We start from the raw sequence: 72,089 nt of genomic DNA on the forward strand, positions 1-72,089 counted from the left end.
AACTGTTGGTGAAGATGAGAGAGCATGCGAGCGACAGTGAAGAATCTGAGTGGAGGATTGGCTTGGATGGAGGTTTGTGATATCGTGGCCGCCTATCCGTCCTAAACCTCCATAACTTAAGGAGAGAAGTTTTAGAGGCCGCCCACAATTTGAAGATGGCAATGCATCTGGGTAGTACGAAGATGTATTGAGACATGAAGTGTTTGTACTGGTTGGACAACATGAAGGCCCAGATAACAGATTTTGTATCCCGTTGTCTCACATGCTAGCAAGTTATGGCCGAGCATCACTGACCCCCTGGTTTACTTCAACCCATGCCCATAGCTGAGTAGAAGTGGGATTTCATATGTATGGATTTCTTTTCCGGGTTACCGAAGACGAGAAAGGGGCATGACTCCATTTGAGTGATTGTAGACCGATTGATGAAATTAGCCCATTTCCTCCTGATTAGAATTTCTAACTCGGCAGATGATCTAGCCAAGCTGCACATTAAGGAGATAGTACGACTGCATGGAGTTCCTATAGAGATTTTGTCAGACCGAGACATGATTTACATCTATTTTCTGGACTTAAATCTAAGAAGCAATGGGAGTGAAACTGAAGTTCAGTACCGCGTTCCACCCACAGACCGATGGGCAGACAGAACAGGTAAATCAGATACTCGAGGACATGCTGCAAGCATGCGTACTTGATTTCAAGGATAGTTGGGATGAATGTCTTCCCTATGCCGAGTTGCATATAACAACAGCTTCCAAGCAAGCATTGACATGACTCCTTACGAAGCCTTATATGGGCGCCCATGTCGAGCTCCACATTTTTGGACAGAAGTTGGCAAGAAGAGTTTGGTTGGCCTAAATTTAGTACATGTGACATCAGAGAAGATTGGTATTATCAAGCGTCGACTCCTTGCAACTCAGAGTAGACAGAAGAGTTACGCTGATACGAGGCAGTGACAGTTAGAATTTGAAGTTAGGGACCATGTATTCCTTAAGGTTTCTCTAATGAAGGGAGTACTTCATTTTAGCAGGAAAGGAAAACTCACGCCAAGATTCATTGGCCCATTCCAGATTTTAAATCGAGTGGGTGTGGTGGCATACCTTCTCGCTTTTCCCACACCACTCGCAGGTGTGCACAACATATTTCATGTATCGATGTTGAAGAAATATGTTCCTGACCCTACTCATATTATCAAATGGGAGCAAGTACAGCTAAGTGAAGATGCTACCTATGTATTGTGACCAATACGTGTTTTAGATAGGAAGGAACAAGTGCTACACAACAAAGTTATCCCACTTATGAAAGTATTATGGACGCACCACACTGAGGAAGAGGCTACTTGGGAAATGAAAGCCGAAGTCCGTAAGAACTACCCTCAGATCCTCGAGGAGTACGAAAAAGAACTAATTTTGCAGATGAAATTTTTCTTTAAGAGGGTAGAGTGTAACGTCTCAAAAAAATCCGTATAAAGACCCAAGTACAACCTCAGCCAGAAATACCTAAGGACCGTATCATGTTATAATTAAGGTGAAATTTAGTTAAGTACTAAAATGAATAAGCTATGGAATAAGCTTGGGCCACCATTTTCACAAATGAGAAGACCTAAAACTATTAATGCCACTAACTCAACACTGCATAAAGACCTAGGAAAAATCCAAAGAATCTGTCGCTCTCGGGAGTGCTTTGAAACTCCATATTAGACCTAAACCGAACGTCGAGAGTCCAATGACTGTGAAACTATAGGATTATGTTCGTCCTACTGGGCTTGACAACCATCGTAGTAATTGAGCTTAGATAGTGACCAGAAACGTACAACTTAAGCCCTGAGCGAAGCGTGTGAGAAATGCGAATATCTTTAGAAAATGTATTGAAACTTAAGTGAATTGGGCCATTCCCTCACACGTGAAATTGAGGATTTCAGACCATCAGTTTCTGACCAAACTTCGCCCATGGGGAAAAGAAATTTCCTTGTATATATCCGTATAACTGTGGTCCCGATTGAGTAAGTATGACTGTTGATCTGACACGAGTCCTTCATGGTCGATTAGCTTATCTGACCGTACTGAAACCACATCCTAGCATAGATCCACTATCAGGAAACTTACCCTGTGTCATAGGTGAGTAGTGGGCCTCCCTGTGTGCCCTGTTTGTCAAAAATAAATGCCCAAAGGGTATAACCAATGTATATAGTGGCCCTGGGGCCATTTGCATCACTTCTGGGCTTATAAATAGTCCTTATACCACCCCAGCTCTCTCATATACGAATTTCTCCAAAACCCTAAGGGAGAAAGAGAGAGAGAGAGAGAAAAGAAGAGAAAAGCAGAAATAGAGAAGAAGGATTATAAGAGATTGCTACCATGATTCTGTCCCATGACTCCACGCCTCGAATCACCTCCCCGTTACGCTACACGACCTATTTCGGCTAAGATTTGGGTAAGAAAACCTAACCCTAATCTTGATATAAAGGTACGGACTGATTATTTATCAAACTAGCTAACCGTTTACGTTATTTAGGTGCCCGACATTCTATTTTCGGGAACGTAGAATTCGAACCAAGTCTGAATCGAGTATTCTTACTAAAAGTGTGGACTATAAACGTTTAGGTTATGGTTTTCAATGCTTTCAATGTCAGCTAATGATTTATGTCTGACTTGATTGCTGCCATATTATCTTAGATACGTCGCTGTCGATATAATATACATGTATGATCTATGTTGAACAAAAGATGTATCTCATGTGTTTGTTGAAATGTTTGAATGAACATGTAAATATGATTTGTGCCTGCCATGACTTCTAATCTAGGATTCATCCTTGTCATATGCATGATGATCTCTCTATATAAGGAATTGCCATAGTATACATCGTAACTAATCTAGTCTATGTGTTTGGTAATGTGCAGTTTAAGTGTTTGATAAATTGTCTGAATGAGAAATTGTTGATGATTTGTATTTATTAAGGGTATTGAGATAGGATTCTCAATCACCTTAATCATATGTATAGTTTCTTTCATGTAATCTTAATTTTGTCTACGTGATTCATGGAAAAAATGCAAGTGCTAGGTAAGATGATCAATGTGTATGATGAAATGCTCGAATGAGAAATTTATTTGGATTGTTTGTTGAATGTTGGCATGATTATCACATTTGTCTACCAATTACATCAGAGTAAGATTAGGGCAACAACCTAGCCCAGACAATCGGTAAAAGTTCCTATTTAGGTGGCGGAATTAGCCTCGCCACATTGGGTAACTTGTCAAATCTGGGTCGCTCGACGATTGTCACTAGTGGTTAGGCCACACGGGGTGCTTATGCGCTCCATGTTGGTTAAGTCAACATGTGCTCGTACCAATCGAACTTGCCAAACAAACTAATTGGCCTATTGTGTGTTTATCATGTATGGACATCACTGCTTGAATCTAAGGTACCACTTACCAATGTAAAAGCCCATTTCAACCATGGTACCACGATCCGCTAAGACTCATGAGCCGAGCATGGTGGCATAGGACACCGTGGTCGAGCTATCGGCCTACACTGGGGTGATGAGCCTCCCCATAGTGACCAGTGAGCAACCCAGACTTGTGTGCCGAGCATGGTGTATGGGACACCATGTTCGAGCTATCGGCCTTCGCTGAGGTGACCAGCCTCCCCATAGTGACCATGAGTATAAACTTCAAAATTGCCTATCGACTACTTTTCATTAGGGGTGATGCCCCTACAACTTGCTTATCGTATGTGGTTAACTAGGATTGACGACCCTAGATAGATCCTTCGTTTGAGTTAATGATATAAAGAGAGGTACCTTAGCTTCTCGAACCTGCTGTCACTACTAAGAAAAGGGGAAAAGGATACAGACCACGTTATTTTTTGCTACGGATATAAACCATAACTACATTTGCTACAATTTTAATCCGTAGCTAAAAAGTTAACACACCATTAATAATTAATGGTGTTGTAAGGGGCTCTATGGGGCTTTAAAATATATATGTATTCTATTTAAGCCATCCATATATTTGAAAATATTATTTTAGAGCATGAAATAAAAAAGCAGCTAGATCAAAGGCTTAAGTGGACCACACGGTAGGAAACATGGAGATTAAATGACATTTGCTTCCTAAGGTGTGGTTTACTTGGGCCTTCAATCTACCTTAAGTTTGGGTTCGTGAACTAAAATAATTTAATAAAATTAATGGTTAGAATGGATAAATCAAATACATCATGGTGGGCCCCACCGAGCCCCTGTTAGGATCGTCCACGATCCGTTCACGAAATGACGACCAATTTTGAGCAGGTGCTCAAAATAGAGCCGCACCCAAAATTGTGTTATCTCTCTCTCTCTCTCTCTTGGTTCCTTAATCCCCCCCCCCTCTCTCTCCGTTTCCCAATCCTCTCTCTCCCTCTTGATCTTTGCTCCATCTCTCTCATTCTCCTCCCTCTCTCTCCAATGCATCTCTGTCGCTAGTTCTATCTCTCTCTCTCTCTCTATTGCAGCAGCCATAAAGCTCCCACACAAAGAAACACACGCCGTGAAGCTCCTCTCCATAGGTTTGATGTCTTCCTCTCTTTTCCTGTCTCTCAGATTTGATACATGCTAACTATTTGATGAAATGGCCTGTTATCTGTTTGTTGAAATGGCTGGATGAAATGGCATGCTACCTATTTGATGAAATGGCTAGATTTCATCCATTTTTGTCTAGATTTCTTCTCGTTAGGCCTTTTATGATGCTATTGTACATTGCATAGATGCTTTACATGATTGGCATGGCCTGGTTTATCTTTTTGTTGGGCCAGCCTGATTACCTGTAAATCTCATGTTCAATGAATTCAAAAAAAAAAAAGGTATACCATGAGGCAGATGCTTCAAGATTTTTGTCCTGCAATCCTCACAAAGTGCTGGGTTGGAATCTGTATTTTTCTTGTGGTTCCAAATGATCTAGCTACTACTACAAGAATACCAGGAACAGGGTTCTTTCTTCTTCTATTTCACTTGACTTAGTTTTAAGAACGTTGGTTTTATGAACTAGTGATTGCCATCTCCAAGCCTTGTTGCAAAACCACCAAAGAGTGGACAACAACTATGGTCGGTTTTGTCAATGTAGTCAGGAGGAGTGCTCTGTTGATACATCTTGGAGAGGGCATGATCTTTCTACAGATAATAGGCTAATGTGTCAAAGCAAAGAATTCATTAAAAGGGCTGAAAGGATAAAGTTTTTGATCTCATTCTGTAACACTTGTGTCCCACATCTGTCACTTTGAATCATGTGCTTGTTGTACACAAGCCCTATCAATCTTCATACCCTAGTTTATAAATAGCTAACCAAGGATGCACGTAACCTGAAAGCTCAGACTTTAATATTGAAAAAGATAATAATAATTAATGGTAACTATCATGATAATAACAAGAATAATAAATGATATTAGCTTATAACATGCAAAGAAAGCAACTTACACAGAGAGATTAAGCACCCTCCTCAAACTGAGTCTAGATGCTACTAGACTACAAGTTCCAAAATCTTTTACGAATAAACAAAGCTGGACAGACAAGAGGCCCACTAGAACCTTACCTAAATCACCAACTATTAAGTGATCCAGATTATGGGTAATCTAAGACCCAGATTGCTATTTTTACCGACCCAAATCATCATCACCTAAGCCTTATTCTAATCAAATTAGTATCAGCTACATAAATCCTGTTCCACTATTCCACTTTATTATGTGATATGGATTTGCTGTAGATGAAATACGTTAGTGTTGTTGCCATTGCCCTCAAACTAGGTGCAACACTGTTATGAGCTGGAATAGTGGGTCACACTAGCATGAAATTATAGCTGTAGGGAGCCCAATGGAAAAAAATAACAATGATGTCCACGGTTGTGCTAGATAACTACCATAGTATGACCAACCTAACGTGTTTGCATGGCCAGAGTGGGTTAATAGTGCACCCAGTATCCTCTGGTGGAAATTTACAGTAGCAGCATGTGAGAAGCAGAGAACCTATGGATTGGAAGTGGTGGATCAAGGTTACTAGGATTGTAGGATGCTCAGATACATGATACATGCAGTAATTTAAATATCAGTATTGATGCACATATTGGTGCACCCTTAGGATACAAAAACATATCAGTATCACATGGGAAATATTGAGAATGTGTTGTTCTTTAAGGGAAAGATTGGGAAATGATGGAATTTCTCAATAGAAGTTTATGATATGTTGAAGTAGGCATGATTACACACTTAGAACTAAAAAAATCATAAAAACCATTTATGCACAAACAAGTTTCCTTTGTATATGGTTCTAAATGACGTGTTCTTTCACAGAAGTGATGCAATAATACCTAGAATGAGCTCATATAATTAATGAATCATACATTAATAGAAAAACAAATTCCCCCAAAAAAATTCAGAAGAAAATGGATTTTTATGGAGTTTTTTTGCAATTTTTTTTTTCAAATTTCTAATAGGGTAATGTACTACAATGTATCGCATGTATTGGTGATAAGGGAGAATTTTATGAAGGGTTTTTGGCAAAATATCACAGAGCCAACATGACATTTGGTAGAATTTTGTTGGTCACCTCTGACCAATTGATGTATTCAAACTGTTGACAACTTCTCATTTCCTATTCTATTGTGATGCAGACACAGGTGCATTCAAGGTGTACCAACGAAGAAAGCGCCAACCACAAGTGTTGTCCTTGTGGATAGGCTAATATTGAAGAGCTGAAGACTTTTCACATGTGATTGGACATATAGAAGACCCTACTTAGGGAAGACATATGTGAAGGAAGATTGGAGAAAGAAGACCGAGCGCCCAAACTTTCCCATACTTATGTTATTTGCACATTTTTTGACTTAGTTAGGGGTCTTTTAGTAATTTGATATCTTTATTTGCTTATCTTAGGGGTATTTTAGTAATTTTATGTCTTTATTTGCTTATTTAAGTGGGGTAAAGCCCTAAACTCGAATTTCAACTATTGATTAATGAAAAGCAAACTCTTTGGTTGCCTCCTTCCTCTCTTCTCTCTAATGGTGCTTCTTCTCTCCCCTTGATCTTCTTCTTCTAATTTCTTCTTGTGCCCCTCCAACTTCTTCAAGGTAATAATTTTCTTCCTTCTATTTTCCAGTTTTGGCTAATCCTTCTTCGATCAAAATCTTGAGAACCGATCTAAACCCTAAATCCCCAAATTCTCAAATCCCTAATCCGAGAAACTTCTTGGTTCTTTGGACTAGTGATCTTCATTGATCGATTGGGTGTGACCATGTAAGATCGGGAGGTCTCATCCCTCGCCGGATCCAACCCAAGTAGTAATTGAATTCCATAACCCATGGTTGTAGTGATGGCCCGCTCCATTGCATGTTTCCTTTATGATTTTCTCAGTTATAATGATTACTGTTAGAATTTTAGATCATTTATTCCTTTTATTTCCGCTGTTTAATTGTGTCCATGAGCATGCATCATAATTAGGGCTGTCCTGTGTCAAATTTGGTGTCAAAGCCTAGGTTTACATGGTTTTTATCTAGATCGAGTTATCAAATTAGGGTTTTGATTTTTAGGTTTAACTTCAGAAAGTTCCAGGTTTAGAAAGTTTTCAATTTTAGAAACTTTCCAATTTTAGAAAGTTCCTAATCTGGAAAATTTTCAGATTTGAGTTGTTTCCTGTTTCAACTTAATTGTGTCAGTTCATAGTAGTTTTGCATTCACCGCATCCATCTTGCAAGTCATAACACCTAGTAGTCTAGTTAGGTAGAGTTTGGTTCAAGTCTTCATTGTATGCCCACGAGAAGAGGTAGAGGTTTCAGACTTCAACCTACCATGAATAACGAGCAGTTATCTGAGCAACTTGCTCAATTGATACAAAAGATAACCGCCCTAGAAGCGGGTCAAAGGTGTGAGTTTGCCCGCCTTGAGAACCAAATTACCACTACCATGACTAAGGTGGAGCAACTAGAGGCGTCCCAAAAGGAAAACCTCGTTGTAGGGGAAGATGCGCACTACTAAGTGGAAGGAATCATTGAAGAACGCGCTGCCACACATGGTGGTAGTGATGATAGAGATCGTGGTAATGGTCATGGTGTGGTGCGAGAGGCACGAGCCACATGTGGTCATCAAGACCGCTATGATTCAGATGAGCGTGCGATGAAGAGTGTGAGAGTTGAGGCCCCGAGTTTTGATGGGCGCTTGGATCCCACGACGTTCCTTGACTGGGTTGCTGACATGGACCACTACTTTGAGTGGTATGGCATATCAGAAAACCGTCAAATGTAGTTTGATAAGATGAAGCTTGTGGGTAGCCAAGCTCTTCTGGACCAACGCCGAGTGTATGATAGAGAGAGTTGGTAGAGCCCCTATCACACATTGGTATGAGATGAAAGAGAAGTTGAAGGAGAAGTACCTTCCTCTCTCATACCGTCAAAAGCTCCTTGACCAATGGCAATCCTTACGCCAAGGGTCAATGCCTGCTGCTGACTACATCGCTAAATTTGAAGAGTATGTGATGCGATGTGATATCCGAGAAGACCCTCTAGTAATGCTCTCGCGTTTCAAGATGGGCCTTTGTGCAGATCTTCAGCGCGAGCTTATTACTCGGCCCTTAACGGACTTAGATGAAGCATATTAAGTCGTGTATAAGTTAGAGCAATATCTGAAAGCTCTTGTCGTTCGCCGTTTTGAGTCCCGAGACTTTAGTGCTAGATCTAGTTCCCAAGGAACTAGACCTAATATTGGTAGTCAACCTAGGGCACAGGCGACCATTCTACCTAGGCCTAGGGAGGACAAGGGCAAAGGGGTTCTTGGTGCCGATCCTAGTAACATGAGCCAAGTGAGGTGCTATGAGTGTGGCAACCTTGGCCACATGTCTAATCAGTGTCCTACGAAGAGCCATGGGAGAGCCTTAGTTATAGGCGAGCTCCACGACGGTGGAGATGACCAGGGTGATTATGAAGTTGAAGAGTATCACCCTGAAGGAGGACTTACTGATGAAGAAGTGGATGGAGAAGCAACGCTTGCAGTAGTTAGGCGTGTGTTAGCTCAGTCTAGAAGTAGTGCTGACTGGCGTCGAAGCACCATCTTTTATACTATTGCCAAGTGTGGTGAAAAGAATTGTAAGGTGATAGTGGACAGTGGAAGTTGTCAGAATGTGATTTCCACTAGCACCTTAGATCGCTTAAAACTGAAATCCACACCTCATCCAGACCCGTATAAAGTTTCTTGGGTTGACAAGACATCCCTACTGTCACCCAGTAATGTCTAGTCCCCATCGAGTTTGGGTCATACAAAGAGTCCCTGTGGTGTGATGTTTTACCTACGGATGTGAGACATGTTATCCTAGGTAGACCATAGCTATTCGATAATGATGTCAAGATCTTTGGCCGTTCAAATGCGTGTATTTTTATGTATAATGGTAAAAAGATCAAACTTAATCCCATGCCACCTGAGAATACACTAGGGAAGAAGAAGGATGAGAAGGCAAGTGAGCCTAGAGAAATGGGGAAATCCAAACCTAAGTCTTTACATATAATCAGTGTAAGAGAGTTTGGAAAAGAGGCTAAGGAGGATTCTATGGTGTATGCCCTTGTGGCTAGAGAATTTACACCTAAGGTTCCATCAGAGTTGCCCTGTGAGGTAACCTCGGTCCTGAAGGAATACAGTGATGTATTTCCTGAAGACTTACCGAATGAGTTGCCACCTATGAGGGACATACAACATGTCATTGATCTTGTCCCAGGGTCTACTCTACCGAACCTTCCTCACTACAGGATGAACCCTGTAGCGCATGCAGAGTTGAAGAAGCAAGTTGATGAGCTTCTGCAAAAGGGTTTCATTCAAGAGAGTATGAGTCCGTGTGTCGTGCCTACATTGTTGACGCCAAAGAAAGATGGTACGTGGCGCATGTGTGTGGACAGCCGTGCCATAAATAAAATTACTGTCAAGTATAGGTTCCCTATACCTAGACTTGATGATATGCTTGACATGATGTCCAGGTCTACTATATTCTCTAAGATAGACCTCAAGAGTGGATATCACCAAATTTGTATACACCTAGGAGATAAGTGGAAGACGGCGTTTAAGACGAAAGATGGGCTGTATGAGTGGTTGGTCATGCCCTTCGGCTTGACTAACGCACCCAGTACTTTCATGTGGGTGATGACACAAACTTTGAGGCCGTTCATGGAAAAATTCCTAGTGGTGTACTTTGACGATATTCTTATTTATAGTACCACTAAGGAATCACACCTTGAACATTTAAAGAAGGTCTGTAGTGTCCTTAGGAAGGAAAAGTTGTACCCTAATCTTAAGAAATGTGCATTCATGTCTAACCAAGTTGTGTTCTTAAGATTTATAGTGTCATCTGAAGGGATGCGCGGAGACCCTGAAAAAGTCAGGGCCATAGTTGAGTGGCCAGAACCAAGGAACATTCATGAGGTGCGAAGTTTTCACGGCCTATCAACTTTTTATCGTTGGTTCTTAGGGGTTTTAGCACGATCATGGCTCCCATTACCGAGTGCATGAAAAAGGGAGAATTGGTGTGGTCTAAAGCCGCCGTCAGGGCTTTTAAAGAAATTAAGGGTAAGATGGTGGAAGCTCCTGTCATGCGTCTACCTGACTTTTGTATAGTCTTTGTAGTAGCGTGCGATGCGTCTGGTGTTGGTATAGGTGGAGTGTTGAGTCAAGAAGGACACCCAGTGGCCTATTTCAGTGAGAAACTGGATGAGGCAAAACAAAAATACTCCACTTATGACAAAGAATTTTATACGGTAGTGCAATTCCTGAGACATTGACGACACTACCTCCTACCGCAAGAATTCATTTTATTTTCTGACCATGAGGCTTTGAGATATTTGCATTTTCAGAAGAAACTCAACCCAAGGCTTGCCAAGTGGGTATCATTTCTTCAGGAATATTCGTTTATTTTGAAACACAAGGCCGGGGTTGAAAACAAACTAGCAGATGCCCTTAGTAGGAGAGTGGCGTTGCTCAACTCCTTGAGTGTAGAGGTAGTGGATTTGAGCAACTGAAAGATGAATACCCCATATGTCCTGATTTTGGGGGTACTTATGCGTCGCTCTCTAGTGACCATCATATTATGGGTGAATATGTTCTTAAAGATAGCTTTCTTTTCAAGGGAGACAGACTTTGTATTCCCCGTATGTCCCTTCGTGAATTCCTCATCTGGGAGCTTCATTCAGGAGGGATAGCTAGCCATTTTGGTCGTGATAAGACCATTGCTCTCATGGAAGATCATTTCTATTGGCCAAGCCTCAAGCGAGACGTAGCCAAAGTTTTAGGGTAGTGTCGAACATGTCAGCTGGCAAAGCAAAGAAAGCAAAATACCAGGCTGTACATGCCATTGCCAGTGTCACATGCTCCGTGGCAGGACATTAGTATGGACTTCGTGCTCGGGCTTCCCAAGACTATAAAAAAGCACGATTCCGTTTTGGTCGTTGTGGACCGTTTCTCTAAAATGGCGCATTTCCTCCCATGTTCGAAGATGTCAGATGCGTCTCATGTTGCTTGTCTTTTTTTTATGGTGTGGTGTGTCTCCATGGGTTACCTAAAACCATAGTGTCTGATCGTGATGTTCGATTTACTAGCTATTTTTGGAAGACACTGTGGCACATTATGGGAACTCGTTTGTAATTTTCTACTGCTTACCACCCACAAACAGATGGTCAAACTGAAGTGGTAAACCATAGCCTTGGAAATCTTCTACGTTGTCTAGTGGGTGAACATGTTAAGACTTGGGACCTAATTTTACCAACTACTGAACTTGCTTATAATGGGTCAGTTAATAGATCTACAGGGTTGAGTCCTTTTGAAATTGTAAGTGGTTATAAACCTAGAATACCCATAGATCTCTTACCTATGTCTGTTACCCAAAGGTCTTCTGAGTCAGTCGATGCATTTGCACGCCATATTCATGATTTGCATACACATATTAGACAATGGTTAAATAAGAGCAATGATGATTATAAAGTTTCAGCTGATTCTCATTGTAGAGTGCAAGAATTTCAAGAAGGAGACTATATAATGGTGCGAATAAGGCTAGAGCGATTCTCTCAAGGATCTGCAAAGAAATTACAAGCGCGTAGTGCTGGACTATTCAAGATATTACAAAAGGTTGGGTCCAACGCGTATCAGGTTGACCTTCCACCTGAAATGAGCATTAATCCAACTTTTAAGGTGGAAGATCTAGTCCGTACCCATACTCCCATTGTTGATACATCGTCCCTTTCATGGCCTTTTTCTGAGTTTGCTACCCAACCCCCTCTACCCCCTCCTCTACCCATTACCCATAAAGAAGCAATTGAGGAAATATTGGATGACGAGATAGTATCCACGAGAGATGGGAGTTTCCAAAGGTATCCTGTCAGGTGAAAAAATAAACTATTGTCTAAATCTACGTGGCTGTCGGGCGATGCATTGCAGGGTATTGATCCAGATCTACTCGAGCGCTAAAAAAGTTTCAACTCGTCGGAGTCAAGTTTTTCTCACCCGAGGGGAATTGATGCGGACACAGGTGCATTTAAGGTGTACCAACGAAGAAAGCGCCAACCACAAGTGGCGTCCTTGTGAATAGGCGAATATTGAGGAGCTGAAGACCTTTCACATGTGATTGGACATATAGAAGACCCCACTTAGGGAAGACACATGTGAAGGAAGATTGGAGAAAGAAGACCGAGCGCCCAAACTTTTCCATACTTATGTTATTTGCGCATTTTTTGACTTAGTTAGGGGTCTTTTAGTAATCTCATATCTTTATTTGCTTATCCTAGGGGTATTTTAGTAATTTTATGTCTTTATTTACTTATTAATTTTATGTCTTTATTTACTTATTTAAGTAGGGTAAAGCCCTAAACTCGAATTTCAACTATTGATTAATGAAAAGCAAACCCTTTGGTTGCCTCCTTCCTCTCTTCTCTCTAATGGTGCTTTTTCTCTCCCCTTGATCTTCTTCTTCTAATTTCTTCTTGTGCCCCTCCAACTTCTTCAAGGTAATAATTTTCTTCCTTCTATTTTCCAGTATTGGCTAATCCTTCTTCGATCAAAATCTTGAGAACCGATCTAAACCCTAAATCCCCAAATTCTCAAATCCCTAATCCGAGAAACTTCTTGGTTCTTCGGACTAGTGATCTTCATTGATCGATTGGGTATGACCATGCAAGATCGGGAGGTCTCATCCCTCGCCGGATCCAACCCAAGTAGTAATTGAATTCCATAACCCATGGTTGTAGTGATGGCCCGCTCCATTACATGTTTCCTTTATGATTTTCTCAGTTATGATGATTACTGTTAGAATTTTAGATCATTTATTCCTTTTATTTCTGCTGTTTAATTGTGTCCATGAGCATACATCATAATTAGGACTGTCCTGTGTCATATTGCCTACCTCATCTTCCAGAAGACAGGCCCTCGTGATCCATTTCTTAAATTTCATAGAGAAAAGGTATAACATTTACTTAAGGAAAGAAGAGGAGATGACTTATTTGGTAATGATGTGAAACAACTCTTGTAATTACACATGGTGCTATTACCTTTCTGAAGTTCATCGCTATGGTTGGTGACCTTCCCATGTCATATTTATGGCTTGGTTGATGACATGATGCTTATTTCTTATATAATCCTTCCAAGAGGCCAAGGTTCCTATTTAATGTGAAACTGAACTAGCCTGTTTGGTACCTAATATATACATGCCCCACGGGTGCTTTATCCAATCCATTGATCTGATGGCCTCTGCCAGAGATGAACCATGCCTGAAAATCTCTTCATTTGATCAAACTCTAAACCATTCCATTATTGGCATGTAAATATGCGGTTAAGAAAAAAATGCACCAACAGTCCAGATTCAACGGAGAAAAGTCAACATTTGATGGTTACCATCTCCCAAATTGGGAGATTGTTTTTAGCATGGTTCATCCATGGCAGGTGACATTAGACCAATGGCTTGTATAAACTAACCATTAGCTCCACATGTCCCTATTCATATTGAATTGGAAACTCAGCCTCTAGCTATAAATGTTATTAATTAAGCTATTTCTTATTGGCATCAGCATTTCTTTTGCTGCAGGTTGGTGCAAACAATGGATTATTCAGTTATAGTGTTTGATACGGCTCCAACTAGCATACATTGTGGCTTCTGCAATTCCCCACAACATTAGTGAAGGTGCTGGACAAAATGATGAGCTTGAGAAATAGATTCAGTGACCTGTTGAATCAGGCATGATAAGTTGCAATTTTTCTGTTCTTCTTGACTCCCTTGCTACAAAGATTTTTAGTTCGCACTAGAGGGATCTATCAGTCATAATTAACAAGCGATGCCCATGTATGGATTCATGAGAAATTCAAATTGGTGTAAACAAATATTAGGGTAAACAAAGGATTACATGATAATATTTGTGGAATATGAATAAATTCAAAAATACATCGAATATTTCATGTTTAGGATACCATTAGAACTGCTGTGTTATCCTGTTAATTAGCTAGTATGTGATTTTTATTAGGTGTTGGGGGTGGGGTGCAACTTGAGCGGATTATGTCGGGTTGACGGTGAACTCGACCCAACACGAATTACAACCCGTGCCCTCAACCTGACCTCAAGAGGACCCGACATGCAACCTGACCCAACATGAATTGCAACTTGAGGTGCCCAAGCCAAACCCAAACATAATTCCTCTTTACTCGATCTGACCTTAACCAAATCAACTCGACCTAAATTCATGCGATCATACCCAACCTGATCCGAATTTGTTCAACCCAATTTCTAATCGGGTTGGTGTTTTCCAACCCTAATAAGAACAAGTTCTGGTTGACCCAAACCCTAGTTGCAGCCCTATTAGCTACTTGATTAACTAATTTACATGTGAATCTATAACAGTGCTCAACACCAAATTGATATTGAATTGGTATTGGTTTTCACGGAAAAGTGTTGATGACTGCTCATGACAGGTGACTCGAATTTTTGGCATTCATTAGGAATTTGGCGAGGATGCAATGTTAGGAAGGCTTGAAGGCATGAGAGATGTGATTGCAAGTGAATAGGCAATTCAAGGATCCTATAAGATTTTACTGCTTCAAAATGCTATTTCTATTAATATATTGAACATGTTTCTTACATCCAAAATATCACCTTCTGCCACTTTTATGTCTATTATTAGAGCTTCAACAGGACTTCCATATATTGTTTTCATGTTTTTTGCCCTGATTTTGAACTGCTGCTTGCTTTATGTAGGGGAAATGACCTCCTAGTCGAATACACCACTAGTGTTGTAGATGAATCCATTGGGACTCTTGGACAGTCTAGTCAGTCGATCCGGACTATCCATTAGGTCAATAATGCATTTCATAAGGTATCATGCAAAAATCACACCAATTGGGTGATCTGGTCCAATTGGTGTGATTTGGTCCATCAGTAAGATGCCCCTCTTTTCTATATCCATCCTTTTTCCAAGCCATCCATTTTTTTGTGAGCCATCGATTAGGTGGTTAGCATCATTTAATAGTAGTTCTTCTGTAAAAGTCATAAGCAATCCACGCGGTAAGGCCTTTTGAACTTCAAGACGATGATTGAACCTAATTTTTTCTCTGCTCGATGTTGACTCTCCATTTTTGTGCTATTAGTTGGATGATTAGGACCATCTGATCTATCTAATTTTTGCATCTAATTAATATGATTTTTGCATCATGGTTTGCCAATAATGGTATGAAACCAGTGGACTGTCTGGATATATGATTGGCCATTCAAAGTATCATTTAAAAGTCTAGGGGATGTTGCTAATTTCGCCATGAAGGTGGTTATGTTAGAAACCTTGATATAAGAAATGTACTATAACATTATTTCTTATTAGTTATTACTGCGGTACCATGGTTTGTTGCTTCATCAATCAGTCACCCAACAAATGCTTCAAGGCGCATGGTTGGAAGTATCATTGCATCAGTGATTGTAAGTCTTCTTTCTTGTTGATCACTACTCGTCATACGTTTCAATTGTCCAGATGTTGATGAAAAGGACATCTTCAAATTCCCTGGTCCAACCTCCAATGTCTCATTTTGTGAAGTATCCGTAACTGACATGTGTCCACGACTCGCTCCTGTATTGTTTAAAGGAGAATTACAATATGTGAATATTGTTATTGCTCATGGTGCTTTTGAATGTAGTATGTAACAAATGACCAGAAAAGCCAAAAAGTATTTAATGAGAAGAATATTGAAAATCCACCTTGTCCCCCAGCTTTAGAAATAAAAGATCATTCGTTATCACAATTTAACCAAGATACCTACTTGCTTTTGCAGTCAGCACATTCCCTATTCCCTGACAATTTAATAAGTCCTTCCAATATATATGCAAATGATGCACTAAATGATGGAAAAAAAATAATCACTCCCAAATTATAATAGAGAGAAAGTAGTACATACCTATAGAAGTGAATAAGAAGAGGAACCCAAGTAAAAGACGTTAAGATTCTTATAAAACTCCATGAACAAGATATGATGATATAGTTCCTCCGTCCCATTCAGAAATAAGAATGCAAACAAATGGAGCATGAAAAATCAGGCCAAAATGTGAATATGATATTAAAAAAATAATAATAAAATAAACTGAGAAGCTCTTCTTCTCCAAGGTAATAATGAAACTTAGATATAAATATATGTATATTACAAAAATGTGAGGAAATCCTGACACATGACAAAGTTTTGCACTAAGCTGAGTGATTCTAAGTCTCAAGTAGTATTGACTCAATACAATAACAAAACACTTAGAACACAACATACACATTAGGTTTTCCCATTGCCAATCTCAAAGTCATAATTGAAAATTTTCAGTTTTGTGGAAAATAAATAAGGTTTTTGGAGTTATTTTTCTTTTTCTTTCTTTCTTCTTTTTTTTTTCCTTTTTAATACTTTTTTTTTCTTTTTTTAGTGATAGGAAGAGTAAAAGGAAATAATCCTTAGTCTAGTTTTTCTCTTCTAAATTTCCATCTTATATATATATATATATATATATCAATATCAGGTTATAAGTTTAGGAATTCGGGTTCAGGTTCGGGTTCGGGTTTAGGTTATAGGTTTAAGTTTAGGTATAGGTTTAGTTTATAGGTTATAGGTTTGGGTTTAGGTTATGGGTTATAGGTTTAGGTTATAGGTATAGGTTAAGATTAAGGTTAAGTTTAAGGTTAAGGTTCAAGTTAAGGTTATAGGTTATAGGCTATATGTTTAGGTTTAGGTTATAGGTTATAGGTTTAGGTTTAAGGATTTGAGAATAGGTTTAGGTTTAGGTTTAGGATTTCGAGTTCGGGTTCGGGTTTAGATTTAGGTTTTCAAGTTTAAGTTTAGGGTTAGGAAATCATTGTACCCACTATAAATATATGTAGTTTATCTACACCGTCCATCTGCTTTTCCAGATCATTTAAGGGGTTGAAACCAAAATTGAATCATATCCAAAACTCAGGTGGACCATACCACAAGAAATAGTGGGTATAATGATTTCCATCATTAAAACCTTTCTAAGGCCTGTAGTGATGTTTATTTATCATTCAACCTGTTCACAAGATCACACAGATGGTGATGAAGGGAAAAAAATAAATATCAGCGGTTTCCACCTTCCAGGGAACCCAGTTCAACATCCGGATAGCTCCAACGCACATCTGGATCTGCTTCATCAATTTCAAGATAATACATAAACATGGGCTTGTCTAAATGGCCAAGCCACCCATATTGTTATCCATAGGAAATGGACAGCTTCATCATGGTCATAATAGCAGTTCCCACCTTCCAGGGACCCCCACTCAACATCCGGATAGCTCTGACATAATACAGAAACAAACTAATTAGGAACTTACAACAACAAAAGGTACTAGGTCTTTGGTCCAGGGGTGATCCATAATAAAAGGTACCATTTACCATTCACCTGCTGATGTGTGGGTCTCACCAACTACTAAAATTGTCTAGTTGTGGTGTTTTCTTCACAGTGGCACGTTTACTATAGGTCCCAGTGATGCACGTTTACTGTAGGTCCCAAAGCTAACCTGCTTTTCACATATGACTTGTCCAATATCTGCATAAATGCTCCTACACCCAAAGAAAAGTAAAAAAATACTCCATAGCTTCATACCGTCTTTATGCAGTTGTCTGAAGATTCTACAATTACAAGCACTATTATCACAATCATCTTGAAAAGCACCTGAAAGTCAGAGATGCAAGTCTAAATAACTACTAGGAAACTAGCAACCACAGTAATCAGAAAGAAACAGGTAATTTTACAAAAATGAACGTCTCAGCTCATGCTTCAAAATCTCCTAAAAGTTCCTTCGATAGTAAACATAGAAGATAGCAAACCCAAAAAAAAAAAAAAAACAGTGAGCAATTCCTGAAAACAAAGATTATCAATGTTTTCTCTCAAACCATCTTCATCTCCACTCCAAGCATGATTAGTCTAACAAATTGTATCTGCTACAGGATCACTTAGACCAGCTTCCTTGTGTGAATTGCTTTCAGCTGCAAGCTGATCAGGTCCTACAACATTACTAAAAGGAGCTATTTCTAGCTCTTGATTATGGTTGTTACTATCGGTGTGTTTCTCAAGCAAGATTCTGGTTTCATCAATACTATTGAATCTTGACCTCAACTTGAGATGATCCTTAGCTTGCCGACAGTCTGGCATAGTCAACTGATTTGGTGGAAAGATCATCTTTCTCTGAGTTATAAGTTTTAAAATTTTCATTCTCTGAATCAAAGGATTGTGAGCAAGGAACATGACATGACATATATTAACTTAAATAAACCAAAACCAAGTATATTGTATAGTTCATTGTTGCAATTTTTAGGAAAGATGGTGAGCCCACAACACATTTTCAATCATAAAGTCTTAAAAGAAATAGTAAAGATGGTGAGCCCACAACACATTTTATTATCTATTTATGTAATGACCCTGGAAATTTTATGCTAATCTTTCCTTAGTAGTTGTTTTTTGGGTAATTAGCGCTATACTCAATTGCTTGTGAAATTTGCATCAATCACTTTAAATTGTATCTGCATGACTCAAAACTTGTAGAATAGTTAGCGCTATGTTACTCTGAAACCTGGGATCCATCGCTAAATCCAGTTATTCTGGAGAATTTTTAGAAGTTTTGGATCGGACCTGGACTGCGTGTCGAAAGTCCGATAGCGATGATCTTAGGCTGTTGTGGTCACATTGTTGGGCTTGACCATCACCTCAAAAATCAAGTCCATGTGATGTTCTGGGTCGATTTGATTGAGTCTGGAGTGTCGAGTGTGAGAACGGTTGAAAATTTATTAAGCTTTTATGAAATCTGAGTCGTGTCGCTTGCGCGACGATTTTACGCTATCTGACCGTTGGATTCTGACCCAATTTCACCCTCTAATCAGGGAAGGTAGCTTAGGCATATCCTTGTGCTTATGGACCTGATCGAGATTCTATGCCTGTTAAATTGAGTGTGCTCCGCCACGGCTGATCTAAAGAGCCGGTCGGTACGAAAACTCAGCTTGACCTAGATCCATGGTCAGTGAGCTTAAGTCCGACCTTTCGTGGTATTTGGCCCACCAGAAGTGCTTCGTTGGATCGTAAGAGGCAGGTTTTGGTTATACTCTAAGTATACCTTGGCCCTGGGGTTATTTTCATCAATATGAGGCCTATTTATAGTCCTTAAACCCTAGCTCTCTTTTCCATACGAATTTTCTCTAACCCTAGCTTAGAAAGAGTGGAAAAGAGAGAGAAAGTGAGAGATAAGTTGGTGAATCATCTTGGATTCTTTCCTGTTCTTCTACGTCCTTGAACCTTCACTTTGAATCGTTATTCTGACGATTCTGAGTTCATCTTTGGGTAAGTTAACCTAACCCTACTCTGTGTTAGAGCTTAGATTAGTCTTGGTGTTGTTGTGTCTCATTTATATTCTTGCCTTAGGTTATTCTATCGCCGTTGACGAAGACAACTCGTCTGAAATCAATTCGGTGTTCTTTTCTGGCTTAAAGTGCGGACTTTAAGTGTATAGGTTATGGTTTTCAAGGCTTTCAATGCCAGTTGATGATTTATTCTTGTTATGGGTGAGATTTCACATGCCAAATGTTGTATTTACTTTGCGTTCCTGATATGCATATGATTTATTGAGATTTGTGTATTCTATGTGTATGTATAAAGTACCGTATACGTATAAAATATGCACTTGTGTTTGCCATGATTATTTGTCATGTATGTATGCTAGATATATGTGCGACAACTCCTTGGTAAAAGGAATTGTCCAAATGTGTGTATTTCAACATACGTCATGTATGTTGTATCATGTATTTTAAGTGTTTGTAGATATGTCTGAATGATCTAAAGTGTGATATTTCAACCTAGTATGGGCGTTGAGAAGCGATTCTCAACTCTCCCACTAGTGTGTGTGATTTCCTTCTTGCAAGTTACATTCCTTGTCGTTTAAATTCAACCATTACTTATGCTTACATTTATGTTAAGTTGATATCCTTCAAATGCTTGAGTACCACATGATTTAAGTTGTTGTTCCATTATTGTTCTACATTTAATATGAATATCTGTTGTAGTGTAATGTGTGTGGGACTATGCATTAGTCCAAGAAATCGGTAATCGACCTTAAAATCGTGGCTGAGGTTGCTTTTACCGCGTAGGACGTGTTAGATGAAACTGAGTCGTATTAGAGTTGTTGGCAGTGGTTTGGCCACGCGGAGTGTTTGCGCACTCTATGTCGTTCAACCCAAAGTGAGCTCGTGCTAGTCAAGTTCATCAAGTAACCCGATTGTCCGTTGTATGTTCATCATGTATGGACGCTACTGCTTGAATCTAGGGTACCGAACTTACCAGTGAAATCTTATTAAGCATGGTACCTTGATCCGCTAAGACTCATGAGCCGGACATGGTGGTATGGGACACCGTGGTCGAGCTGTCGGCCTACGCTGGGGTGACGAGCCTCCCCGTAGTGACCAGTGAGCAACTAAACTCGTGAGCCGATTATGGTGGTATGAGACACTATATTCGTACTGTCGGCCTACATTGATTGGTGACGAGCCCTTTGTAGTGACCTCGAGCATGCCTGGATACTGCATTGAGGTGACGAGCCTTAGTGTAGTAGCAAAGGTATGATAGGCGTGCATTGATTGGTGACGAACCCTTTGCTACGACCTGAAACCATATGATCGTATGAGATATCTAGGACTGACGACCCTAGAATGGATCACTGTTTGGATGATGATATAAGGAATGTATCTTAGCTTCCCAATCCTGCTGTATGAAAAGGACTAATAACAACTTGGTAATCATATCCATGCACCGCATTTGCATGTGCTTTGTAGATGTAGCGCACTTTGATGTGGTATCATGCGTAACGTAAGATGAAGACGCTGAGGGTGTATGCATGAGGGTACGCATCATTCTGCATACATCCTTGCATTAACAAGAGTACTTAGGACTTATTTAATTGTTCTGCTTTATCATTACTGCTTGATTGAACGGATAACATGTTAACCAGTGTCTTATTGTTCCACTGAGTTGATCACTCACTCCCACGTTCTGGGACGGTGTTAAACACCCACCAGACTCTGTCTTAGGTTCTGATGTTGCAGATGTTGATGCGACTGCTGAGGCAGAGCGGGAGATGGATGATGATGAGGCTGCTTTCTCTTATTTGCAGTTTTCAGACGGGTTCTAGCGAGCCTTGTTCTGATGCGCGGGATTCTGGGATTATTTTTGGGATTTAAATGATGTAACTTGATACTTATAATTTTGATAGTTACACTTTCATCACGACCTGGTTTGTATATGTACTTCAGGGATTTACACTTGTACACATATATTTCTATAAGTCTTCCGTTTGCTTTCTTCACTTATCCCTGAATTATATCTATGCTTTGGCTTAATCTATCCCATGTTTTATGCACTAATACAGTCAACATACATCCATCATTAAATATGTTGCATAAGTGATGTTTTGGAACTCGGGAGCTGAGTTATGCTCGACCCCTGAATTTCAGGGCATTACAAGTTGGTATCAGAGCATGATCTGGATTAAACCGGACCTGGGTTATGGTCACACACCACACGTTGTCACCACTTTGGTGTATTTGGGTGCGGGTCTATTGTAGATTTTGTGTTTGTGCTTCATAGCTTCTATCGGTGAAAGTTTCCTGAAAACGTTTGCCGAGATCGAGTCTCCACATCTTTTTGACCATGGGGGACCAGGAGGACCTCGCCCAAACGGCAAGGCATCGCCGGTCAATCTAGAGACCGGCGATGCCATCGCCGGTTCGGCGAGGGCTCGCCGATCAGTGGGCCAAGCTGGCTGGGCCGGCCCAGGCCGACGAGTTCTTGGCCTAAGGTGGCCCACCCCTCCATAGTTTTCTATTTAAAACCTTTCCTTTACCCTACTTCTTTCACAAACTCCCCTCCCAAGCTCTCCTTTTCTTGAAAACCCTCTCCAATCTTCTCCAAATCCCTTCCAAATCTTCTTCTTCTTCCATTTTCGTTCAAACCCCATCACCCTATCTCAAAACTTCACCTCCCTTTGCTGTTTACCCTTTCTTTCCTTCTCATTTGAGCTCTCACATTCCCTTTTGGGCTCTCAAGTGTGTGGAAGCTTCACCATCTTCCTATTTCTCTCTTTCTCTCATTTCTCATGGCCCTCTTTGAGATTGTCACGACCATATTTTCCATTTCCTCCCTTCTTTCTTTGATGGGGAAGAAGAGAATGCCCGTGGATGAAGCCGGGCCTAGCCGCCCAACCCGTGCACGGAGGCCGAGAGGTGCCGCCGCGAGCACGTCCGCCACTCATGAATTCCAAACTAAGCGGGACCTCGATCCTCAAGCTCCCATTGGTAGAACTTTGTTGGTGGAGTTGTCGCATGGAGTCTATGAAGGCCGTAGAGTCCTTTTTGAGGCTCATGTTGATCTGCAGCTATTCAGTGAGTTTCTGTTGTTGAGCGCCTAGAAGGGGCTTGTTGGTGTCCCTTATTCAAAGGTGAGTATCACGCGAATGCTAGTACTGTTTGAGCCTTTTATGCCAATATTCGTGATCTTTCGGTGGAGCCTCTGCAGTTCAAGATTCCTTGTGGTAGCGGTCGAGAGGGTATAGTCAATGTTGCTTTGATATCCCGATTCCTGAATGTGCCACTTGGTGAAGTGCATGCCAGCGAGAAGAATGTGAACAGTATGCGCGAGAGGGATCGTCGCACCCGATCCTTGTGTGGTCGTCTGGTCGAATGGCAGCCTAATAGGAGTCTTCTGGATACCTACATGACGGACGACTTCCGTTTGCTTCATCACATGTGTACGTTCAATGTATACCCAAGGTGGAGCAATCGCATCGTGTGTACGCGCCTGATGGTGGATTTCCTATATCAGGTGGGGTAAGAAGCGAAGTTGTGTATGCCGATGTACATCCTGCACCAGATTATTCTCATCGCTCGTTCGTCTAGGAGGACCGAGTCGCTTCCATTTGGCCGCCTCATTTGCAAGCTTGCACATGAGTTTGGCTACAGGCTTGGAGCAGAGAAGTCGGTTCCTGTTCGTCATATTAATCTGAGGACTCTTAAGCAGATGGAGATCGGTTCTGGTCGGCATGCCTCAGAGAGTGAGGCTGAGTCTGAGAGCGATGATGAAGAGAGTTATGCTAAAGGTGGTACTGAGATTAAGGAAGAAACAGAGCAGGACGAGGAAGAAGATGAGGCACAGGATTCGAGTGATAGCTCTCCTCCTGTGGCACTAAAGCAGAGCGCAGACCAGACTCCTAGAGATGCCCGTCTCGCACGGCTTGAAGAAGGGTAGGCTGTTTTACGCCAGGATATTGTTGATCTTCGAGGCCTTGTTAAACATAAGTTTAAGAAGGTGACTCGAACTCTGAAGTCTATCCTATGTTGCTTATAGGATAAGGGTGCCCTGCCTCCATCTCCTGATTCCAACGAGTAGCATCATTGTGGCCGTCCTTTGCTTTGTTTGTTATTTTCTTTCTGTGTGTAGCAGTTGTTGGCTTTTGTAGTTGGAGTTGTTGGTGTTGTTTGTAGTTGTTGTGGTTATTTGAAGTGTTAGATGTTATAGTTCTCATGCTTTCCTAGTCGTGATTCATGTAATGCTGCACTACTTGTATTGTGACAATTTTGATTAATGGAATGCATGTTGTTTATCTTTGGAGTTGTGCGAGAATGTTGTATGGATGGATTATGTGATGTAGAATCTGACAGGTTGCATCCTCTGTTGAATGTAGGGATGCCTCCTAAGGGTTCGAAATCTTCAGCCCGTCTCTCCTTGATTGAGTCACTTGCCGAGGTTCCTCCCTTGAGCGATAGCCAGTCAGATCCACAGGCGGGCCTGTCTCATGCCGGTGTTGGGCCGACACCTATGGCCCCTCCAGTCACGCCCTCGGTTCCTGAGCCGAGCCGTGCACCTTCATCTACTCCGCCTACTGACAGGTTTGAGCAGATGATGTTGTTGATACAGTAGCAGTAGTTTCAACAGCAGCAGTACCAGCAGTAGTAGCAGCAGCAACGCCGAAGTTCCTCTCTTCCACGGCTGGCATCTTTGCTCAGTCAGTGGGGCGACTCCACCTGCTTCACCTATGCCTCCATCTGGGAGCGCCAGTGCCAGCAGCACTTTCGAGCGATTCCAACGCTTGCGACCTCCTACGTTTGTGGGTTCTTATAGACCCGAGGAGGCCGAGTATTGGATCGACCGCATCTCTAAGATGCTGAGACCGCTGCATTGTTCAGAGGTCGAGCAGGTTGAGCTTGCCTCCTTCATGTTTGAGAAGGAGGCCAGTCTGTGGTGGGACAGTGTTTTTCGCGCTATCGTGGAAGGTTTTGAGTAGTCGTGGTAGGCGTTTGAGGCGCGCTTCCACGAGAAGTATTTCCTGGTTACGTACCGACATGAGAAGAGAGAGTTCCTTCACCTCTGCCAGGGAGGGTTGTCGGTGATGGAGTATGAGAACCGGTTTACTGAGCTGGGTCGGTATGTTCCTTTGATCCTGGGCGATCAGCCGATGAGGATGCGACATATTTTTGAGGGATTGAGACCTGAGATCTGATCAAAGATTTACTATGCTAGCATTTCTTCTTATGCGGAGCTGGTGAGCATGTCCTTGCGAGCAGAGCAGGACGGGGATAGGTCGTCCCGCATGCGAGCACCGTTGGTTCCTAGGCCGTTACCGAACTTTCAGAGTTTCCCTTTTCTCGGCAAGAGGCCACGAGCAGATTCTCCTCCTCGGCGTTCAGCGCCGCCCGCTCAGCAGATAAGAGCTGATCTTCGATGTTCATATTGTGGGAAGATAGGGCATTTGGACTGTTTTTGCTTCTCCCGTATGCGAGCCAGTGGTTTTACTCCACCGCAGAGGATTAGCCGTCCGATGCCTCAGGTTATTTCTCCTCCACCTCTTCGATCAGCCCCAGCTCATCTATCCTTCAAACTTGCAGTTCCTAGCTTCAGGCCACCTCAGCGGCCCATGGTTCCTCCACCGAATCATCAGCAGCAGGCTCGAGTTCATGCGCTTTCAGCTGAAGCGCCTATGTCTGACTTAGTGGCGAGATCCTTCGAGGTGACAGCGCACATTGAAGGTATTCCCGTTTCTATATTAGTGGATATAGGGTCCACTACTTCTCTTATATCTTATGCGGCAGTTAGGCGTTTGGGTTTGAGATCTGTTCCTATGCAAGGAGTGACGCTTACTACCGCTACGGGGATTTTCTCTGCTTTGGGCAAGCGTTGTATGAATTGTTTGGTCGATCTTGGGAGTGGATCGATCGGTGTTGATTTCTTAGTAGCACCGCTTTATCATTACGATATTATTATGGGTATGGATTTGCTCACGAGGATGCGAGCTGAGATTGATTGTGAAGCTAGATCAGTGATGATCCATGGACCTAAGGGCGAGACTGTTACTTTCCCAGTTCAGGTCAGTTACCCTCTTCGTATTGATTATTATTCTTCTCTGTTGGAGAGTATGGCTGAATCGGCGTTAGTTGGTACACCGGTAGTTCGGGAGTTTGAAGATGTGTTTGAGTCGATTCCTGGATTACCTCCTCACCGTGAGATTGATTTTGCTATCGATCTTATGCCTGGTGCGGTGCCCATTTCTTTACCTACCTATTGTATGCCTCCGAGTGAAATGGAGGAGTTGAGGAAGCAGATAGATGGTTTGCTGGATTTGGGTTTTATTCAGCCTAGTGTGTCTCCTTGGGGAGCACTTGTTTTGTTTGTGAAGAAGAAGGATGGTTCCTTGCGATTATGTATTGATTATCGCAGGCTGAATTTGGTAACTGTGAAGAATAAGTACCCTTTGCCCAGGATTGATGATCTGTTTGATCAATTGAAGGGGGCATGGTACTTTTTAAAGGTTGATCTGCAGTCAGGGTATCATCAGTTGCGCGTCAAGGATGGGGACGTGCAGAAGACCACTTTCAGGACTAGCTTCAGTCATTATGAGTTCCTTGTGATGTCATTCGGTGTTACGAACGCACCGGCCGTGTTCATGGATTTGATGAACAGGGTGTTTTGGCCATTCTTGTTCCGATTCATCATTGTTTTTATCGATGACATCTTGATATATTCAGTGAGCCGGGAAGAACACGAGGAGCACTTAAGAGCGGTTTTGAATACTCTTAGGAAGAATCAACTTTTCGCGCAGTTTAAGAAGTGTGATTTTTGGAAGGAGGAGTCAAGTTCCTGGGACATGTGGTGTCCAAGGAAGGAATAGCCGTCGACCTTGTCAAGGTAGCTGCAGTGCAGGACTGGAAGCAGCCTGGTTCAGTTACTGAGGTAAGGAGTTTTCTAGGTCTTGCAAGCTATTATTGACGCTTCATTCAAGACTTCTCGAAGATTGCCAGACCGTTGTCACAGTTGACACGGAAGGATTTGAAGTTTGCTTGGAATGAGCAGGCGAAGTTAGCTTTTCAGGAGTTGAAGGACAAGTTGACGTCCGCCCCTGTGCTAGTATTGCCAGAGCAAGGGGTTAAGTATATTATATATACTGATGCCTCTCGCGTTGGCCTGGGTTGTGTCCTTATGCAGAAGGACAGGGTGTTGCTTATGCTTCGCGTCAGTTGAGGAAACACGAAGAGAATTACCCTACGCACGACCTGGAGTTAGCAGCTGTCATATTCACATTAAAGCTTTGGAGACATTACCTCTTTGGTGAGGAGTTCGAGCTCTTTTGCGACCACAAGAGCCTTAAGTATATTTTCACGCAGCGTGACTTGAATATGCAGTGCTGATGGATGGAAACATTGAAGGACTTTAAGTTCGATGTTTCTTACCATCCGGGCAAGGCGAACCTTGTGGCAGATGCGTTGAGTCGCAAGAAGGCTATTGAGTTTGTGGCTCCGCTGATGATAGCAGAGTGGGATATGTTGGAGTTCGTGCGAGATTTTGAGCAAAAGCTTACGGTGGTTGAGCCGTATGAGGTTATCGCACACATTCGTGTACAGCCCCTTATCGACGAGAGGATCATTGCAGCTCAGACAGATGATGAGCTTTTGGTGAAGATGAGAAAGTGGGTTGGTACAGATGAGAACTCCGACTGGAGTGTTAGTTCTGATGGGGGCCTACGATTTCGTGGCCGGTTATGTGTTCCTGACATCCCTGACTTGAGACGGGAGGTTCTCGAGTTAGCCCATAATTCTAAGCTTGAATTGCATCCAGGTAGCACGAAGATGTATCAGGATATGAGGAGATCTTATTGGTGGGACAATATGAAGGTCCAGATTGCTGAATTTGTTTCTCGTTGTCTCACGTGCCAGCAGGTCAAGGCAGAGCATCGTCGGCCTCCTGGGTTGCTGCAAACCATGCCCATAGCTGAATGGAAGTGGGACTTCATCTCTATGGATTTTATTTCTAGGTTGCCGAGAACGAGGAAGGGATATGACTTTATTTGGGTGATCGTCGACCGATTAACAAAGTCGACGCATTTCTTACCGATCAGAGTCACTAACTCTGCAGACGAGTTGGCTAGGTTGTATATTAAGGAGATAGTACGTCTGCATGGAGTTCCCCTGGAGATTGTGTCTGATTGAGACACGCATTTCACATCTATCTTCTGGACTCGTATTCAGGAAGCGATGGGTGTGAAACTGAAGTTCAGCACCACGTTTCATCCGCAAACAGATGGGCAGACAGAGCGCGTGAATCAGGTCCTAGAAGATATGTTGCGAGCTTGTGTTCTGGATTTCAAGGACAGTTGGGATGATTGTCTTCAGTATGCAGAGTTCGCGTATAATAATAGTTTCCAGGCGAGTATCGGCATGGCTCCCTATAAGGCGTTGTATGGTCACCCGTGCAGAGCACCACATTGCTGGGCAGAAATTGGTGAGCGTAGTTTGCTTGGCCCGGAGTTGGTGCAGGTGACTTCAGAGAAGGTTGACATCATTCGACGTCGACTTCTGACAGCCCAGAGTAGGCAGAAGAGTTATGCTGATACGAGGCGTCGACCGCTTGAGTTTGAGGTTGGAGACCATATTTTTCTGAAGGTCTCTCTTATGAAGGGAGTTCTGCGGTTCGGTAAGAAGGGGAAGCTGACGCCGAGATTTATTGGTCCATTTCAAGTTCTAGATTGAGTGGGAGTGGTAGCATACCGCCTTGCTTTGCCCACACCTCTCGGGGGCGTGCATAACGTATTGCATGTTTCTATGCTGAAGAAGTACGTTCCTGATCCTTCGCATATTATCAGTTGGAAGCAAGTGCAGTTGAGTGAGGATGCCACTTATGTACTGCGACCGACACGTATTCTCGATAGGAAGGAGCAGGTATTGCGTAGCAAGGTTATCCCTCTTGTGAAGGTGCTATGGACGCATCATGGTGTAGAAGAGGCTACTTGGGAATCTGAAGCTGAGGTCAGGAAGAGCTACCCTCAGATCCTTGAGGAATTTGAGAAGGTATGAATTTCGAGGATGAAATCTTCTTTAAGGGGGGTATATTGTAATGACCCTAGAAATTTTGTGCTAATCTTTCCTTAGTAGTTGTTTTTGGGGTAATTAGCGCTATACTCGATTGCTTGTGAAATTTGCATCAATCACTTTAAATTGTATCTGCATGACTCAAAACTTGTAGAATAGTTAGCGCTATGTTACTCTGAAACCTGGGATCCATCGCTAAATCCAGTTGTTCTGGGGAATTTTTGGAAGTTTTGGATCGGACCTGGATTGCGCGTCGAAAGTCCGATAGCGATGATCTTAGGCTATTGCGGTCACCATGTTGGGCTTGACCATCACCTCAAAAATCAAGTCCATGTGATGTTCTGGGTCGATTTGATTGAGTCTGGAGTGTAGAGTGTGAGAACGGTTGGAAATTTATTAAGCTTTTATGAAATCTGAGTCGTGTCGCTTGCGCGACGATTTTAAGATATCTGACAGTTAGATTCTGACCCAATTTCACCCTCTGATCAGGGAAGGTGGCCCAGGCATATCCTTGTGCTTGTGGACCTGATTGGGATTCTGTGACTATTGAATTGAGTGTGGTCTGCCACGGCTGATCTGAAGAGCCAGTCGGTACGAAAACTCAGCTTGACCTAGTTCCATGGTCAGTGAGCTTAAGTCCGACCTTTCGTGGTATTTGGCCCACCAGAAGTGCTTCGTTGGATCATAAGAGGCAGGTTTTGGTTATACTCTAAGTATACCTTAGCCCTGGGGTTATTTTCATCAATATGAGGCCTATTTATAGTCCTTAAACCCTAGCTCTCTTTTCCATACGAATTTTCTCTAACCCTGGCTTAGAAAGAGAGTGGAAAAGAGAGAGAAAGTGAGAGAGAAGTTGGTGAATCATCTTGGATTCTTTCTTGTTCTTCTACATCCTTGAACCTTCACTTTGAATCGTTATTCTGATGATTCTGAGTTCATCTTTGGGTAAGTTAACCTAACCCTACTCTGTGTTAGAGCTTAGATTAGTCTTGGTGTTGTTGTATCTCATTTATATTCTTGCCTTAGGTTATTCTATCGCCGTTGACGAAGACAACTCGTCTGAAATCAATTCGGTGTTCTTTTCTGGCTTAAGGTGCGGACTTTAAGTGTATAGGTTATGGTTTTCAAGGCTTTCAATGCCAATTAATGATTTATTCTTGTTATGGATGAGATTTCACATGCCAAATGTTGTGTTTACTTTGCATTCCTGATATGCATATGATTTATTGAGATTTGTGTATTCTATGTGTATGTATAAAGTACCGTATACGTATAAAATATGCACTTGTGTTTGCCATGATTATTTGTCATGTATGTATGCTAGATATATGTGCGACAACTCCTTGGTAAAAGGAATTGTCCAAATGTATGTATTTCAACATACGTCATGTATGTTGTATTATGTATTCTAAGTGTTTGTAGAAATGTCTGAATGATCTAAAGTGTGATATTTCAACCTAGTATGGGCATTGAGAAGTGATTCTCAACTCTCCCACTAGTGTGTGTGATTTCCTTCTTACAAGTTACATTCCTTGTCGTTTAAATTCAAGCATTACTTATGCTTACATTTATGTTAAGTTGATATCCTTCAAATGCTTGAGTACCACATGATTTAAGTTGTGTTCCATTACTGTTCTACCTTTAATATGAATATCTGTTGTAGTGTAATGTGTGTGGGACTATGCATTAGTCCAGGAAATCGGTAATCGACCTTAAGATCGTGGCTGAGGTTTCTTTCACCACGTAGGACGTATTAGACGAACCCGAGTCATATTAGAGTTGTCGGCAGTGGTTTGGCCACGCGGAGTGTTTGCGCACTCTATGTCGTTCAACCCAAAGTGAGCTCGTGCTAGTCGAGTTCGTCAAGTAACCCGATTGTCCGTTGTATGTTCGCCATGTATGGATGCTACTGCTTGAATCTAGGATACCAAACTTACCAGTGAAATTCTATTAACCATGGTACCTTGATCCATTGAGACTCATGAGCCGGACTTGGTGGTATGGGACACCGTGGTCGAGCTGTCGGCCTACGCTGGGGTGACTAGCCTCCCCGTAGTGACCAGTGAGCAACTAAACTCGTGAGCCGATTATGGTGGTATGAGACACTATATTCGTACTGTCGGCCTACATTGATTGGTGACGAGCCCTTTGTAGTGACCTCGAGCATGCCTGGATACTGCATTGAGGTGACGAGCCTTAGTGTAGTAGCAAAGGTATGATAGGCGTGCATTGATTGGTGACGAACCCTTTGCTACGACCTGAAACCATATGATCGTATGAGATATCTAGGACTGACGACCCTAGAATGGATCACTGTTTGGATGATGATATAAGGAATGTATCTTAGCTTCCCAATCCTGCTGTATGAAAAGGACTAATAACAACTTGGTAATCATATCCATGCACCGCATTTGCATGTGCTTTGTAGATGTAGCGCACTTTGATGTGGTATCATGCGTAACGTAAGATGAAAATGCTGAGGGTGTATGCATGAGGGTACGCATCATTCTGCATACATCCTTGCATTAACAAGAGTACTTAGGACTTATTTAATTGTTCTGCTTTATCATTACTACTTGATTGAACTGATAACATGTTAACCAGTGCCTTATTGTTCCACTGAGTTGATCACTCACTCCCACGTTCTGGGGCGGTGTTAAACACCCACTAGACTCTGTCTTAGGTTCTGATGTTACAGATGTTGATGCGACTTCTGAGGCAGAGCGGGAGATGGATGATGATGAGGCTGCTTTCTCTTATATGCAGTTTTCAGACGGGTTCTAGCGAGCCTTGTTCTGATGCACGAGATTCTGGGATTATTTTTAGGATTTAAATGATGTAACTTGATACTTGTAATTTTGATAGTAACACTTTCATCATGACCTGGTTTGTATATGTACTTCAGGGATTTACACTTGATCACATATATTTCTATAAGTCTTCCGCTTGCTTTCTTCACTTATCCCTGAATTATATTTGTGCTTTGGCTTAATCTATCCCATGTTTTATGCACTAATACAGTCAACATACATCCATCATTAAATATGTTGCATAAGTGATGTTTTGGAACTCGGGAGCTGAGTTATGCTCGACCCCCGAATTTCAGGGCATTACAGTTTACATAAAAATACAGTGTAGAATTTTAGTGTGTGAATTCTAGGTGGGGTATCTCGAGCAACCAATCCATGAATTACTGCGGATAGATGCAAAGTTAAAATGTAAGCCTCCGAATGTTTTTTACCGTGGAAGTTGGAAGAAATAACAACTGTACCAACATATAAAAAAGACTGCAGTTGGTAGATTGGAAAACAGGAAGAAGAAAAAAGAAAGGAAAATGAAAAGGAAGAATGAAGAAAGAAAACATTTACAAAGCTACCCCACATGAATTAGACAACCAACAACATTTCACTGAGGGAATTATGGACCATGAGAATGTCACCTGCAACCATGTGAGATCAGGGCCTTTTCATTTGGAAAATGATATTATAGACAAAACTTATAATAGTTCCACAAATGCATTATACCAAATGGCAATCATGACCATACAACCACATGACATGAAAGCCTGTTATCATAATTTTTTACTTAATACGTTCACCATCATGCCTTGCACTCAATAAATGCAAACCACATGCACAATTAGGTAAGATTGTTTGAGAACATCAATGGTGTTTTAGTCACAAAAAATACAAATAAAGACCAAGTTATTCCCTGTAAATTAGGTTATGGACAATGGTTTTATTTAAGTCAATGTGTTCACTAAATGATGAATATAAGATGACTATGCAAGTGAAGCCAAAAAACACCATTACCTTGTTTGACAGGCACTAGACAATGGAAAAGGTACCAAACTGAGCTGAAAAGCTCAAATGGAATTCACTCCCCACAAAGAGATGGAACAAACAACTTCTCCCAGAGCCAAGATGGTGCTAATATGAATTGTTAGGAGGTTGGGAGCCTTGGGTTGGAATTCAAGTTGGGTCCTGTTGAGGTTGGGTTGGACTTGGTTGAGCCTCGACCTGATCTGACCCGCCTGAGTTATACCCCTAATCATGAATTGTTAGTACAGAGGCCAAACAAGAATGTTACAACTTAAGATTTCAAAAGGCCCATCTTAATTAGTTTGGAAAATGGGTCATAAAGGTGGAAAATTAGAAGAAAGACATACATGTTTTGAAAAATGATTTTGTTACCAAGAGGCAGTTCCAGAATCCGTTGAAAGTGGAGTCTTAAACCCACTACAAGAAGCTCATGATCTGTTGTCACTCTTGCTTGTGACCTTATCTCATTAGGTTTTACTTGTCATAGGAGTTTTGTCTTGTTAAAGGAACATCCTTTTCCAAGTGGCAATTCTTAGGAAAAAAAATCAAGGGGAAAATGATGATGTTCAATGACTTATGTTGTGAACAACAAGAAAGAAGACTAACAACCACTGATGCAATGGTACTTCCAACCATGCGCCTTGAAGCATTTGTTGGGTGACTGATAGATGAAGCAACAAACCATGGTACCCCAGTAATAACTAATAAGAAATAATGTATAATACATTTCTTATATCAAGGTTTCTGACATACCCACCTTCATGGGGAAATTAGCAACATCCCCAAAGCTTTTAAATGATACTTTGAACGGGCAATCATATATCCAGACAGTCCACTAGTTTCATACCACTATTGGCAAACCATGATGTAAAAATCACATTGATCAGATGAAAAAATTAGATAGATCAGATGGTCCTAATCATCCAACTAATAGCACAAAAATGGACAGTTAACATCGAGCAGAGAAAAAATTAGGTCCAATCATCGTCTTGAAGTTCAAAAGGCCTTACCGCATGGACTGCTTATGATTTTTACAGAAGCACTACTATTAGATGATGCTAACCACCCAATCTATGGCTCGTAAAAAAAATGGATGACTTGGAAAAAGGATGGCTATAGAAAAGAGGGGCATCTTACTGATGGACCAAATCACACCAATTGGACCAAATCAACCAATTAGTGTGATTTTTGCATGATAGCTTATGAAATGCATTATTGACCTAATGGATAGTCTGGATCGATCGACTGGACTGTGTAAGAGTCCCAATGGATTCATCTACAACACTAGTGGTGTATTCGACCAAGAGGTCATTTCCCCTACATAAAGCAAGCAGCAATTTAAAATCAGGGCAAAAAAACATGAAAACAATATATGGAAGTCCTGTTGAAGCTCTAATAATAGAAATAAAAGTGTCAGAAGGTGATATTTTGGATGCAAGAAACATGTTCAATATATTAATAGAAATAGCATTTTGAAGCAACAAAATCTTACAGGAGCCTTAAATTGCCTATTCACTTGAAATCACATCTCTCATGACTTCAAGCTTTCCTAACATTGTATCCTCACCAAATTCCTAATGAATGCCTAAAATTTGAGTCACCTGTCATGAGCAGTCATCAACACTTTTCCTTGAAAACCAATACTAATTCAATATCAAATTGGTGCTGAGCACTGTTATAGATTCACATGTAAATTAGTTAATCAAGTAGCTAATAGGCCTGCAACTAGGGTTTGCGTCAACCAAAACTTGTTCTTGTTAGGGTTGGAAAACACCAACCCAATTCGAAATTGGGTTGAGCAAGTTGGGATCAGGTTGGGTATGATCGCATGAATTTAGGTCAGGTTGATTTGGTTAAGGTCGGGTCGAGTAAAGAGGAATTATGTTTGGATTTGGCTTAGGCACCTCGGGTTGCAATTCATGTTGGGTCAGGTTGCATACTGGATCCTCTTGAGGTCAGGTTGAGGGCTCGACTTGCAATTCGTGTTGGGTCAGGTTGACCCTCAACCTAACGCAATCCACCTAAGTTGCACCCCACCCCCATCACCTAATAGAAATCACATACTAGCTAATTGACATGATAACACAACAGTTCTAATGGTATCCTAAACATGAAATATTTGATGTATTTTTGAATTTATTCATATTCCACAAATATTATCATGTAATCCTTTGTTTACCCTAATATTTGTTTGCGTCAATTTGAATTTCTCATGAATTCATATATGGGCATCGCCTGTTAATTATGACCGATAGATCCCACAAGTGCGAACTAAAAATCCTTGTAGCAAGGGAGTCAAGAAGAATAGAAAAATTACAACTTATCATACCTGATTCAACAGGTCACTGAATCTATTTCTCAAGCTCATCATTTTGTCTAGCCCCTTCTCTAATGTTGTGGGGAATTGCAGAAGCCACAATGTATGGCCAGTTGGAGCCGTATCAAACACTGTAACTGAATAATCCATTGTTTGCACCAGCCTGCAGCAAAAGAAATGCTGATGCCAACAAGAAATAGCTTAATGAATAACATTTGTAGCTAGAGGATGAGTTTCCAATTCTATATGAATAGGGACATGTGGAGCTAATGGTTAGTTTATACAAGTCATTGGTTTGATGTCACCTGCCATGGATGAACCATGATAAAAACAATCTCCCAAATTGGGAGATGCTAACCATCAAATGTTGACTTTTCTCCATTGAATTTGGACTGTTGGTGCATTTTTTCTTAACTGAATATTTACATGCCAACAGTGGAATGGTTAGAGTTTGATCAAATGAAGAGATTTTCAGGCATGGTTCATCTCTGACAGGGGCCATCAGATCAATGGATTGGATAAATCACCAGTGGGGCATGTACATATTAGGTACCAAACAGGGTAGAACCTTGGCCTCTTGGAAGTATTATATAAGAAATAAGCATCATGTCATCAACCAAGCCATAAATATGACATGGGAATGGCACCAACCATAGCGAAGAACTTTAGAAAGGCAATAACACCATGCGTAATTACAAGAGTTGTTTCACATCATTACCAAATAAATCATCTCCTCTTCTTTCCTCAAGTAAATGTTATACCTTTTCTCTATGAAAATTATGAAATGGATCACGAGGGCCTGTCTTCTAGAAGATGAGGTAGGCAATATAATAGGAAATGCGAAGTTGTCAACAGTTTCAATACATTAATTGGTCAGAGGTGACCAACAAAATTCTACCAAATGTCATGTTGGTTCTGTGATATTTTGCCGAAAACCCTTCATAAAATTCTCCCTTATCACCACTATATGCGATACATTGCAGTACCTTATTGTATGATTCATTAATTATATGAGCTCATTCTGGGTATAATTGCATCACTTATGTGAAAGAACACGTCATTTAGAACCATATACAAAGGAAACTTGTTTGTGCATAAATTGTTTTTATGATTTTTTTAGTTCTAAGTGTGTAATCACGCCTACTTCAACATATCATAAAGTTCTATTGAGAAATTCCATCATTTCCCAATCTTTCCCTTAAAGAACAACGCATTCTCAATATTTCCCATGTGATACTAATATGTTTTTGTATCCCAAGGGTGCACCAACATGTGCATCAATACTGATATTTAAATCACTGCCCGTATCATGTATCTGAGCATCCGACAATCCCAGTAACCTTGATCCACCACTTCTAGCCCATAGGTTCTCTGCTTCTCGCATACTGCTGCTGTAAATTTCCACTAAAGGATACTAGGCGCACTATTATCCCACTCTGGCCATGCAAACACGTCAGGTTGGTCATACTATGGTAGCTATCTAGCACAACCGTGGACATCATTGCCATTTTTTTCCATTGGGCTCCCTACAACTATAATTTCACGCTAGTGTGACCCACTATTCCAGCTCATAACAACATTGCACCTAGTTTGAGGGCAATGGCAACAACACTAATGTATTTTATCTACAAAAAATTGATATCACATGATAAAGTGGAATAGTGGAACAGGATTTATGTAGCAATCTGGGTCTTAGATTACCCAAAATCTGGATCACTTAATAGTTAGTGATTTAGGTAAGGTTCTGGTGGGCCTCTTGTCTGTCCAGCTTTGTTTATTCGTAAAAGATTTTGGAACCTGTAGTCTACTAGTAGCTGGACTTAGTTTGAGGGGGGTGTTCAATCTCTCTGTGTAAGTTGCTTTCTTTGGGTGTTATAAGATAATATCGTTTATTATTCTTGTTATTATCATGATAGTTACCATTAATTATCATTATCGTTTTCATTATTAAAGTTTGAGCTTTCAGGTTACTTGCATCCTTCGTTAGCTATTTATAAACTAGGGTATGAAGAATGATGGGGCTTGTGTACAACAAGCACATGATTTCTCAGTGACAGATTTGGGACACAAGTGTTATAGAATGAGATCAAAAACTTTATCCTTTCAGCCCTTTTAATGAATTCTTTGCTTTGACACATTAGCCTGTTTTGTGTAGAAAGATCATGCCCTCTCTAAGATGTATCAACAGAGCACTCCTCCTGACTACATTGACAAAACCGACCACAGCTGTTGTCCACTCTTTGGTGGTTTCGCAGCAAGGCTTGGAGATGGCAATCACTAGTTCATAAAACCAACATTCTTAAAACCAGGTCAAGTGAAATAGGAGAAGAAAGAACCATGTTCCTAGTTTTCTTGTAGTAGTAGCTGGATCATTTGGAGCCACAAGAAAAATATAGGATTCCAACCCAGCACTTTATGAGGATTGCAGGACAACAATCTTGAAGCATCTACCTCATGGTATACCTTTTTTTTTTTTTTTTGAATTCATTGAACATGAGATTTATAAGTAATCGGGTTGGCCTAACAAAAAGATAAACCGAGCCATGCCAATCATGTAAAGCGTCTATGTAATGTACAAAAACATCATAAAAGGCCTAAGGAGAAGAAATCCAAATGAAAATGGATGAAATCTAGCCATTTTATCGAAGAGATAGCATGCCATTTCATCCAGCCATTTCAACAAACAGATAGCAGGCCATTTCATTAAACAGTTAGCTTGTATCAAATCTAAAAGACAGAAAAAGAGAATAAGACATCAAACCTATGGAGAGGAGCTTCACAGCGTGTGTTTCTTCGGGTAGGAGCTTCACAGCTGCTGTAATAGAGAGAGATAGAACCAGCGACAGAGATGCATTGAGGAGAGAGGGAGGAGAATGAGAGAGATGGAGCAAAGATCGGGAGGGAGAGAGAGGATTGGGAAACGGAGAGAGACAGAGGGGGGATTAGGGAACAAGGAGAGAGAGAGCGAGAGAGAGAAATAACACAATTTTGGGCGCGGCTCTGTTTTGAGCGCCCGCCCAAAATTGGGCGTAATTTCATGAATGGACCGTGGATGGTCTTGACAGCGGCTCTGTGGGGCTCACCATGATGTATTTGGTTTATGCATTCTGACCATTAATTTTATTAAATTATTTTAGTTCAAGATCCCAAACTTAAGGTAGATTGAAGGCCCAAGTGGACCACACCTTAGGAAGCAAATGTGATTTAATCTCCATGTTTCCTACCATGTGGTCCACTTGAGCCTTCGATCTAGCTGATTTTTTATTTCATGCTTTCAAATAATATTTTCAAATAGATGGACGACTTAGATAGAATACATATATATTTTTAAGCCCCATAGAGGCCCTTACAACACCATTAATTATTAATGGTGTGTTACCTTTTTAGCTATGAATTAAAACTGTAGCAAATGTAGCTATGGTTTATATCCATAGCAAAAAATAACGTGGTCTGTATCCTTTGCCCCTTTTTTTGGTACTGTGTATGAATAAGCTTAATTATGTACTCAGCTAACATGGCCATCCATCGCATTGCATTAGTTAGGATGTGCTTTTGGCGAGGAAGGTGCACTTTAGGGAGTATTGTCATATGCGAAATTAGTTATCAGAATTGCTTGTGAGGGAGCTTTGTGCAAGGGCATACATCATTACTTGCACTTCATTCCTACATTAACAAGAGTAGTTTGGAAGTGATTGTTGTATTACCTTATCATTACTACTTAATTGAATTGATAACATGCTAACCTTTGCCTTATAGTACCACTGAGTTGATCACTCACTCCTACCTTGGGACAGTGTTTAAAACACCAACCAGACTCTGGTTTAGATGCAGGTGATGGGGAAGCCTATGCAGCAGAGTTGGACTTCATAGAAGAGGAGGAAGAATTCTCCTACGTTCATCTCTCAAGCGGGTCTATGTAGATCTCGTGCTGACTCGATGGGATTACAGGGACATGTGGATTAGTTGGACACTTTACATTTTAATATTTTGTAAATTTTGAAACAATACATGTATATATTCAACCCGGTAACATACTCATACTCTGGAGGTTGTGTAACACTTACATACTTAAATATATATGTTTTAGTCTTTCGCTTGTTTAATTTAATTATATCTGGAGTATGATATGTTGTTTTGGTATAATCTCACTCATGTTTAACTCATTAATATGGACAAAATATGAACATCATTATCTATGTTGCATAAGTGATGTGATGGATCTCGAGAGTAGAGCTTTGCTCGACCCTCGAAATTCAAGGTGTTACACTCATATTCAGGTCCCTTTGTGAAAAGATGTACTTGAGGCTCTTGTGGTCACAAAAGAGCTCAAACTCCTCACCGTAGAGGTACAAAGCTTTAATGCGAAAATGATTGCTGCCAATTCCATGTCCTGAGTGGGGTAGTTTTCTTCGTATTTCCTCAACTGTCGTGAGGCATAGGCGATCACCCTATTATTCTGCATAAGTACACACCCCAAACCGACTCAAGAGGTGTCGGTGTAAATAGTGTACTTGACCCCTTACTCCGGCAGTACTAGAACTGGCGTAAACGTTAACTTGTCCTTTAATTCTTAAAAGGTTGCCTCTGCTGTATCATTCCAAGAAAACTTAAGATCTTTCCGAATAAGTTGAGACAATGATCAGGCTATCTTGGAGAAATCTTTAATAAATCGGCGATAATAGCCGACAAGTCCGAGGAAACTCCTCACTTCTATAACTGAACCAGGCTGCTCGCAGTCTTACACCGCAGTCACCTTGGCAAGGTCCACAGTGATTCCTCCCTTAGAAATCATGTGTCCTAAGAACTTGACTTCTTCCTTCCAGAAGTCACATTTTAAGTACTGTGTAAACAACTGATTCTGCCTAAGCGTATCAAGGACTGCTCGCAGGTGTTCTTTGTGATCCTTCTGACTCTTTGAGTATATTAAAATGTCATTTATAAATACAATGACGAATTGGTAAAGATGTGACCGAAATACCCAGTTCATGAGATCCATGAATACGATCGGTGCATTTATAAGTCCAAACGGCATCACGAGGAATTCGTAGTGCCCGAAGCTAGTCCTGAAAGCTGTTTTCTGCACGTCTTCATTCCTGACGCACAACTAATAATACCCGGACTGTAAGTCTATCTTAGAGAAATACTACCCCCTTCAACTGGTTAAACAGGTCATTTATCCTGGGCAGAGGATACTTGTTCTTTACCATGACATGATTTACCTTGCGATAATCTATACACAACTGCAGCGATCCATCCTTCTTTTTCACAAACAACATAGGTGCCCCCTAAGGAGATATGCTCAGCCGTATAAAACTGAGTCTAATAAATCATCAATCTTCTTCCTCAATTCCTTCATTTTACATAGAGGCATGCGATACGTCAGTAAGGAGATAGGTGTCGCGCCTGGCACAAGGTCTATGGTAAAGTTGATCTCACGCTGAGGAGGTAGTCCAGGGATCATTCTGAACACGTCCGTGAAATCTTGGACTACTGGTGTGTCCCCAGTTGACGGACCATCACAATTTTCCAATAGGGAAGCATAACAACGAATTCGGTAGGGACAACTGACCTGAACTGGGAAGGTGAAGGTCATGCCCTCGGGCCCATGGGTCGTCACCAATCTGGTTTCATAGTCAATCTCTGCCTTCATTTCGGTGAGCCAATCCATGCCGAGGATGATGTCGTAATGATATATCTTAGTTACAATCAGGTCAATGCACACCATTCTACTCCATAAGTCTGCTCCCTAAGTCTATCGGGCAACCCTTACAAAGCTTAGTGGCGTCTGTGAAGGTTCCTGTTGCAGCGATGACTCTCACCCCAACCATAGGGGTAGTGTCCAACCCTAATTTCTTAACTATAGAGCATACTATCATTGAAATAGTGGACCCGGTGTCCACTAAAAGGAATACAGGTGTACTTTGGATGTGAGCAGTGACTTCAAAGGCTAGCGGCACTGCAACTGCTGATTTAGATGCTTTGGTTGCAAGTGCATGTACGCGAGCTTGTTGTGGGCGGTTAGGTGGTGCTATCATAGGTCATTGAGGTGGCCTATTTCGAGATAAAGGAGGTCAGTAGAATGGTTGTGCCGGTGCTACAGATCGTAGAGGTGGAGCTGAAATAACATGTGGTGGCTGGCGATTGACCCTCTGGTTGTTGTCCTTCATCTTAGTAAAATAAAAGGGGTCAGCAAGGCCCGCTTTGTTACAATAAGTACACCAAAGATCATACTGCTTCTGCTGAGCTAATAGAGTCATTGGTCTGGGAGGCGAGTTCATACGTAGCCTCTTGCCGAGAAACGGCCAGTTCTGTAATTCAGGCCTAGGCCTCGGGCCCATTGGCATGCGTGTTCGAGACACTCGTTCACCATCCTGCTCAGCTCGTAGGGACATGTTCACTAGCTCATCATAGTTGGGAATGCTAGCGTAACACATCTTGGTGTAGATCTCAGCCAGTAACCCTTCTAAAAATTACCGTATTCTCATCAACTCGTCTGCCAAAATTAAAGGAGCGTATCTAGCCAGCTCTATGAAACGGTTCTCGTATTCTGCCACTGTCATCCCCCTGTCAGAGGCGGAGGAATTCACCCTCCTTTTCATTACAGTAAGTGAGGGGGAAATACTTCTCATGGAAGCGTACCTCGAATTCAACCCTTGTCCATGCAAATCCTGAGGGAATGGTTTGAAAGACACTATCCCACCAAAGGCTAGCTTCCTTCTCAAACATATATGTGACTAGCTCAACCTGTTCCACCTCGGTACAGTGTAACGGCCTCAACATCTTAGAAATACAATCCAACTAGTACTCGGCCTCCTCGGGTCTATGAGTAGCCATAAAATTCGGAGGACAAAGGCGCTGAAAGCACTCAAATGGGCCACTTGTAGTCATAGTCCTAGTAGGCTATATGTGTGGCATCGGATGGGCCACGTTCCTGTTTTGTGCAATGCCCCCACTATAGTTGCCAGAACCTGTTATTTATCTTGCATTAAGAGCATCATCTGCTCGAACCTATCAGGGGGAGAGGCCACTTGAGGCATGTGTGGCGTTGACAAAGACGCACGGTTCTGACCCAGAACTGGTGATGCACTTAATGTTGGCCCATTTGTAGGGCCAGTGGCTGGTTGTGAATTCGGCAACGTTTCACTACTCAGACTCAAAATAGGGTCCGTTTGGCTATCAATTGGGTGAGGGCCCTCGTCAATCAATCCGCCAAGCAGGAGATGTGTCATGTTCCGAGTAGTTTTAGGAGGCATTCCCTATATACAACATAGGGTACAACATTTATAGGATTAGGATAACATCATCCACTTTTTCCAAACATTCTACACATTTTGAAAAAAAAAAAGAAGCTTCATGCATTTCATTTAACAAAATTTATCACAGTTACATATGATGCGGTATTACATGTACTATGACAGAGGATGCATGAAAGCTAACTAATAAAAGGCTTCAACATTTACTAAGCTAGCATCCAAACTAAGCCTATCTAAGGCCATTACAAAAAGAAACAAAAACAACTACAACTATACTACTAGTCCTCCAATTCTAGCAAAGGCGGAGGTGCTCCCTTATTCTACATATAGCACAGGAGGGCCTTCAGGGTACAGGACATTCTCTTAAACTTTTGCTTCAGGTAGGCTTGGTTTCCTCGAACTTCTACTTTAAGTAGGCCTAATTTTCCTCAATCTTAGCCATGCGGGCATCTAAGCAACCCGGTTATGGTGGTCATCATGAGGAGTAGGAGGTCCCTCGTCTGAGTCCTGGACCTCCTCATGTTCCTCTTGTCCCTCTTCTTCACTGTCTTCCTCTCCTTCACTATTTCCCTCTTCTTCACTGCCTTCCTCTTCTTTAGTCTCTTCTTCTATCTCATTTCCAAATTCTTCAATTCTGGCTTGGCATTGCCTAGGACATATCTTCATGTTGTTAAGGGTAGTCTCGTTGATGAAATGGGCAGGCGCGAGGTTGTCCATGTGAAGCCCAAATCCGAAGTTACGGGCAATTCTTGCAGATGAGTTTGCCGAATGAGAGGGAGGCGTCCCCTAGTAGACCATGCAGTATGAATTATCTGAGTTAAGGTGAGAGTAGGCAAGCACACTTTTTCTCCCTGTCCAACTCAAAAGAGGAAGTCCACCATAAATCTAGTGCATTCCGTGCGGTTGCTCAATTTAGGATGCACATTGTACATGCATATATGGTGGAGTAGGCAAAAAGTTTCCATCATACGTGTCAATGCGAGACTATTCCCTCACCTCTAATCAACAAGTTAGCCACAAAGGAAGCGAGTGCGGCGATCTCTCTCCCATTCACTAGCAAGATTTGTATCGCTGGCATGCACCCCACCACACTCTATTACCATGATACGGGCCATGACATCCACATCGACCCTAGTTTCAGTTGTCCCCTATGGGATGGTAAACTGGAGAGGCTCAAGAGTTGTGTCCCTTATGTGTACATAGAAGGCTTGTACGGTGCCTTTACTAGAATGTGTTTTTCCTCCAAATATGGGACCCCACCCATTCTCTAGGAGGAGGTTGATCACTGGATATATCCCAAATAACTTCTCATCCACATGAGCTTTGAAAACAACCTTTTAATTTTGGAACTTACTGAGTTCGGCGCCCGCCGGTAGAGACCTCTCTATCAGGATTCAAGGGTTGAGGTCCCATTTCGACCTTCACTTGGTGCTTGCATTTATCTCGCCACTTGCCTTCTTTTTAGAGTTACTTGGATGACTTGGCTCGACCTCATCCAAGGCTGCTCACTTCTTTCCATGAGGGAAAGGAGCGTTGAAATGGAGAAGATGGTGGTCACGATCTCAAAAAGAGCCATGGAGATGGAAGCACTTTGAGGATGGAGTGGATTTGAAGGTATGGGGGTTATGAGACATAAAAAGGAGGGTTTTGTGCTTAAATGAGTGAGAATAAGGGAGATGAGAGGGTGTAAAGGATAGTTTTAGAGAAATTGTGGTGGAGGGGTGTATGATGTAGAGAAAATACGGGATTTGAATGTATAAAAATGAAGATTTGAGAGAGAAAGAGAGTTTTTGGAGAGTTTGGAGGGGTTTGAGGGGTTGAAAATGGGTAAAGTGAGGGAAAAGCGGTGATAGCAGGGTTTAAAGGGGGGCCCCACACGTGGGAGGGAACAATCATGGTTGGCTGACGGCGGCGCGCCACCACACCCTGCTGGATTGGCTGGCGATATATCACCGATCGTGCGGTGCTGTCGCTCCCATCTGGCCCAGCCAGCGGTGCCGCCGTGCCTGTCTAGCTTGGCCGGTGGTGCCTCCGACATAGGGCTATGGCCACCCCCCTCTGGTGATGTATTTTGGTCCGTAGGACCCCCTAGGCCCTACTGAACTACGTGATTTGGGTCCCTAGGCCTGTAGGACCCATTTTTCATGATCCAACGCACGCGTATTCGCACACTTGGATCCGTTTCAGGTTTGAAATTGTCAACTAACTACTGAACCCCGTCGACTGACAGCCTAGAGGCGACTTAGGTCAATTCACGTGATCTAAGATATGTTATGGACTAAACTACAGTGTTTGGTCTCGCCTGTCAGTGAAACTTTGAGATCTTAATGTGGTCTCTAAATTCCATCACTCCCTTCCTAATTTAGAGCGCATCAGAGTGCATCGTGTTACCTATAACCTAGGTCCAGTTTAATCCAAATAATGCTCTGATACCAACTTGTAATGGCCTGAATTTTGAGGGTTGAGCAAAGCTCTACTCCCGAGATTCAGAACATCACTTATGCAGTATGGATGATGATGTTCAGATTTCATCCATATTAATGAGTTAAGCCTTTGTGAGATTATACTAAAGCAGCATAGCATACTCCAAATATAATTAAATTAGGCAAGCGGAAGTCTGAAACATATATATTTAAACATGTGGGTGTTTCACAAACCTCTAGAGTATGAGTACATAACCGGGTTTAATATATACATGAATTGTTTCAAAAAAAAAACAAAATATGAAAATGTAAAGTGTCTAACTAAGCCAGATATCCAGTAGTCCCTGTGCATCGGCACGAGGTCTACATTGACTCGCCTGAGAGATGAAAGTAGGAGAATTCCTGCTCCTCATCCACGAAGTCTTGCTCCATAACATAGACGTCATCAGCACCTGCATTTAAATCAGAGTCTGGTTGGTCTTTTAAAACACTGTCCCAAGTGGGAGTGCGTGGTCAACTCAGTGGTACTATAAGACAAAAGTTAACATGTTATCAAATCAATCAAGTAGTAATGATAAGGCAATCATAACAATCACTTCATACAATAGGTTTGGGAAGCTAAGGTACCTCCCTTTATATCATTGACATAAACTAAAGGATCTATCTAGGTTCGTCACTCTTAGTTAGGCATATACAACAGGCAAGTTGTAGGGTCATCACTCCTAATGAAAAGTAGTCGATAGGCAAGTTTAAGAGTTTATACTCGCGGTCAGTATGAGGAGGCTTGTCACCTTAGCGTAGGCCGACAACATGAACATGGTGTCCCATATCACTATGCCCGACTCACGAGTCTTAGTTGCTCATTGGTCACTACGGAAATGCTCATCACCCCAGCGTAGGCCAACAACTCAAACACGGTGTCCCATACCACCATGCTCGGCTCATGAGTCTTAGCGGATTGTGGTACCATGGTTAAAGTTGGCCTTTACCTTGGTAAAGGGTACCTTAGATTCAAGTAGTAGTGTCCATACATTGTAAACACACAATAGGCCAATCGGTTTATTAGGCAAGTTCGATTGGTATGGGCACACGCTGACTTAAATGACATGGAGTGCATAAGCGCTCCTTGTGGCGTAAGCATTGTCGACAATCGTCGTGTGACCTGGATTCATTGAGTATACCCAATGTGGTGAGACTAATTCGGCCACCCGAATAGGGACTATTACCTATTACCAGGGCTACGCTGTAACCCCAATCTTACTCAGATGTAGTAAATAAACACATATGATAATCATTTCATCATTTAATAAACAATCCAAGTGAATTCCTCATTTGAACATTTCATCAAACACATTGATCATGTTACCAAACACTTGCATTTTATCAATAATTTGCGTAGAGGCAAATATGATTACTTGAAAGAAACTATACATATGCATAATGCAGTTAAGAATCCTATCTTAATACTCGTAATAAATACAAATTATCAACAATTTCTCGTTCAGACAATTCATCAAACACTTAGACTACACTTCACCAAATATATAGACTAGGCTAGTTACAACATATATTTTAGGAATTCCTTACACAAAGAGATCAACATGCATATGACAATGATGAATCCTAGATCAGTAATCATGGCAAGCACAAATCATGTTTAAATGTTCATTTAAACATTTCAACAAACACATGGGATGCATCTTTTGCTCAACACAGTTCATACATGTATATTATACAAAAATCGGTGTATTTAAGACAATATGGCAGCCATCAAGTCAGATATAAATCATTAGCTAACATGAAAGCATCGATAATCGCAACCTAAGCATTTATAATCCGCACCTTTCATCGGGATGCTCGATTTGGACTTGGTCTAAACTCTACGTTTCTGAAAATGGAACATCGGGTACCTAAATGACAAATCTGATTAGCTAGATTGATGAACAACTATCTTGGATTTCTACTACGAGATTAGGGTTAGGGTTTCTTACCCAAAATCATAACCGAAAAGGTTTGGTAGTGCAATGGGGTGGAGATTTAGTGTGTGGAATCGTGGGAGAGGATTCCTGTAGCAACCTCCTAAACTCCTCTCTCCCCTCTTTTTTTCTTCTTTTCTCCTCTCTCTCCCTTATGGTTTTGGAGAAATTCGTATATGAGAGAGGTGGGGTGAAATAAGGGCTATTTATAAGCCTAAAAGTGATGCAAATGGCCATAGGGCCACTATTTACATAGTTTATACCCTTTGGGCGACTGTTTCTGACAAACAGGTCTCTTAAGGAGGCCCACTACCCACCTAAATCATAGGGTATGCTCTATTACAATGGATCCATGCCAGGACATGATTTCGATGCGATCGGATAAGCCAATCGACCGTGGAGAACCTGTGTCAGATCAACGGTCATACTTACTCAATCGGGGCCACAGTTATACGGATATGTGAAGGAAAATTTCCTTTCCCCATGGGTGAAGTTTGGTCAGAAATTGACGGTCTGAAATCCTCAATTTTGTGTAAGAGTGAGCGACCTAATTCACTTAAGTTTTGGTTCATTTTCTAAAGGTATTCGCGTTTCTCACATACTTTACTCATGGCTCATGTTGTACGTTTCTAGACACTATCTAGGCTTAATTCCCACGATGATTGCCAAGTCTAGTAGGATGGACATAGTCCTATAGTTTCGCGGTTATCGGAGCCTCGACGTGTGGTCTCGGTCCAATACGGAGTTCCAATATACTCCCAAGAGCGACAGGCTCTTAGGATTTCTCCTAGGTCTTTAAGTGACGTTGAGTCAGTGGTATTAATGGTTTTAGGCCTTCTCATTTATGGAAATGGTGGCCCGAGCTTAATCCACCAATTATTTAGTTTAGTACTTAACTAATTTCTGCCTAAATTATTTGACATGATGCGGTCCATGGGTAGTCCTGCCTAAGGTGGTACTCGGGTCCTTGTACAGATTTTTCTAAGACGTTATAATTTACGTGGATAGTGTTTGGACGGTACTGATCATCATTAGTGGGCCGTGTATCCACCAGAATGATAGTGCGTAGAGACACACATGTTACACTTGCAACTATCGAAATGATTTTAGGTGTAATTCACGAGAATCGTGAGAGTCTCTCCCCATGAGAGTCTCTGGATAGCAGACTTTCTCAACGGTGGCATGTAGGTCCTGCACAGCACTGCAGTCCTCTAGCCATTTCGGTGGTGGCATGCCGATCGGGCGGCGGTGTTGTGCCCATTTGGCCACTTCGGCGATGAGATGTGTGTTACGCCCGAAACTCGAAAACCGGGCTCACAGAATTCTCGACCGTCGAATCCGGTGCTGACAGCCTCCATAGTACCCCATTCTCGGCTCCTAGCACCCATACACTAAGTTCTGATTCCTGGGATCGTACAAAGAGGATTTATATATCACAAGTCTGTTTCATAATCAGCTTACCCAAGATCATAACTATAGAAAATAACTTCAGGAACAATATTACAAAATCCACTAAGAATTAAAACTTTTTACAATACATGGGTGAAATATAAAGATACAATGATAGATAGAGAAGCTCCAAAAGAGACAGCTCCTTGGCAAGTTCTTGTTCCAACACTTGCTACTGCCTAGCATCACCTACACGCATCAATCCTGCACAAGCTTATAAAAAGCTTAGAGGGTGGTGTAAGTGTGTGCAGGACAGGTGCCAAGGGTCCAATATCAGAGAATGCAGAAAAGCTGGCAAGACCATGAATACCATTAATACTATCAGCCATACCAAGGCTATACTACCAAGCATGAATGCTATCAGCCGTCACAAGGCTATGCAATGCAATGTATGAGTACTGGGCGTCATACTAAGGCGATGTAATAAGAGGCCTACATAGTGAAATGTTATATGCAATGTGCAATGCAATCATGTCAGTTCTTATATCAAGTCTACATATAAATATAGTTCCTCTTAAGGAAGTCACCAGGGTGAAATACACTACATGCTGACTACCACCTCCCTAGCTAGGTAGACCAGCGAGCATAAGAGACCTCACTACCTACCTGTGGAAAGCTAATCACTAACAAGGGTCGATGGTAGCGGACCCATTTATAAGCTGGTGAAATTCTGCCTAGCTTAAATGCCCTCTCACTTGGGCGGATAAGGCCACAACCCTTCCCAACCGACCACATTACAGTGGGAGACACGGCCTCAAGGTGTAGGTACCGACGCTCATATTTCCACTCGGTCTAGACGTTGGGGCATCTCCTAGTACCATGAAGGTTCTGGGGCTTTCACCCAAGGACATCCTAAGTGATCACAGTGCTCAAGATAATATTTTCGGTGTCCAAATCTAGCCATCCACATTACCCTGTGGAGACTACGACCCTGATGAAGCTAGGGAAAATAATCTGTGCCATACGAGAATGCAGGATGCATGAAAATATGCCAGTCAACCATGCATCAGTCCAGCGCATACAACACTCATGTAGGGCAACTCCATATCTCCGAGAGTCCCACAAACAATCTGCCCAACGACATAAGTCATGATCAGTCAATCCATACTCCAAGCACACATATGATGCACATGGATGAATCATGAAAAGTAACTATGTATGACATGACACGATGTTATACTCTCCTCTTACCATAGTTAAGTTTAGGAACTTAGGCAAAATCCTCAAAGGAAAGCTACATACTACTTGGGGGGGGCGCAATGGTTTGGGGTAGCCCATAAGGTCTAAGCAAGCCATTCTACGGCCTAAGGGATAGGAACGGGTCCAAACAAGGTTTAAGGTGGACATCCAACCAACAAAGGATGAGAATGGACTTAACAAATAGGCTTAAGGTGGACATTCAACCACTAATGGGCCTAGAGATGTCCACAATGGGGACATTTAACCACCATTATCCCCAAGAAGGTGACCTAATCAAGATAGCTAACTACACCAAGGCCCAAAGCTCGAATATCATCATGAAAATAAAAAGGGTAGCCATGCATCCACATCACAACACATAATGGCTCCAAGAGAATGGCCCAAGGTCCTCATGAATATCATGGACTCAACAAGGGCATAACTTGACCCAAGTACATATCATTATGGGCCAAATGGAGCATTTATGGCCTAACCCTCAATTGTGACAAGATCCATGCATTAAATGGATCAAATGGACAGCCCACATGCCTAAGGTGTGGGCCTCACAACATCAGCCCATGACTTGGCAAGGCCTATCTAACAAGTTTCAAGGTGGGCCTTGCAAGTCAACCCATACTAGGGGTTTAAATGTGGTATTCAAGGTTTATTTACTTAAAGTTGCACTCATAGATAGTTCATTGGGACCATAATATAATATGGTCAGCCCTTAAAAAATACTGGGCTCCAATGGAGAACTTCCAGTCCAACTGGGCCTAATGGACGATAAAAATCTGGTTTATAGATGGTCCACATTATACACAAGGATGGGCCTTACAAAACATCAATTAAGCCCAAAAAATCCCAGAATTAATCTAATCATGTGTGTACTCCACACTCTTCATTTGGTCGGCCTTACATCCCTTATAATACCCACAACTTGAATCATACTTCTTATAGTACATTGCTAGACTTTCAGCCCACTCAGCTTCCTGGGCTTACTGAGGTCCAGCAGATAGGATTTATAGAAGAAAATAAATCGGGTAATGGTCCTTAATACTTATAGTGGGCTCCATTAGATGGAGAGTGTGAGTACAACACCAGAAATGAGGTGAGCCTACTGCTAGACTGCAAGTCCAACAACACCACCAAACAAGTTGGACGTCCAGGTGGGCCAAGGAGTGCCAAGGGCCTGGATGGCCTAACATACATACATCAAGATGGGTTCCAATGGTGGGCATCCCTCTAGGGAGTGGTCCACACACCAATAGGCCACCCCAGGGAGGACGACCAAGGATAAAACACATACATCAAGTGGGCCACAAGGTAGGACGACCAGCCCACCCTTTAGGCATCCCAAGGGTGGGACGACTGGCCCAGTTTGGTGCTCCAAGTGGGCCCCACCGGTGGACGTCCCACCAGGGAATGGTCCACCATCAAGGAGGCCCCACAAAGGATGGATGGTTGGATGAAAACATGCATAAAGGGTGGCTTGAGGTGGGGTGGACGGCTGGCCCATTGTTGGACATTCAGCCCAGCTGGGTGTCCAACAAGGTGCTATTATCCCAGCCCCTCTGACCCCAAAATCCAATCAAATATGTGGCCCACAAGCACTTGGGGTTGGTCTCTACAAGGTGGGCCACAAGATGGGTGAAGGGGATGGCCACCACCACACAAAAACCTTGGATAACAACAATGGATAGCAAGGATCAAAAGAATGTAGCAGAAATAAAATGTTGCTATCCCTGTTTTGAGCACCCCAAAAGGGTGGGCCCAAGTCCTCCAAAAATTGGGGAAAAATATTCCCAACCTCCCCATACAAGTGTACTTTAAGGTGGGGTCCACAAAAGTGGCCCACCATTTCAGAAACAATTTTATATTTATGATTTTTCAAACTACAATGTTGTTGGATAGTCCAGAAAATCTGGACTATCCACCCCACTTAGGCAACTCCTTTGGGTCCTCAAACAAGGTTAGATGTAGGTAAAATTTGGTACACATCTAGGTGGGGTCAACACCTCCTGGAAAAGTATATCAAAGGGGTAAAAAAACCCCCAAATAATCTAAAAATCTGACCCAAAATCATCCAGAAACTGTCTAGAAAATTTCTAGACAGCAACATATGCATGAAGTAAACTGAGCATATGTACTAAAATAAGGGGAGATCACCCCATAAAACCTATGTTGTAGTCCACCTTAGTGGGCCCCACAAAAATCCAGACCTAATCCACCCACTAAAATCCATTGCATGTGCCCATAAAAGAGCAAATAGGACATCAACGTACATAGAGTGGACAGCCACTGACATCCATTCTCCTTGGATGGTCTAGATGCTTCCAAGTAACAAGGTGGGCCAAACACATCAAAGAATAAGAGATCAACAAAATAAAAGTAAGGAATGGCCACAAGGTAAGGGCTCTGCCACAATGAGGCCCTTCCCTTCATCACAAACCATACATCCACTATTATTGATAAAGATACAAGGATCTACACATGCATGCATCTTTCTAATCAAGATCCAATGGTGGAGATGCCATATCCACCTTGGATCAAGGGTTTGGATGACCTAAGAATCCTTCTAACTAAGAGAAAAGACCATGGTGGGGTCCATGGAGAATGGCCCCACCCATGGATTATGCAAGAAGGGATGGGCCAATGACCACACCTAAGAAGACATGGGGCCTCCACCATCATTTGGTGGGCCCCACATGCTTCAGAATATGAGATGAAGAAGAAGAACAACTAAAGAAAGTAAAAAATCTGAGATCTTAGTTTACAAGAGCACTCACCTTACTAATCTTCAAGGTACCACCACCAAGAGATTCTCCAAACGTGCAAGTACAAGATTCAAAGGCTAAGATCTATAGTAGAGGGTTGGATGATAGGGTTTTTAGGTGGAAGGAGGGCTGGATTCCAGTTAAAAGGTGGGACGTCCAAGGTTGCTAGAGAGGGAGAGAGAGAGAGAGATGAGGAGGAGAGAATGAAAGGAATGGAAGGAAGAATTGTCAGAGAAAGGGGTTTTTACCAAAACCCATCATTGGGTTGCTAGAAAAGAGGGACGAATGATTTCTTCTCTCCCTAGAGAAGAGGGAGAGGTCCAATTTTCAAACCTTGGTTAGAGTAAAAGAGGCTTGCTAGCATAGGAGAAGTAAAAACGTGGCCACCTAGATAAGCTAACTAATGATGGAAGGGCTAGCTAGGACCTAGCTACTTAGGGAACTCTAGCCTATCCTAGCTAGGCTAATCATGACCCCTAGTATGATGCAAGCATGCATGGAATTTCGTGCAACCCTAGGTGGGCCCCACAAATCATGATCTATGGTCCAAAAGAAGCACGACCTCATCTTTTGATGTATAACTCGGATTGCAGCACGAGACACGGCGTTAGAACCGTGGCGATAATACGGTCGCTATGGCACTAGTTTCGGGTCGATCCGGGTCAAATTTATATGATGGGACTTAAGGGTCATCATAAATGCAATTTGTAGGTCACGGGCCATCAGAATTCGACTGGTAGGACTGCGAGACCCGACAAAGCAAAATGGATACTAAGGTTAAGGGTTTCACAACACGGGTTGTGCGACGGTGTGGTGGTCCCCTAGTGCGGGCGGCGGTGGCACCCACCAGCTCCAGTGGCCGTACTGGCCCGGCGATAGTAGTCATGGCTACTACTGCTGTTAATTTTTTTTGGTGGTGTGTGCTGCTGATGAGGGATGAAAATGGTGTGAATGGTGATGTTGATGATTAAGGATTGGCTGGTGGTTGGTGTTGATGAAGATGGGTTTTTTTTTTTAATGTGTTTGCTGATGGTGTGAAAGAGATGGGTGAGGAGAGGGTTTTTTTTTTTAATGTGGATTAGATAGTGACGGACGGTATTAGTGTTCCCACTATGATAATTTTCTATCTGAAATGCATGGGTTATAATTGCTTAATTGCCCATTTCAGTGAGTAGCAGCAAAAAGCAAGTCTAAATCGACTTCTTCTTTTTTTTGTTGATTTTCTGAGACCAATATTATTGGTTTTCAGCATGAAAACAAATACTAAACACATGGCGTGTAAATGGTTTAAATGAAGAAATTTGGTTTGGTCCAGGATCAAGCAAATGTCCAGTACTTGAAGGTTAGGATTTCCAGGGAGAAATATGGTGCATGCCTCATCCCAACAATTTAAATGGTTAGGATGATTTATGAGCACACCTTGTGCTTGGACAATGATTGCAATAGTCTGTTAGAGTATTACTGTTTTGCCCACTTTAAAAATTCAATAGTCTACTAAAGTATTAATATAGTAATGAGGTGGGGTGAGATGATGATATTGATGATGGTTGAGATGGGTATGTGCTGAAGTGGGTCTATAGTTGTTGTAGTAGTAGAACTTTGTGTTGGTGGAATGGCACCTTGGGAAATTCAAGGCCTGCTCCTTTTGGGCTTTGCCCTCCTCTCCATCAATGGCCTTGAGCATGTGGTTGAGACCATCTCCTCCATGGGCTTAACTACCCCAATTTCCTAGGGCCATTGAGCATGTATCCATACAAACTTTTGGAGTTCTTAAACACGAGTATCAGATCATTTAATTGGAGTTCTCTTTTAATGTAAGAGATGTTTGAGAGTGTATGAAGTGGATGGTGGTTTTGGGAATCCTCCTTTTCCTATCATAGGAATGCCTTAACCTTACTTGTTTGAATGAGGAATATTTGTATTTGTATTTGTATTTATTTTATTTTTTGTTCATTCATGTGAAAATAGATGGTGACTGGCAGTCAAGGGAATTTCATTTACACCACATCTACTAAAATTCCACTAACAAGGACCTCATCTTGTTGTAAGGAAGTTAGAAGTTCTCGGTTCCAAATTGAATTTAAGGAAAAGGATTTCATTAGAAAAATAGAAGCACTGTTAAGGTAGAAATTTAATTGTTGTAATCCAAGGTCTATAAAACCTTAAAAGTGATGACAATGTTGCCTAAAATTCTTAACAACCACATAAGCTTCTCTATCAATTGCAACATCATCGCATTGTCCAAGCTACTTGGGGCCGATTGGAAGTGAAAATGATATGGGCCGTTATAACTTAAAACAGACGTATCTCCTAAACCGAAATGAGTTATCGGATGTACCATATATGACTTTGGGGTAGGACGAGCTACTTTAATTATTTAACCCTATTACGCTAGATTGAGACACTTACTTTGTGAGTTCTCGCCTAAGTACAGGTCAAAACACCTCTCAGTGTTTCCTAGACCCTAGCTCTACCATTATCGTAACTATTCTCCCTTAATTCAACCCTTTCTAAGGTCAATTTTTGTGAGATAAAGTCCAATTACTCTAGACCATTAAGGGTTTAGTCTAAGAGTTTCACGTCGCTGAGTCTTAGTGCTCCCATCTATGTTAGCGAATGCATCATGGTGAGTCCACAACCCACAGTCTAGTTTAATCCTAAACTCATGTTCTGATACCAACTTGTAACACCCTGAATTTTGAGGGATGAGCTAAGCTCAACTCCCGAGATTTCGAACATCACTTTGCCTCGCCGAAGCCAATATCCTGATTTCCTTCACATTGGGCATTTGAGCATACATAGAATTATACTAAACAACGTACCATACTCTAGGTTTAATGTAATTAAAGCAGATGGGTATATCAAAACATAAATATATATATCAAGAAGTTCCTTCCAGAGCATGGGTTCACGACTGGGTTTAATGTATATATATAATTTCAATAAAATAACAAAATGTGGTAATGTAACATCAAACTAAGCCTATATGCCCAGCACTCCTTGTACAACGGTACATGACCTACATCTGCCCATCCGAGAGCTGGAAATAGGAGAATTCCTCCTCTTCATCCAAGAAAGTCTGCTCCAATGTATCGGCATCAACAATACCCGCATCTACACTAGCATCTGGTTGGTGTTTTAAAACACCGTCCCAGAGTGGGAGTGAGTGATCAACTCAATGGTTCCATAAAGCAAAAGTTATACATGTTATCAAGTCAATCAATAGTAATGATAAGGCAATATAAGGCAATCACTTCATAATTACTCTTTTTAATGTAAGAATGGAGTTTATGTAATAATGCTTGCCCTCACCCATTGACACTCCCTCAACACGTGACTCTGACCACCTATCTCGCACATGACAACACTTCCTCAAACGTGCGACTCCAACTCATTTTTCACCACATTCTAACTAATGTAATGCAGTGCATGATCATGTTATCCGAGTGATTAATTATGCCCATTCATCTAGTAATTTAGGGAAGCTAGGATACCTCTATTTTAAACATTGATTGAATAACTAGGCATTGGATAACTGCAGCGGTCATACTCTTGTGTTCTTGATCCGTATAGGTTCGTCACCCCTAGATAAATACATATAATAGGTAAGTTGTAAGAAGTGGTGCTCACGGTCACTGTGGGGAGGCTCATCACCCCAGCGTAAGCCAACAACACAGAAACGGTGTCCCATACCACCATGCCCAGCTCACGATTCTTAAGGATCATAGTATCATGGTTAAAGGTGGATCTCTACAATAGTGAGGGGGGTACCTTAGATTCAAACAATTATGCTCATACATGGTGAACATATAATAGGTCAACCAATTCTTTAAGTAATTTTAATTGGTACGGGCGCAGACTAACATAATCGGCATGGAGTGTGTGAGTGCCCCTCGTGGCCTAGGCACTATCGATTGTCAATGTCCAACCTGTGTCTTTTGAATTTGCCTAAGGTGTCCAACCCAATTCGGCCACCCAAATGTGGATGTTTACCGGTTACCCGGACTACACTTGTAGCCCTATTCCTATCCAAATCATGTTAACAGACATTCATAACATATGGGTTAACATTCGATAAGCAATCTTGATAAACTATTCATTTAGGCATTTCATCAAACACAAAGACAACGTCCACTACAACTTGCAATTCATCAATTCATTAGATAGAAAAATAAGTATAGTTAAGACAACAAGAAATCCTACATTAGTAATCATAAATCATTAACTATAATGAAAGCATTGATAAATCACAACCTAAGCATTTATAGTCCGCTCCTTTCGATAGCACACCAGACTCGGACTCGCTCCTAGGAATATGTTTCCAAGGAAGAATTGTCGGCCGCCTAAATGAGCACATAGTTTAGTTAGGGTTGGAGAAAACCCATTTAGAGACCTACATCTCTAAAGAAGTTTGTATTACTTACCCTAGGTCCTTGTTGGAGGAGTTTCGATAGAGGGAGTGGTGGTGGTTAAGCTTGTGGATCGATGGAATAGGATTTCCCTTCGTGGCAAGCACTACTCCAATCTCTCTTCTTCTCTATCTTTCTCTTTTCTCCTCTCTCTCTCTCACCTTAGGGTTTCCAAATTCGTTTTTGGGAGAAATGGGGTGAATTGGGAGTTATTTATAGCTCCATATGGTGTGTAAATGGCCCTAGGGCCACTTTATATGATACTTATACCCTATCGGCGCCTATTTCTGACTAACGGGGCCCTTAGGAGGGCCCATGAGCTCATCTATGCCATGGGGTAGGCTTCCTATCAATGGATCAATACTAAGACACAGTTTTGGTGTGATTGGATAAACAGATCAGCCGTGGGGAGCATGTATCAGATTAATGGCTATAAATGTTCAATCGGGGCCATGGTTATACGGATGTGTGTAGGGAATTTTCCTTACTCTATGTATGAAGTTTGGTCATAAACCAATGGTCTGAAATCCTCAACTTTTCATAAGAGTAGACAACCCAATTCACTTAAGTTTCAGCACATTCCTTTAGAGTATTTGCACTTCTCATGCACTTGTTTCTTGGCTCAAGTTGAGCGTTTCTGGACATTATTTAAGCTTGACTCCCGCGTTGGTCATCAAGCTCAGTAAGACGAATATTGTTCTATAATGCTAGTGGACCCCCGATGTGTGGTCTAAGTCCTTTACGGAGTTTCAGGGTACTCTCGAGAGGGGTGGGCCCTCGGGATTTCCCTCAAGTTTTCAGATGGTGGTGCGCTAGTGCACTTGTGATCCCGAGCTATATTTATTTGTAGGAATAGTGGCCCGAACTTAATTTCCTTAATGTTATGTATTAGCATACACTTAGTTGTAGATAGCTAGTCGAGTATGGCCCTCAAGCGATCCCATCCGTGGTTGAACTCGGGTCTTAGTACGAACTTTTCCAGGACGTTACAAAAACATAAGTGGGATGGGATCACTTTCCTCACATTCTGTTCCTAGGTTGGGTTGAGGCTCGAATAAACTAGTCTCTTCCTCCTTATTGAAGTCAAGTGTGTCATGTGGGTGAAGTGTGTCAGTATCATTATATTCGAAGGATACCCATGTCACTTGATCATCCCTTTGGACAGTCATCGAGATTGACTCAAAAAATTTAACCTTATGCTCATTAACAGAATCAAACTCTTCATTCTCAATTCAGTATGTTATACACGTGAACCTATCTTTTGTATATCTTTTATAAGTTCTTGTAATGCTTGGAGTGCATTTTGCTGATGTGCTCTAGATTTTGTATGGAATTCTGAAGTGAATTCTCTTGGATTATTTCTGTTTGGATTTTTAAGGTAGGAGATCCAAGAGAATAGTCATTATGATCGATTGTTGTTTCATCTCTCTAATGTCGTTGTTTCCACTGATCATAGTCATATGGGTCATAGGCTAAAAATAGATGGTTGTCGGTACACATTATCACCCATAATATAATCACGGAATGTTTTCTTATCGCCTGATGGGTGATCTTATTGCCTGATGGGTGATAATCGTTCTCACTCCAATAATGACATACCATTTTCTTAATCCATGGAGTGTAATTATTCTCCTGCCTATAATCATCGAAGGACTTCTTAATCGATGGAGCATTATATTTTGGCTAGTTCTCGATGATGGTTTCAGAAAAGTTTTAAGATATGGGTTGTTTCCTAATATAATCATCTGACAGCCCTTCACAATACCTCTCACTTTTTAGAACTAGCTCAGCATACTGACGTTCCCATTCTTGCATATACATAGTGAAACCCAACTTCTGAATCTAATTATAAAATTTGTTCCCTAAAAAAATTCTACATAAATATAGAGAGCAGTTAGAGGGAAGGAGTTACCAAAAGAGGACTAGAATTGAAAACCCTACAAGATCAGAAAACAATGTTAGTTCCTAGAAAAAAAAATACAGAAAAAATCCTAAAAATAAAATTCTAAATTTAGAAAGTTCTAAAACCCCTAGATTAGAAAAATTCAGAAAAAAAAAAATCTAACCTAGAGAAGAAATTAAACCTAGAAGGAAAACTAAATGAACTAAAACAAAGAAGTGATATAGAAAAGATAAGAGAGAAGGTTGAAACAAAATTACCAAATAAGAGTTGCTATGTTAGAATCCTAATAAATAGAAAACAAAGTTAGTTTCTAAAAACAAAGCAGAAAAATTCCTAACTTAGAAATAAAACAAAAGTTAACCCTAATCTTAACCTAATTCTAAAACTAATTAAATTTAGAAAAATGCAACCATTAGTCCCCGGCAATGGCGCCAAAAACTTGTTCACAACCCCAAGTGTAGGGTCGCAATGTAGTAGTAATCTCGGTGAGACTGAGGTTGAATCTACATGGACTGACTTGTGTGTATTCTGAAAGTAATAGAATCAGAACTAGAAGAAGATCTAAATCTAAATCTGAAATAATAGGAAGTAATTGTGATTAATTTAATTAAAACGTAAGATATCAAAGGTGGGAACTAGGATGCCCAGGGATCCACTTGCAGCTATTAGGATGTTTCCTTATTTGATTCAAGGAACACATTTGGAATTGAACTCCTATCATATCCAATTGGAAGATATATCAATAAAATCAATATGAACTTTTATTGACCTAATTTTCAGTGGATGAGAGTTATGAGGATTGGAAGTGATTCCACATCTAACCATGCCCAGGAGACGATGGCAAACAATGAGATATACCAATCCCACAACCAAACATAGAAGAATTGTGAAGGTTAGAAGAGATTCCATCACCCAACCATGCCCAAGGCATGATGGTGAACAACAAGATTAACTATCTTCACAATCTCAAATCAGAAAAAGAAGATACTCAAAGCTATTGTAAATCTATTGTAACTTGAGTCACAACAAACCATTAAAAACTGAAAGTATTCCTTAAATATCAAATTAGAATCAAAGAATTTGAAGAAGAATAAGAATCAAACAAGAAAAACATCTCAATCATGCTACAAGCTTCACCCCTTAGCCCTAGCTAAGGGATTTAGCCAACCATAGACATGATTGGATCTAAAATCCTTAAAGAAAGCATTCAAAACTAAGAGGAAAGGAAGAAGAAACTTTTAGATGATGGCTCCACCGCTTTGCTCTGCTCTTCCAAAACCCTAGATATCTCTAAAAAGTTCGTAGGAAACCCATACACTACATGAAATTGCTCTTTTATCGACGAAATAATTCGTCTTAAATTTTATCTTTTTTCGTCAGTAATGATTATTACCGAGAAAATATGTTGTCAGAAAAATCATCGAGATAAGACCGTGGCTAAAGGCTTTTCCCAACGAAATATTACTTCGTCGACAATGGTAAAACAAATACCGATGAAAAAAATCATTAGCAAAACATGTTACTTTTGGTAGGAAAAAATAATATATTTCATCGGTAAACACAACTTATACTAACGAAATATTTTTTTAGTAAAACTATGGATTAAACTTTTACCTACGAAATATTTCGTCAGTATAAACTTTTACCTATGAGATATTTCGTCGGTATAAACTACGGATTAAACTTTTACCTACGAAATATTTTATCAGTATAAACATTTACCTATGAAATATTTCGTCAGAATAAACTTTTACCTACAACATATTTCATCGGTATAAACTTTTACCTACGAAAATTTTGTCTGTATAAACTGTGGTTTAAACTTTTACCTACAAAATATTTCGTCGTATAAACTATTACCTATGAAATATGTGCGTCGGCATAAGACCGCTATTACCGACGAATTATTTCGTCAGTTTATGTCATATATATATCATTGGTATAAATATTTGTATTAATTTCTACCTACGAAATATTTCGTCGGTATAAGTTTTCAACCTCCTATTGCCAATGACATATTTTGTTGGTATAAATTTTTGTATTAATTTCTACCTACGAAATATTTCACCGGTATAAGTTTTCAACCTACTATTACCAACGAAATATTTCGTTGGTAATAGTCTTATATGTTTAGGTTATAGGTTTAGGTTTGGGTTATAGGTTTAGGTTTAGGTTATAGCTTTAGGTTTAGGTGTAGGTTATACGTTATAGGTTTAGGTTTAGGTTATAGGTTATAGGTTTAGGTTATATGTTATAGGTTTAGGTTTAGGTTATAGGTTTAGGTTTTGCTTTAGGTTATAGGTTTAGGTTATAGATTTAGGTTTAGGTTTAGGTTTAGGTTATAGGTTATAGGTTATAGGTTATAGGTTATAGGCTATAGGTTTAGGTTTAGGTTATAAGTTTAAGTTATAGGTTATAGGTTATAGGTTTAGGGATTTGAGAATAGGTTTGGGTTTAGGTTTAGGAATTCGGGTTCGGGTTCGGGCTCGGGTTTAGGTTTAGGTTATAGGTTTTAGGTTTACTTTATAGGTTTAGGTTATAGGTTATAGGTTATAGGTTATAGGTATAGGTTTAGGTTATAGGTTATAGGTTTAGGTTATAGGTTTAGGTTTAGGTTAAGGTTATAAGTTTTAGGTTTAGGTTTATGTTATAGGTTATAGGTTATAGGTTTAGGTTATATGTTTAGGGATTTGAGAATAGGTTTTGGTTTAGGTTTAGGAATTCGGGTTCAGGTTTAGGTTTAGGTTTTCAAGTTTAGGTTTAGGTTATAGGTTAGAGGTTTATGTAAGACTCGTGTCCTAATCCGTACTGTTCCGTTGGCGTCCGCGGTCCTTCCGGTCAAATTTCGGCAACCTTCGCACCGTATCCGACGTTTGCCCGTGATATTAAGCTAGGTCTCGCACACCGACGTCAGCTCAATCCGAAACTTATGTCTTGGCGATCGCATCGTCGCCGCGGTTCCAATGCTGTGACTTGCACACCAAACCGATACCCAGGCAAGAAGATGCCGATCAGCGTTTATTCCGAAGAAACACCGCGCGTTGCGGATTTCGAGGGAATCTCTACAATTAGTCCCATCAATCAACCATTAAATGTAACCTTATCTCAAGTACAACAACCCATCCCTCTTTCTCCATAAAGTCAACTCTCTCTCTCTTCACCCATCCCTCTTTTACTTACTTTTCAAATAAACCCATGCTTTATTAATTACACCCATCACTCCATCACCTCATATCACTCCCATCCTCTCATTTTCTCTCTCATTTCTCAAATCTCTCCAAGCAACCCAAGCCTCTCACGTCCAACACTTCTCTCCCAAACCACAAGTGTGGTCCACCTTCCATCTTCCATCTACACCCTCCCATCTCTCATCCACACCATTAATCTCCCATCATCCACCATCCAAGGCATAGGCAAGGTGCATTTGAAGCCAAGGGATCAAGAAGGAAGCCAACGAGGTTGGTTAAATGTCTGCATTGTCGCTCTCCCTAAGGCCTATTAATAGGTCCATACCTGTAGTATATAGGCCGTCTAGGCCCATCTTCATTTTGATCAGAGCCCATCACCACATAATATGCAGATCCATGATTCATGATCATACGCATCATATGTATGTCTGATGTGAGGAGTGACCGATCATAGCATATGCCTTCGGGTGGACTGTTTATGGGCTCCCTGATAGGCGAAGTTGCCCCATATAAGTGCATGGTACATGCAGGACTGTTGCATGACTGATAGTGTGATGCATGCACTTGCATTTGTGTGATTGTAGTTACTGAATGCCCTAGCGACATCAGGGCCATAGCCTCTACAGACACATCGTGGATGGCAGGATTGGATACCGAAAATATTTGGTTCTAGCATACGGGCACCATAGATGTCCCTGGGTGAAAATTTCTAAACCTAATGGTACCAGAGGATGACTCCAACGTCGAGACCGAGTGGATATATGAGCGCATGAGGGCCAAATATCAGGAGGCCGTGTCTCCCACTGTGTCATGGTCGGTTGGAAAGGAGTGTGGCCTTACTCGCCCGAGGGTAGGGGGCAATACTAGGCTGAGTTTGACCAGCTCACGAATGGGTCCGCTATCGACATGCCGGATAGGTATTGGCAGACTATTGGCCAAGCGAATAGTGAGGTTTCTTACGCTCACTTGGACTGTGCGGCTAGGAGAGCGACAGTGCCATTTGGAGTGTATTGAACCCCGGTGATTATCCAGAATGAGAACTGTACCGATACATGTTGAGGATTGCATGCTTGAGTTGCATCTCGCATCGCATGGCCGTGTTATGGCCGATGGCGTTCATATATTGCACCACATAGCCTTGGTACGGCCGATTGCATTCATGTACTCATCACCATGATTCCGCATTACTCTGACCTTGCATTTTAAGCACGCTTATATTGCGCACACACTCACACCACCCTCTAAGCTTTCTATAAGCTTATGCACGATTGATGCGTGTAGGTGACACCAGGACGCAGTCGTAGCCGTAGTCTCGCCGTAGTTAGACCGTGCAGACGAGCTTTGGAGTTTTCATCTTTTGCACTACATTGTATTTTCCCTTTCTGTTGCATTGTACTAAAAAGTTTTTGATTATAGTGAATTTTGTGGTGGTGTTCTTGTGGTTATTGTTTGTGGGTTATGCTTTTGTTATGTTCATTATGAATCAGACTGATGAATTGAAACCCTCCTTGTAGTATCCCAGGATCGGAACCTGGTGAATGGGTGTCGGGATCCGAGAATGGGGTTCTACGGAGGTTGTCGGGGCCGGATTCGGCGATCGGGAATTTTGTGAGCCCGGTTTCCGAGTTCGGGGCGTGACAGAAGTTGGTATCAGAGCATAACTCGGGAATAACCAAGAATAACATTACATGTCTGCTATGAATGATTAAGTCCTAAGTTCGAATAGCCTGACGATCTTTTATTACAGATCCTTAACGTGCGTACCTTCGCGAGCCTTTAAGTTGATAGGCGCCTTCGCTCTTTCCTGTAGGACATGGCGTGCAGGAGAGTGACCCGATCGACTCCTGCACCACCACCAGATACTCCAGCTCCACCACCTGCGGCTCCCGCACTACCACCTACGATCTCTACTCCACCACCAGAGATTCCTACTGCCCAGCTTGAGGATGTCCCTCCTCTACCAGAGATTCATACCGCCCATCCTGAGGATGTTGCACCTCCACCAAAGACCGGTGCTGATCCGACCGTATCCGTGAGTGCTTCTCAGTTGCAGTAGATGCTGCAGGCTGTGACGGCCGCGCTTCAGGGGTAGAGCAGACACCCGGTTGTTTCACCGGCCCAGGCAGAGCAGGAGCGCGCGAGTGCCCTACTTCGAGAGTTCCGACAGTTTGACCCTCCACGTTTCCAGGGCGAGCCAGATTCGACAGCAGCTGAGAGGTGGTGCTCCGATGTGGAGAAGATTTTTGATACCATGTCATGCACAACCGAGCAGCGAGTTCGGTTGGCAGTGTTTCTTTTTCAGGGTGAGGCCGAGCACTGGTGGACCTCGGTTACCCGCATCGCAGGACCTGACTACGTTTGGACATGGGATGATATTATAGACCGATTCGAGGAGTAGTATTTCCCTGACCACATTCGACGCCAGAGGGCACTGGAGTTCGAGACTCTGGTGCAGGGGGACATGACCGTGGCACAGTACGCGGCTCGTTTCGTGGCGCTATCGAGGTTTGCGCCATATATGGTTGATGATGAGGGGCGGAAGGCCCGCCGTTTCGAGAGCGGCTTACGTTACGGTCTTCGAGGCCATGTGATTGGGCACGAGCTTCCGACCTTTCAGGCTGTAGTGCGGAGGGCTCAGATCTACGAGACAGAGTGGGCTGGCGCGCAGGCCGACAGAGATCAGAGGAAGGATCAGAAGAGGCAGACCCCCTCTAGTAGCTCCCAGCAGCAGCGACGACCACAGAGGTATAGGAGCCACCCACCTGCTAGAGCACCAGCCCAGCAGCACCTCCAGCACCACCCCAGCAGCCGTTTACCGGGACTTATTTTGGATGTGGTGGGACAGGGCGCCGCTTGTCTGAGTGCCCTCGCCCTCATCTGCAGCAGTCGAGAGGATCACAGCAGCCTCATCTACAGCCACCGAGAGCACCACAGCAGCCTCCAGCACAGCAGCGACCTCAGCAGCATCCTCCAGCACAGCAGCGACCCCACCAGCAGCGACCACAGCCACCTCAGCCGCCGAGACCCCAGCAGCAGCAGAGGCAGCAGTATAGGCCGCCGTAGAGGCAGCAACAGCACCAGGGACCTCAGAGGGGACAGGCACCTCCCCAGCCAGCTCAGGCTACGTTCTACGAGGCTCAGCAGGACCCGCAGTCATCTGGAAGAGTCGTCGAGGGTATACTTCCCGTCTCTTCATGCATCGCCCGAGTATTATTTGATTCTGGCGCTTCTCACTCATTCACGTCCGAGGGTTTCTGCCGATCGACTGGATTGCTGACAGAGTCTACTAGTGAGGGATTGACCGTATCGACGCCCTTGGGGAGGACCACAGTATTAGGCCGTTTCTGTCCATCTTGTCCGATTCTTATCGGTGATATCTTTTTACTCGCTAACTTCTTTGTGCTGCCAATAATAGATTTTGACGTTATCTTGGGCATGGATTGGCTTACCGAGTACCACGCTATCTTGGACTGTTCTGCGAGGACGGTCACATTCTGCATACCAGGCTTGCCGCAGTTCCAGTTCATCGCTGAGCCTAGAGGAGAGACGTTGTCTTGCTTGATGTCCTGCGCAGTGGAGGAGCCTATTGCCTTGTATATTGATCGGTTGCCGGTGGTCTGCGACTTCCCCGACGTGTTCCAGGAGATTCCAGGATTGCCTCTGCGCCGTCATATTGAGTTCCAGATCGACCTTGTGCCCGGTACCGCGCCTATCTCAAAGGCCCTGTACCGTATGGCACCGATGGAGTTGCAAGAGCTGCAGCATCAGTTGGACGAGTTGCGTGAGTTGAGATTTATTCGTCCGAGCAGTTTTCCTTGGGGAGCGCCAGTACTCTTCGTCAGGAAGAAGGATGGCTCGTTGAGGCTCTACGTGGATTACCGCGAGCTCAACCGGGTCACGATTAAGAACAAGTACCCGCTCCCAAGGATAGATGATTTATTTAATCAGCTGCAGGGTGCACAGTTCTTTTCGAAGATTGACCTGCGTTCTGGGTATCATCAGATTCGTGTCCGAGAGGAGGACATTCCGAAGACAGCTTTCAGGATGCGTTATGGTCATTTTGAGTTTCAGGTCATGTCCTTTGGACTGACCAATGCACCCACGGTCTTTATGCAGTTGAAGAATGAGGTCTTTCGCCCATATCTCGATCAGTTTGTTGTGGTCTTCATTGACGACATTCTGATATATTCGTGCCCACCAGCTATATGCGAAGCTGGAGAAGTGTGAGTTCTGGCAGGAGGAGGTGAGATTCCTCGGTCACGTGGTGACGAGGGAGGGTGTCGCATTGGACCCCTCGAAGGTTGAGGTAGTGCGTCAGTGGGGTCAGCCCACGACTGCGTCCGAGATCCGCAGTTTCCTTGGTTTAGCGGGATATTATCGGCGTTTCATTGAGGGCTTCTCCCGTATTGCAGCTCCGTTGACCAGGTTGACTTGGAAGGGCACAGAGTTTATTTGGAGTGACGCTTGTGAGCGAGCATTTATGGAGCTGAAGGACCGTCTGACGTCCGCTCCTGTCCTCACTCTTCCCTCTAGGAGTGATGGATTCGTGGTATTTACTGATGCTTCATGTATTAGATTGGGTGCTGTCCTGATGCAGCACGGTAGACCTGTAGCATTTGCGTCTCGTCAGCTCAAGGTTCATGAGCTAAATTATTCCACGCACGATTTGGAGCTGGCAGCAGTTGTCTTCGCACTAAAGGTGTGGAGACACTATCTCTATGGGGTTAGGTTCGAGCTCTTCTCTGACCACAAGAGCTTGAAGTATCTATTTTCTCAGTCTGAGCTGAACATGAGATAGAGACGCTGGATGGAGCTTCTGAAGGATTATGATTTTGACCTCCAGTACCACCCAGGTAAGGCGAATGTGGTGGCGGATGCCCTTAGCCGTCAGCCACGAGGCCTGGTGGCACATATGATGATTCAGGAGTGGAAGATGCTCGAGGATATAGCAGAGTACGACTTTGATTTTGGTCTGCAGTCTTCTATCGTTCAGTTATCGAGCCTGTCGATTTAACCCTCTCTTGTCGCAAGGGTGATCGAGGCTCAGCAGATAGATGAGTCGTTACAGGATTACCGAGCAGAGGTGGCATCTGAGAGTCAGACAGATTGGCAGATTGGTGCTGATGGTGGACTTCGCTTCAGAGGCCGATTGTGTGTCCCGGATATTCCTGAGTTGCGTAGAGATCTTATGACCGAGGCACATCGATCGCGGTTTTCTATCCACCCTGGCTCGACAAAGATGTACCGTGATATGAGGAGGCAGTATTTTTGGGCCGGGATGAAGCGCTAGATTGCCAGTTTTATAGCTGAGTGTGACACATGCCAGCGTGTTAAGGCCGATCATCAGAGACCCCCTGGTCTATTGCAGCCGTTGAGCGTCCCGATGTGAAAGTGGGAGCACGTATCCACAGATTTTATTATGGGTTTGCTGAGGACTCAGCGCGGTCATGACGCCATCTGGGTCGTCGTAGATCGTCTGACGAAGTCGGCACATTTTCTTACGATTCGTGCGACTTGGCCTTTGGACCGGCTTGCGAGGTTATTCATTGAGGAGATTGTGAGACTGCACGGCGTACCAGTCTCGATCATTTCTGACCGAGATCCGAGGTTCACATCTCAGTTTTGGAGGAGCTTTCAGAGAGCTATGGGCACTGATTTGCAGCTCAGTACCGCGTATCATCCGCAGACTGATGGCCAGACCGAGAGGGTCAACCAGATCCTTGAGGATATGCTTCGGGCCTGCGTGATTGACTTCGGTGGTAGCTGGGATGAGCATCTGCGATTGGCTGAGTTCGCATACAACAACAGCTATCAGGCGACCATTGGCATGGCTCCTTTTGAGGCATTATATGGCAGACCGTGCAGATCTCCGAGTTGTTGGACCGAGGTTGGAGAGCGGCATCTCCCAGGTCCCGAGCTTGTGCAGGAGACATCAGAGGTTATTGATATCATCAGGCAGAGGATGCGCACAGCTCAGAGCCGGCAGAAGAGTTTTGCTGATCGCCGGCGTCGTCCCTTGGAGTTTGATGTAGGGGACCACGTGTATCTCAAGGTCTCGCCCATGAAGGGCGTAGTTCGATTTGGAGAGAAGGACAAGCTTGCCCTGAGATTCATAGGACCTTTTGAGATCACTGAGCGCATTGGCGCTGTGGCCTATCGGCTTGCCTTACCATCTCAGTTGTCTGGCATCCACAACGTTTTCCACGTCTTTATGTTGAGGAAGTGTGGGTCAGACATAGTTCCTGTTATTGATTGGCAGCCGTTGGAGGTTCGTGAGGACGCTTCTTACATCGAGCAGCCAGTACGTATCCTTGATTGGAAGGAGCAGGTCCTCCGGACCAAGGTCATCCCCTTGGTGAAGGTTCAGTGGGGTCACCATTCTGTGGATGAGGCATCTTGGGAGCGCGAGGCTGAGATTCGAGAGCGCTATCCTCATCTCTTTGATGATTGATTGTATGTTGTATGTTGTATGTTGCCTCTGATATTTATATGGCGATGCCTTGCTTCCTCTTCTATTATGATTTATGTTTTCTTGTGATGATTGTTTAAATTTCGAGGACGAAATTTTTATTTGGAGGGGAGAGCTATAAGACCCGTGTCCTAATCCGTACTGTTCCATTGGCTTCCGCGGTCCTTCCGGTCAAATTCCGGCAACCTTCCCACCGTATCCGATGTTTGCGCGTGATCTTAAGCCAGGTCCCGCACACCAACGTCGGCTCGATCCGAAACTTATGTCTTGGCGATCGCGTCGTCGCCGCGGTTCCAACGCCGTGACTTGCGCATCGAACTGATACCCAGGCAAGAAGATGCCGATCAGCGTTTATTCCGAAGAAACACCGTGCGTTGCGGATTTCGAGGGAATCTCTACAATTAGTCCCATCAATCAACCATTAAATGCAACCTTATCTCATGTACAACAACCCATCCCTCTTTCTCCACAAAGTCAACTCTCTCTCTCTTCACCCATCCCTCTTTTACTCACTTTTCAAACAAACCCATGCTTCATTAATTACACCCATCACTCCATCACCTCATATCACTCCCATCCTCTCATTTTCTCTCTCATTTCTCAAATCTCTCCAAGCAACCCAAGCCTCTCACGTCCAACACTTCTCTCCCAAACCACAAGTGTGGTCCACCTTCCATCTTCCATCTCTCATCCACACCATTAATCTCCCATCATCCACCATCCAAGGCATAGGCAAGGTGCATTTGAAGCCAAGGGATCAAGAAGGAAGCCAACGAGGTGGGTGATCCACCGTTGAAATCTTATCTTTAGGGCCCACTTGTTGGTGGGACCCATTTTGTTGTATTTGATTTAATTAAGAGGGGCCCATAGTGGCGGGGTCCCTCTGTCTCACCGTATCTCTCTCTCTCTCTCTCTCTCTTTGGATGGTAGTGATGATGGAGGGGTAAGTGTGGCGACCATGAATCATATAGTTCATGTGGGACCCATGGGATGAATGTGTTGGATCTACGCCATCCAACCCATTAACGGGCCAAGATGGAGGGAAAACACAAGTATTAGATTGATCCATATCAGGTGGGCCACGTTTATGTGGGACCCACCTTGACTAAGATGTAGGCCACGTCTAAGTGGGGCCCACCATGATGCTATGAGTGTCCATGCCGTCCAGCGTCCCTGGACGCTGGACGAGAGGCAGAATGGAGCTAACATGGGGCGTACGTACTGGCATGGTGTGTTATAGTAACAAAAAAAAAAGAGGGTTAGTTGCCTTTTTGGGGTGGGCCACCTATGTAAGCCCCATCTTGATGTATGTGCTCAATCCAATCCGCCCATCCTTCTCCCCAGCTCATTTTAGGCGTTGAGCCGAACTCTGAGGGTAATCTGATTCTCAGGTGGGCCATACCATAGGAAATAACGGTATCACCCTTGAAAACCACCTAGATCCCTTTATTCGCCAAAAACAGGCCATATATTAGACTCATTTGATCGGTCTTGGACCGTGGAATCCGATGGCTGGAGTGGATTCATCCGAGGCAGGCCCCACATAGGAGATTTTGTAAAAAAATATTTTTTCTTCAAAAAAAAAACAAGTTTAGGCAGCAGCGCCTGCTGATGCCATTGTCAAGGACGCCAGAGGGCGGGCGGACGGGCTGGATCCACGTCCAGCCGTGGGCCCCACCATGATGTGTATTTTGCACATCCACACCGTCCATTCGTCGACCCCCCTCCCTGGCAGTGGGCCATTCAAAAATCAGCCTTATACGGAACGCATGTGGGCCATACCGTTTAAAATCATGTGAAGACATATCAAAACATATAAAATCACTTGGTGGGGCCTACCTGAGTTTTGGATGTTGCTGAAACTTGGTCTGTACCGTCAGTTAGATGGGACCCACATAATGGGTGGGCTGGATTTGTGAACCACATTTCGGTGGGCCCCACCTTCGCCCCAAGGTCCAATGACCTTATCAACAGGTTGGACGTCAAATAAATGTCACTGTGGACTCCCTGGCCACGTGACCTGATCAACAGGTTAGATGAAAAATAAACATTACGGTGGGCCCCTTCACCACGTGGCCCAGGTTGTATGAAAAATAAACATTTCAGTGGGCCCTTGGTCCACACGGCCCCATCAATAGGTTGTATGGAAAATAAATATTACAGTGGGCCCTATCCAGGCCCACGTGACCTTATGAAGAGATTAGATGATAAAAAAATATTATAGTGGGCCCTACCCTGGTCCACATGCCCATATGAACAGTTGGTTGGAAAATAAACATTATGTTGGGCCCTAGGTGGCTTGGAAAATAAACGCTACTGTGGGCCCTGGTCTGAATGACCTTATCAATGGGTTGGATGGGAAATAAACATTATGGTAGATCCCGTATGGGACCCACTTATGTATGTATTATAAACCATACCCTCCATTAGAGTGGGCTCCATCATGATGCATATGTTTCATCCAACTGTCCAACTATTTTAGAGATGATTTAAGGCTCATTGCCGAGGCCTACCTTGATTTGTATAGGGCCCATATTATGAGGCCCATTGTGAAGCATATAAGAATCGTGTGTTTAAGCCCAGCTTGATGTATTTGTGGCCTGCCCACCAAGGCCCACTTGAGATATATGAGCCCATGGTTTGAGGCCCATTTGGTGTATTTGGGCCTTGGGTCGAGACTCCACAAGATTTATATAAAGTCCATTACAATGTGATTCTATCATGGTTCATGCCTTGGGAACAATGTTGGTTTGACGTCCACATTGCAAGTACAATGTTGGTTAAATGTCCGCATTGTCGCTCTCCCTAAGGCCCATTAATAGGTCCATACCTGTAGTATATAGGCCGTCTAGGCCCATCTTCATTTTGATCAGAGCCCATCACCACATAATATGTAGATCCATGATTCATGATCATACGCATCATATGTATGTCTGATGTGAGGAGTGACCGATCATAGCATATGCCTTCGGGCGGACTGTTTATGGGCTCCCTGATAGGCGAAGTTGCCCCATATAAGTGCATGGTACACGCAGGACTGTTGCATGACTGATAGTGTGATTCATGCACTTGCATTTGTGTGATTGTAGTTACTAAATGCCCTAGCGACATCAGGGCCATAGCCTCCACAGACACATCGTGGATGATAGGATTGGATACCGGAAATATTTGGTTCTAGCATACGGGCACCATAGATGTCCCTGGGTGAAAATCCCTAAACCCGATGGTACCAGAGGATGACTCCAACGTCGAGACCGAGTGGATATATGAGCGCATGAGGGCCGAATACCAGGAGGCCGTGTCTCCCACTGTGTCGTGGTCGGTTGGAAAGGAGTGTGGCCTTACTCGCCCGAGGGTAGGGGGCAATACTAGGCTGAGTTTGACCAGCTCGCGAATGGGTCCGCTATCGACATGTCGGATAGGTATTGGCAGACTATTGGCCAGGCGGATAGTGAGGTTTCTTATGCTCACTTGGACTGTGCGGCTAGGAGAGCGACAGTACCATTTGGAGTGTATTGAACCCCGGTGATTATCCAGAATGAGAACTGTACCGATACATGTTGAGGATTGGCATGCTTGAGTTGCATCTCGCATTGCATGGCCGTGTTATGGCTGATGGCATTCATATATTGCACCGCATAGCCTTGGTACGGCCGATTGCATTCATGTACTCATCACCATGATTCTGCATTACTCTGACCTTGCATTTTGAGCACGCTTATATTGTGCACACACTCACACCACCCTCTAAGCTTTCTATAAGCTTATGCACAATTGATGCGTGCAGGTGACACCAGGACGCAGTCGTAGCCGTAGTCTCGCCGTAGTTGGACCGTGCAGACGAGCTTTGGAGTTTCTATCTTTTGCACTACATTGTATTTTCCCTTTCTGTTGCATTGTACTAAAAAGTTTTTGATTATAGTGGATTTTGTGGTGGTGTTCTTGTGGTTATTGTTTGTGGGTTATGCTTTTGTTATGTTCATTATGAATCAGACTGATGAATTGAAACCCTCCTTGTAGTATCCCAGGATCGGAACCT

General features: G+C 42.5%; 1 long non-coding RNA gene across 2 annotated transcripts; it reads right to left on the minus strand.

The window, feature by feature from the left end:
• Positions 1-17,577: 17,577 nt before the first annotated feature.
• On the minus strand, positions 17,578-37,985 carry LOC131246099 (uncharacterized). 2 transcript variants are annotated; one of them, XR_009171162.1, is made up of 3 exons: positions 37,789-37,985; positions 34,203-35,207; positions 17,578-18,056 (listed from the first exon to the last, which is right to left on the minus strand). It is a non-coding gene; the product is annotated as an uncharacterized LOC131246099 (long non-coding RNA). The 2 variants fall into 2 exon arrangements; XR_009171161.1 differs by lacking the exon at positions 37,789-37,985 and having other exon boundaries at positions 17,588-18,056; positions 34,203-34,284; positions 35,040-35,586.
• Between the last annotated feature and the right edge of the window lie 34,104 nt (positions 37,986-72,089).

The sequence above is a fragment of the Magnolia sinica genome, chromosome 5 (assembly GCF_029962835.1).
Source record: "Magnolia sinica isolate HGM2019 chromosome 5, MsV1, whole genome shotgun sequence".
NCBI classification, from domain to species: Eukaryota; Viridiplantae; Streptophyta; class Magnoliopsida; order Magnoliales; family Magnoliaceae; genus Magnolia; species Magnolia sinica.